The sequence below is a fragment of the Marmota flaviventris genome, chromosome 6 (genome assembly GCF_047511675.1).
Source record: "Marmota flaviventris isolate mMarFla1 chromosome 6, mMarFla1.hap1, whole genome shotgun sequence".
In the NCBI taxonomy this organism is placed as follows: Eukaryota; Metazoa; Chordata; class Mammalia; order Rodentia; family Sciuridae; genus Marmota; species Marmota flaviventris.
Window position 1 is genome coordinate 124,480,015 of NC_092503.1, and position 57,371 is coordinate 124,537,385.

Consider the following 57,371-nt stretch of genomic DNA (forward strand, 5'->3'; position numbering starts at 1 on the left):
CTGGTGGGATCATTAGCTATTGACTGAAGGGACAGGACTAAGAAGCAGGGAAGATGATGCAGCTGAGGAGTGACCACATCAAAGCCCAGGATGGACTGAGCACAGACTGGGTGCCACCTTGTCTACTCGAAGCTCCTTTCAATCTTCTCCTGTCCCCACCTGTAGCAGACTCAGCACAGCAAACAGATGAATGCTGGAGGTTTTAGTTTTATTTTCTCTCTGAAATTTTAGGAATATTCCTTTCCATTTTAAATTTAATTTAATTAATTAATTTTTATGTGGTGCTGAAAATCAATCACACCCAGTGCCTCATACATGGTAGGCAAGAGCTCTACCACTGAGCTACAACCCCAACTCTACTCCTTTCTTTTAATTAACCCATCAACTATATTTCATGACACAAATTTGAAATACAAACCAATATCCATATTCTGTTTTTCAATAGCAAAGGTAGCAGCCGCTCAGGGCAACATAAAGCTAAATAAGGAATGGAGACATCCCAGCCCCATATCTGCTACATAGGAAAGTTGACAGAGGAAGAGAACAGGACAGTGTGGGTAGGGGTCTTGATGCACAGGAATGGGCTGGTTTCCCCATTTTCTCACACTATTATGATAGGAATACAGACTTTAGGTATAGTTAGGTGCCAGTTGCTAAAGGAGAAGTCAGGACCTCTTGAAGTCACTGTAGGGAGCAGCAAGAAAACGGAACAAATTCTGTATCGCTCAGTTGCACAGAGGCAGCTCTCTTACACTGTAAAAGAAAGTAATACGAACAAGTTCATATCAGTCACTGTAAGTGGAAACATACTGAATAACCCATTAAACACTCAGAATGTCAAAAATCCAGAGAGTCCATATACACCCTATACACTCATGTGCCAACTCCTCTGTCTCTTCAGGCCCTCCAAAGTCTCAGTTTTAAGTGGTGAGGGACACATTAGAGCCCTGTACACTGTCATTGCCTGAGCAAAATAAAAACAAAACCTAGTCAGAGTCCAGAGGAGATGTAGCTAGTGGAATTATGGGATGGATCAGCTCTGCTATGGCTCCCCTCTACACTACCCCAAAGGTCTCAAGGATCACTGTTCATCATACTTAAGGCAGCTGAAGCATAGGTGCCTTTTTTTACTTCTGTGGAAAGGAAATTTATCAAGTGAGAAAACAAGTGGGAAACAGGTCTGAGAGGTGCCCCGCAGTCCTGGTCACTGGGTATGTGTCCAGAACTGTGACTGCAGATGTAGGGAAGGATCATCAGAAGAAAGGAGAAGTGATAGATGGCGCCAACTGCTCTCTTGGAGGTCTGCGCTCAGCAGGGAAGTTCCCCTGGCCTCTAAATGCTGGGAATCAGGTCCCCATCACCACAAAAACCAGGGAGATAAAACTATCTTTTATTTTCTAAGAACTTTAAAAATATAAAAGGATCTAGGCTGGGTAAGTCCATGTGTAGATATCACTTCCAATTAACAAGGTAGGCACACTTTCTACCAGGTACTCGAAACCACTAGTAGGACAAAAAATTCAGCCCTGCACTTTTCCTACCTGTGTTTTTCTTCTTCCATAAGACACAAGCAACCACAGCTACAAGGAGGACCAGGCCAGTAACAATTCCCATCATGGGGATGGTGAGCTGAAAGGGTGGCTCTGGGAAGGGAAGGGAAGTTAGGTGAGGAGCCTGACCACCAGCTCTCAGTCCTCCCCCTATTGAGGGTCTCCAGAAAGCCTCCTGCTTTCCTGACAACAGGCTCTGGGCCCTCACCCCCTCCTTACCCCATCTCAGGACGAGGGGCTCAGGCAGCCCCTCATGATGCACATGGCATGTGTATCTCTGCTTCTCTCCAGCAGGTTTTTACCTCCACAGCTGCCCATTTCTGGAAGTTTCCATCCCCTGCAGACCTGGCCTCCACAAGTTCCATGTCCTGGGTCTGGTCCTCTCCACCTCATTGCCAGTTCAGAGTGATCTTCTTAGGGTAGAAGCTAAGAGCCCAACACCTCAGAGTGATGTGTCCTCAAGGGCTAGGGTGGTGAGTCACATGTGTCTTTGGGGAGGGGGGGTCTGAGAGGAAGAATATGGAAATTTAAACATTTTTGCATTACATACTCCTAGGCCACTGATTCAAGCATCTGGTATAATCTCCTTTTTTTTTTTTTTTTTTTTTTAAGGCCTAGAATCAGACTGAGACAAACCAGTGTAAGACACTTCTGGTGTCTGACCGGGACTTAAGGTTCTGATCTGCATGGAGACTTAGAGATGTGGAAGATCTGGAGTCACACTTCCAAAGACACTATGCAGGAACTGACCAGACAGTGTGTCCCCGGTGCCAAGACTGCTGCCAGGGAACTGTGGTCAGTTATTTATTGTCCCACCAGTCAGGGAGAGACAGATCCCCTACATGTCCTCAGAGAAAGCTGGCTTCAGTTCCTCTCTAGTACAGCACCTGGGAATCCAGGCCCACTCACTTTTCTCTGGACAAGAGGGAAGAGTGGGTGCCATTTCCCCCCTCTCCTGTGGGAAGTGGGGGAAGGAGATCGCGCAGGTGTCCCACAGCCCCTCATACCTAACCGCTACAGTGTCTCCTTCCCGATCTCCAGATATCTAAGGAGCCACTCCGCACAGGCGCCCTCCAGGTAGGCCTTGCTGCGCTCTGCATCACCGGCCGCCTCCCACTTGGCGCTGGTTGATCTGAGCTGCAGCATCTGCTGCAGTCCAGGAGCGCAGGTCCTCACTCAGGGTGATGTAATCCTTGCCATCACAGGCTTACCGCTCATACCCTGGAGGAGGCGCCCATCTGGCCCCACGTCGCAGTCCTAAGAACTCTGGAATGTGTGAGAGCCTGTCCCCTCATTCAGCGATCAGCCCAGTCCCCACCCTGCCCACCTCGCAGGTCCCCCCCCCCCAAAAAAATAAAACTGTAAAGGAAACCCTGTCTCAGTCCCCTCCGGCGCTTTCTAAGGGTCGCCGCGGGTCCCACCGCCTTGGAGTAAACCGTAGCCCAGGGAATCCGGACGACTGAGAACCGAGCGTCAGGGACATGAGGGATCGCGGTCCTAGGGACACTCACCGCCCTCGCTCCGGTCGTAGTGGCAGCGCAGGTTATTCAAGTTCACTCGTTCAATCTGTGCGGCGTTCTTGGCTTTCTGTGTGTTCCTAACCCAATAATCCGACCCCTCCTGCTCTATCCACGGCGCCCGCGGCTCCTCCCTGGGATTCTCAGCGTCGCTGTCCAAGCGCACGAACTGCGTGTGGTCCACGTAGCCCACGGAGATGAAGCGGGGCTCCCCGTGGCCGGGCCGGGACACCGAGGTGTCGAAATGCCTCAAGGAGTGGGAGCCTGGGGGCGGGAGTAGCTCAGACCTGTGCGATCCTTCTCAGGGCATCCAACCCAGGTCCCAGGTTGACTACACCAGGCGGAGAGGAGCGGCCTCCAGGGTCTAAGATGGCGGTGGGATGCTGGAGGGAGGGGCTGAGGGGCGGGGAGGAGGGTCAGGAAGAGTCGCGCCAAGCCGGGGAGAGTCTGGGTCAATACTGGCATGGACACGGCGTCCTAGGCTTCCTCGGGGTCTCGCAAGCTCACAGGACAGGCGATCCTGTTGCTCCTCTGGCTCAAGAGTCCATTTCCCTCCCGATCCTGCACGCACCCGCCCAGGTCTCTGTCAGGTCCAGGTATCCCAAGATCAGCAGGAGCAGGGTTCCGGGCTCCATCACTCCCATCCTGCAGCTTGGTGGATTCTAAGTCCAGGCCGGTGGGTGGGAACTTTAAAACTGAACCATGGAGAAGGTGATTGGCTTCTCTAGGAGCCCGACACCGAATGGAAGTGAGAACTGGGGCCGCATCGGCAGTCTCTGCAGAATACCTGGCCCAGGTTGGGAGAAGGAGAAGTGCAACTAGGGAGAAGGGGAATCCCCAGTGCTCTGAGTCCTCATCCCAGGCCCCTTGAGAGCCATAAATGGGGACCTGAGACTTTGCCCCAAACACCCTTTTATACCAGTCGCTCTAAGTCATACAGTACCCCTGATTCGTGCCTCAGCGAGTAAATAGTCCTCTGAAACATTTTGGTTTCAGGATCTTCATAGGCTGTTAAAGTGTAGTGTGCACTCCAGAGGTAATCGTGTTTATGTGGATTATGTCTATCAATATTTGCCATATTAGAAATTAATTCCATTTTAAAGATATTTATTCCTTCAGAGTATTAATAACTAATTTCATGTTAACAGAAATAATAATTTCAAAGAGAAATAATTTTTCAAAAAAAGGTTTAATTGGAAGACTGGATCATTTTACTGTCTACAGTTTTGAAAGTCCTTCTTCTCATTAGAAAACTGCTAATTTTAAAGTTGATTTTAAAATATCTTCTGTATTTAACCTGTGATTTTGGTTGAAATGAAAAAAATGCAGCCTCAGAGAAATATCTAGAAAGAATGTTTTTAATAACATTTTCAATAACTATGGCTATTTGTGTTTGATACTTCATTAAAATGAAACAAGTGTTAGCTTCCTAAAAGTTCTTTGCCATATGGATCCTGAAACATTATCATTGAAGAGTTCATATTCTGTTGCATTAAAGTCTGTGGGTGTACCATGCATATTGAATGAATCTTGTGCTAATGCATGATATTTTTGAAACTCATGCACTGTTTATCCAAGTTATATAGACCTCTAGTGTTAACACATGTAAGTGCAAATAATCAAGAGCTCATATGTTGGTATTACTACAGATTTCACCAGAAAGTGCTATAGGTACTTGGGAGTCTGTCAAGTTGATAGTGGTGAATCAGCTTCTCCCAGATTCTGATTTTCTCTTGAAAGCATGCATTTTATCATTGAATATATAGGTGTCAGTGGATTATCTCAAAGGGACAGGTTGAGTTCATTTTTTTTAGAATGTTGGCCAAATATTAAAGTCTATGGAATAGTTTCTCTATCAATTATTCCTTTACACAGGAATAGTATTCCAAAAAATGGGGCAGATACAATTCACCAAATGGCTTTTGTTGACACAAACACCCTACTTTTAAATGTAGCAGATGTGCTTTATGTGTACTTCCCATTCTGTCAAATAAGCATTTTTGAAATGTGGACTCTGGAATGGAGATTTAATAAAGTTCATGATTTTTAACACTTCAACCAGGACATGTTTCAGTGAACTGGCATGTTTTCCTTTTTGCAGTTAAAAGGTGCTCAAAAATACATTAACTACTATCAAACACTGGTACCTTAGCTTCCATTTTGCCAAGGTTTATCTTGATATAAATAATGTTTTAGTGACATTATAAAAATATCTTTGATCATATGGAGATTGTGCAATAATCTGAGCACCTCCAAGTTTCCACAGATTACACTTTGAGGACTGATACTCTGAGTAAACTGTAGAGAGCTCCCAACTGGCACCATCTTCTCTGCTTAATCCACTACCTCTATTACTAATAATTACTAAAAAATGTAAAAAGATACAATATTTGTGAACAAATAATGGAATTTTGCACAATTATATGCAGAAAGAAAACAAAGAGAACTTCTTAGAAATTAAAAACTGATCACAGATATTAATAATTCTATAGTTGATTATGACAATTAAAGTAGTATCAAAAAAAATGTAGTACAATTGGAAAAGTAATGATAAGGAAGACAGAAGAACTCTAAGAACACAGGCTATCAATAAAGGATTTCCAATAATTGAACAATATGGATCCCAAAATATTGAGAATAAGGAATGATTTTAAAATCTCAAGGAATTTTCTCAGCATTTAGAGTCATGAAAAATTACACTTGAATGTCCCAAAACAAATGAAAACAGACCCATGCCAAGATAAGTTACAGTGAAATTTCAGAAAGTAAGTAGAAAATAAGATACCCTGAACATTTCAAGAGGCAGGAAAAATAGCTATGAACATTCAAAAATGTTGAAGCGATATCATGTGCATTCCAAGTAAACATATTTTCAACACAGAATTCTGTACTAAGTTGAAGTTGAACAGAGACCTAGGGTGTCCTAAAGACATTTCAGACTTTTAAGGTTTCAATATTTTTTGTTCCATGTTCCTATAGGATATGGCTAAATGATGTGAGAAACAAAAATGATGGGAAAAGCCAAGAAAAGGGGATATGTGAAATGTAGGTAATAGGGGGGCCAGCACAAGAGAGGTAAACCAAGTGTTCCCCCATGAGGTGAAGGATATCCAGGAAGTCAGCCTCACCCCAGATATGCTGGCATCCAGTCCAGGTTCCAGCAGGGTTGAGGGCTCTAGGACAGGTGTCTTCATAAAGTCCAAGATGATGGAATCCTGGATATGCTTGAATGTACTCAAGGAGACTATTTTAGTCTATTTGGCTACTCTAACAAAACACCATATATTGAGTAAATTATGAAGAACAGAAATTTATTTTCTCACTGTGATTAAAGTTGGGAAGTTCAAGGTCAAGGCTCTGGCAATTGGCTAGGGACCTCTTGCTGTTTCTTCGAGAGGTAGACCGTTAAGCGCAAAGAGAGGACAAAAAAAAGCAGCACGGGCCAAGATAATAGTATTGATCTATTTAGGAGAGCCAAGACCCTCATGACTCACCCATCTCCCATTAGGTCCCATCTCCCAACACCACCACATTGAAGATCAAGTTTGTATCACATGAACTTTGGGGCATACATTCAAACCATAACAGAGACCCTAGGGGAGAGTTTGGGAAAGTTCCAGTCATGAGTACAAGAGACACTAAACAAATGAAGGAAGAACACTTTTTTAGCTGCAGGTAAGTTTAAATTTTGTTCAAGGAAACAATGTAATCATATCCACAAGCCTAATTGTAACATTTGCATAGTCAGAATAAGGTAAGCAACACTGGTGTCAACAAAATTATAAAATGAGAGGATAGGGTCATGTGAATGGACGCTGTCCACTAAAAGTGCAACTTGAAACTGAAAAACTAAGAAGGACCCTTATTTTTTTTACTGATTTTATTTTTTTTAAATACATGACAACAGTGGAATGCATTACAATCCTTATTACATATATAGAGCACAGTTTTTTGTATCTCTGTATATAAAGTGTGTTCATGTGGATTTATGCCATTATACATGTACTTTTTTTTGCATTACAATTCTTAATACACATGTATACCACAATTTTTCATATCTCTGTTTGTATATATAAGATATGTTGACACCCAATTCAAGTCTTCCTATATATACTTTGTATAATGTCGATCACATTCCACCATCTTTGCTAATCCCCTTCCCCCTCTCTTTCCCTCCCACTCCTCTTCCCTATCTAGAATTAATCTAATCCTCTCATGCTCTCCCTCCCTATCCCACTATGAGTCACCCCCTTTATATTAGAAAAAACATTTGGCATTTGTTTTTTGGGGATTGTCTGACTTCACTTAGCATTATCTTCTCCACCACCATCCATTTACCTGCAAATGCCATGATTTTTTTTAATGCTGAGTAATATTCCATTGTGTATAAATGCCACATTTTTTATCCATTCATCCACTAAAGGACATCTAGGTTGACTCCACAGTTTAGCTATTGTGAATTGTGCTGCTATAAAAATTGATGTGGCTGTGTCCCTGTAGTATGCTGTGTTTTAAATCCTTTGGGTATAGTCCAAGAAGAGGAATAGCTGGGTCAAATGGTGGTTCCATTCCCAGATTTCCAGGGAATCTCCATATTACTTTCCAAATTGGCTGCACCAATTTGCAGTCCCAGCAGCAATGTATGAGTGTACCTTTTTCCCCACATCCTTGCCAACACTTGTTGTTGTTTGTCTTCATAATAGCTGCCATTATGACTGGAGTGAGATGATATCTTAGAGTAGTTTTGATTTGCTTTTCTCTGATTGTTAGAGATGATGATCATTTTAAAAAAATATTTATTTTTTTAGTTGTAGTTTGATACAATACCTTTTATTTATTTATTTATTTATTTATTTTAATGTGGTGCTGAGGATTGAACCCAGGGTCTGGCACATGTGAGGCGAGCGCTCTAATGCTGAGCCACAACCCCAGCCCAATGAGTATTTTTTTCATATATTTGTTGATCTGTGGGAGACCAACCTTACATGTGACTGAGTCATACTCCCTGGCTGGGTGCTGAGGCATTCAGTCACAGAAATGTGGCAGAGCTTTACCCACCCTTCTTGAGTTCGAGGGTCAGTGTCTCCTGCATGAGTGTGTCTTGCTAAGCCCCATGGGTGAAGCTATACTCACCTGTTCCTTTGTAATATAACCCCTTGCCCTGTTTAGGGTAGAATCTTCCATGGAAGTGCCTTGTGTGTGTCCCCTTCTCTTACTGTGCCCTTGGGTGTGGCCTACCTAGATGTCAGTCAACCTGCTGACAGTGGACATCATGAAGATAGACTCAGCCCCCTGAAATCTGACCCCTTGCCTCATTTAAATAGCTTCTCCTCAATAAAAGGGGTCAGTGTATGTGACCCTTACTGTGGACCTTTACGATCAGAGGAGCCGTCACAGCGACCCCAAAGAAAAAGATATTTGTGTCTCTTGTGTGGTTATTTTGTGCAGCCCAATTAGCCCAGTTTAACTAGAGTGACCCCTGAGCTTTTTAGTCTCGAGAACAGAAACCCAGCATTGATTGATTTTGAGACACTTCTGAGAGGTGTCTATTCAGGTCCTTGGCCCATTTATTGACTGGATTATTTGTTTGTTTTTGTTTGTTTGTTTGTTTGTTTGGTGCTTAGAGAAGGACCCCTATTATAATTTTATTTATTGGTGTGGAGGTAACAGTAAAAGCAACAGGTGAAAGAAGTAAAGCAGTCTGCCTCTGAGGATCAAGAAATAGGACTGCATGGAAGATTGAGGTTATTTGTCTTTATACCTAGACTTATGGAAGCATTTGACCTTTCAAATGCTTTCCTTGTTTCACTAGGAAAAATATCAATGTTTAAATAGACAATATGAGAGAAGGGACTCAGACATCATTCTATAATATGTATCAGAGAAATAGGGCACTAAGTGGAAGGAGACATAAGATCAGGTGGTGGATTTCTATGGAGGGCTTTTGTTTTTTATGCCGAGTTCAGTTGTATTGGTTTTAATGGGGGATATTGCAGTATGATTGAAGGCAGGAACCATTGTGATCTTGTGTGGAAGGTGATGATGCAGGGGAGGAAGGGACAATCTTGTTTCCAAGTGCAGAGATGGCCTCAGCAAGAGCAACAGACTTCCATCATTGATACGGCTGGTTATCAGAGTCCTGCTTCCCCACATGTTGAAGTTTGAACATTAGAGAAGCACACTGAGGCAAGCATATGAAGCAGGGTTTATTTAAAAAGGGGTAACATAGACTTCTCCCACAAGGAAGAAGGAAATCATGGTTCCCAAGAAACAAGGTGTTCTGCCCTTTTTATATGTCCTATAGGCTTCCTTTTTTCTCCTGCCTTCCTCCCTTATCTTTCTCCTTCCCACATAGGTGACTAGGCCCAGGAATGCTTGGTGGGAGGGCCAAAAGGTGGGAAATAGGTGGGCTGAAGGGGGAAGGGCCGGATGGAGTAGACGAGGACATATTAACAACCTTATAGCTCCCTGTAGGGAGGGGAAATTCATGGGACAGGTTACCTTGGCAACAGGTTGGGGGACAGTCTCCAACTTCCCAGACTCACTCAAAATTGGCCTCCTTGACCCGACCTGACTCGGTTTACCTATCTACGGTGACAGCCTGTCTAATTCTGGTTTCATCATCACTGGTGGGAAGATGGAGGAGACAGTTTTCAGGCATGGATATGTGATGGGATTATGATGCAGTTCTTTCTTAAATTCTATTTTTTTTTTTTTTTTTTTTTTAGTGAAAAGCGAAAAGATTTTATCCTCTAGTTGTAAGAAGTGGGGAAATAATGGAAGGAGACAAATAGAGGAGGATGGTATGAACACGAGGTTAAGAGAGTAATACTATTAAATGGGCCCTCTGTGCTGGCCCTCCTTTCTTTCTTTCTTTCTTTCTTTCTTTCTTTCTTTCTTTTTTACATTTGAATCAGATGGGATATAATTTCTCACTTTTCTGAATGTACAGGTTGCAGAATCACGTTGATCATGCAGTCACATATACACACACAGTAATAATAATGTCTGTTTCATTCTACTATCCTTCCTATCTCCCTAACCCCTCCCCTCCCCTCCCATCACTTCTCTCTACCTAATCTAGGGTAATGCTATTCTTTTTTTTTTCTCACATCTTCATATATGTATTTTGTATAACAGTGAGGGTCTCCTTCCACCATCCATGCAATTCCCTTTCTCCCTCCCTTTCCTTCCCACCCCTCTTCCCTATGTAGAGGTAATCTTCTTCCCATGCTTCCACATGCTTTCTTTGCCAAAAAGCAATCTGCCTGTGTAACTCTGCCTGGCCTGAGGGAGTGGAAAATGCCACATTCCTCAACAAACTGAGGCAGGGGATGAAGATCAGGCAGCCAGTGTAGGTATGAGGGGGTGGGTTGAGAGAGGATGAGGATTGGTTATCACTGGTCATCAAAGAGAGGACAATGCATGTTAATCTCTGTGGTCATGCTCCTGGGCACTCTGGGTTGCTAACAATTAACCTCCATGTCCCTGCTCTTAGGCACATGCATGGAGAAGAAAGAGAAGGTAATAATTAAAAAGGGTTCTGGGGATTGTAACTCTTGAGGTTGTAGCTCAGTGGTAGAACACTTGCCTCCCACATGTTAAGTCACTGGGTTTGATCCTCAGCACCACATAAAAATAAATTTAAAAAATGTAGATATTGTCTCCATGTATAAATAAAATTTTTTTTAAAAAAGGGTTCTGGGATCCATTAAAGGGCAAGGCACACCCTCTCCTGTGGACATCAACCTCTGGGGCCCCTCCTCTTCAGAGAAGTCTGTCTCTATCACTTTCTTAAATAAAACTTGTTTTCTATGCTTGCCTCAGCATTTCTCACATGTTTAATCTTCAACACTAGGGAACAAGGACCAGGTCCTGATCTCCAAGACCAGTATCAGCTTGGGAACTCATCACTGAGGTAAGCTCCTCCATAACTTATGTCTTTCTGAGTTGCATCTTTCTGTATCTTTCTTTTTTTTTTTTTTTTCTGGAGGACAATTTTGGGTACCTATCAGCCTTTAAATGCAATCAGTACAACCTGCCAATCTTAAAACTCAGGTGAAAGATTTCATGGTTTTGTATGGTTCCCATTCACCTTCCCGGTGGGTCAGGCATGTTGGGCTCTGCAAAGGCCAGTTCCTACCCTCCTATCCTGGCTTGGAGCATGTCTGGTGCTAGTAGATAGTGGCTCCTTAACCATGGTTTACCTTTGGATTAAAAGAATTGAGCAAAGGAGGGAAGCAGCTGAGAGATTCTGGCCAGGAGTCCACTTCCTGGTGAATCTCAAAAGCTTCTCCCCTGATCCCATCTCCTGACAGCCTTCTGGGTATCCTGTGGTGACCAATCGATTAGGCAGTGCTAAGCAAATGTCCCAATGACATATATGCCTCTGTATGAGTCTACTACACTTTCATTCTCCACCCCCACACCCCCACATTGAGAGAAGGACATTTTACATGAAATGGTTCCTAAGGGAAAGCCTGGGTCTTTCCATTGACCTCTTCCTTTTTCCTCTGGTAAAAGGCACTAGACATCTTCCTCGCCCTCTGGAGATTTCTTTGGCCCACAGAAAGTGTAAGCTGTTTATTGCAGCCTTTACCCCTAATGGCTCTGGCCTTGCACAGACCTCTTGGATCTTGCTTAATAGAGGGAGATTTAGGGTATCACACTTAGAAGTTTTACAGTGGCTAGGAGGAGACCAGTAAATGCCACCAAGTCTAAATCCTGCAGGGTCTTTAACATGTAGCAAACAGAGACACTTGCATTCTAGCTGTTGATGCAGCAATAGATTCAGGAGAAAATGGGAAATGACACATGAGTTTTCTGACCATCAGAAGCTCATTAGGGAGCCCTAACAAAGTGGACACTTTCTCTGGCATAGGTGCCTGAGTTCTGTTTTCTCATATTCAGATAGGAGCTTTGATCTCAACAGTTATGCCAAGTTCACCACTAACCTGCATACTGAAAAATTGGGTCAAGTTTAACCCACAAATGCCCCCCAAAAAAGCACCTTATTTTCTTCTGCTGCCAAGCATGGCATCAATACTAACCCTCTGATGGAGAATCATGGCCATCAGAGAGAAATATAAATTTAATACCATTCTACAGCTTGGCCTGTTTTATAAAAAGGAAGGAAAATAGTTTGAGGTTCCTATATGGAAGCCTAAGGGAAAAACCAAATTGTGCCAAAAATGTAAATCAGATTTAGCTGTGATCCTCCATTCTGAGTGAGGTCCAATTCCTGCCCTGCCCCCAAAAGTTTATTAACTAATGATAGTCTCAATACAGACAGACCAAGATTTGTTACAAGAAAGGAATCTAAGGGTTTCATTGTCTCCCAGAGAAACAAGTCACAAGTAAGGATAGATAATCCCCACAGAGGGCTGCATATTATCATGGCCACCCATGAAGGAGGGGAAGAGTTATGACTACACTGAGTAAGGCAGAAGTTAAATCCAGAGGATATCCACATGTGGAAGAATGAAACTAGTTCTCGATCTTTCACCCTGCACAAAAATCAAATGAAAGTGGATTAAAGACCTATAAATTAGAACAGAAGCACTGCAACTACTAGAAGAAAACAGGTCAACACTCCAACATGCTGGCTGAGGCCTCAGCTTCCTTAATAATACACCTAAAGCTCAAGAAATAAAAAACAAGGATGAACAAGAGCCATAAAATCAAAAAGATTTTGCACAGCAAAAGAAAAAATTAAAAGTATAAAGAGAGAATATATGGGATGGGAGAAAACCTTTGCAAGATACTGTTCTGACAGGGGATTAATATCCAGAATATATAAAGAACTCAAAACACTTGAAAGTAGGAAATAAAATATCCCAGTCAATAAATGAGCAAAAGAATAAACAGATATTTCTCAAGAGAAGAAATACAATTGGCAACAAATATATGTATGTGTATTTGACAATATATATATTACATATGTATGTATACATATATTTTATATATGTGTGTGTGAGTGTGTGTGTGTGTATATATATATATATATATATATATATCAGAAAAATACAAATCAAAACTGCACTGAGATTTCATCTCATGCCAGTAAGAATGGGAGTCATCAAGGATATGAATAACAATAAATGCTGGAAAGGATGCAGAGGCCAGGGGGAAGATACACTTAAAATGTTGGTGGGACTACAAACTACCAACAACCACTTTGGAAGTCAGTTATGGAAATTCCTCAAAAGACTAGGAATAGCACCAACATATGAACCAACTTTCTGACTCCTTGGAATTTATCCAGAAGAACTAGGAACGTCATACTGTATTGAAACATGCATGTCAATGTTTATATCAGCACAATTCACAATAGCCAAGTTACAGAACCAGCCTAGGTGTGTGTCATATATGAATGGACACAAAATGTGCTATGTATACATAATTGATATTTATTCGGGCATAAAGAAAAATGATGTTATTTGTTAATAAATGGATAGAACTGGAGAATATCATGCCAAATGAAATAAACCAGACTCAGAAAATCAAGGAGTGAAAGTTTTCTTTCATATGTACAAGAGGAAAATAAACAGAATAAAAAGGAATCTCATGAAAATAGAAGGGGAGATGAATAGAGTAGAAAAGGGGGATTGAGAGGAAGGGAGGAGGGGCGGACATGGGGAAGTACAAGGAACAAAATCTACCAAAATATGCTCTGTCCATGTGCAGGCATTCCACAATGAATCTTGCTTTCATATATAAGTATAATGAACTAAGTTAAAATAACAATAGAAGAGAGACAGTAGATCAAGAGGATCAGGAGAAAGGAGGAGAGGGAAAGGGGAGATCGAGGGTAATGAGATTGATCAAGTTATGAACATATATAATTGTGATATAATGTATACCACTATTATGTATAATTTTAATACACCAATAAAAAAGTAAATTGTTAAGCAATTTCATCATTGTGCAAGCATCCTAAAGTGTATTTTCACAAACCGAGATGGCATAGCCTATGACACACCTAGTCTTCGTCCATGATCAGGACATGATGTGTCAATGGTGTCACAAGTGTAAGGGATGATTATGGCATCTACTTTTGAAAATAGAATTGTTTGTGCAGGTTTCATGCACAAACAATAAAATTCAGAGGTAAAAATACACAAAGGTAAGTTATTTATGGTGCTCCCCTCTCCCAAAATCATCCCTTGTCCCTTGGGTCATCCACCTAGAAACCATCTCAGATAGTAATGTCTCACCTCTATTGCCTAAAAACAAAAAGTCCATCATTATTGTTTTCTTGTTAAAGGCCACAGACTGGGATATAATATTTGCAAATGACATATCTTATAAAAGATTTATATCTAGACTATAGAAGGGATCCCCTAAAAACTGATCAGTAAAGAAAAAGCCCCATTCAAAGAGGGGCAAAACAGCTGGGCTGGGTAGTGCTACCCTATAATGCCAGATACTGAGGAGGCTGAGGTAGGAGGATTACATTATCAAAGTCAGCCTAAGCAACTTCTCAAGGCCCTAACTAACTTGGCCAGATCCTGTCTCAAAACTATGGGTTAAAAGTAAATTTAAAAAAAAGGCTGTGTATGTTAAATATCCTGGGTTAAGTCTCTGGTACCAAAAAAATTTTTTTTAAATAAAATGGGCAAAACAAATTAAATTGTTACTTCATGTGCCTGAATAAATATGCAAAATTCATGCACCAACCATAAATTAGGGGAAAATGTACAAAAGTCTGAAAAGACACTTCTCCAAGGAAGATTTACTGATGACATATAATTTCATGAAAAGGTGTATGAAGGGAAATTAGGGAAATGCAAATTCAAACAAAAATATACATTTACACACATATTTGTGTAAAATTAAGAATAAAACAATGCAACATGCTGATGATGACCCAGAGCAACAAGAACACTCGTTCATTGCAGGCAGGAATGCAAAATGTTGCAACAAAGATGGGAGATATTTGATCTTTTCTTGTAGAACTAAACAGACTTGCTGTACAACCCAGTGATCATGCTCCTAGGTCTTTATCCATCTAATTTGAATAACATGCTCAAATAAAAACCTGCAAGCAATGTTTATAGCAGAGCACCTCATAAGTCTAGGCTTCACATAGTGACTTCCAAAGACTTCCATATGGAAAAGGGGAACTCAGAAAAGGACCATCTCAGGGAGAAATATGGGAAACTCCAACTTGGCTAGGTGAAGAAAGTTCACAGCATTGGGATGAGTCAAGAGGGCAGTGCCCTTGACATTCTGTGTTGAATAGCATTTCAGCTCTGTGGTCTCCCCAATCCTATAGCCCAGCCAACCAAACTCAAGTCAAGGGTCATTCAAAATTAAGGTCATCAAAATACCAAGGTCATCAAAAGGGAGGAAAATCAAAGAAAGTGTCACAGTGGAGAAGCCTTAAGAAGATATTATTGGAACTAAATGCAGTGTGCTCTTCTAGTTTGCCTCCTGGAACAGAAAAGGGTCATCAATAGAAACTAATGAAATCCACATCCTCACCAACACTTATTGTTGTTTGTCTTCATAATAGCTGCCATTCTGACTGGAGTGAGATGAAATCTTAGAGTAGTTTTGATTTGCATTTCTCTAATTGCTAGCGATGATGAACATTTTTTCATATATTTGTTGATTGATTGTATATCCTCTTCTGAGAAGTGTCTGTTCAGGTCCATGGCCCATTTATGGATTGGATTATTTGGGGGTTTTTTTGGTACTTACCTTTTTGAGTTCTTTATATACCCAGAGATTATTGCTTTATCTGATGTGTGAGGGGTAAAAATTTGCTCCCAAGATATAGGCTCCCTATTCACCTCACAGATAGTTTCTTTTGCTGAGAAGAAACTTTTTAGTTTGAGTCCATCCCATTTATTGATGCTTTATTTTAATTCTGTGCCAAAGGAGTCTTATTAAGAAAGTTGGGGCCTCATATATTGCTGGTGGGACTGCAAATTGATGCAGCCAATATGGAAAGCAGTATGGAGATTTCTTGGAAAACTGGGAATGGAACCACCATGTGCGTGGACCTATTCCAGGTAACCGGGATACACCAAAGAAAGCCTTGGCAAAAATTGCTGCCCTGGTGGAATTTACCTTCAGATGGAAAACTCAAACATCACATAAAAATGTACCTGAAGTAAAAATTAGGAGTGATGAAAAATAGAATGATTTGAAGAAAAACTTGAAGGCAGGAAAGATGAGGGAGATGGTTGTAATCTTCATAATTATCCTCAGCATTGGCTTTACTGAGAGATGATATTGAGCTTAGTCCTGAAGGAAGAGAGTTAAAGATCCCTTGGGTTACAATAAGAAATCCTCATTGGGGGTGGAACCAAAATAAAGTCAAGTAAGCAGGAGTAGGAAGGCAAAACTTCAACTGGAACTTCATCCAAAGGGATGACAGGACTTCCACTGGAGGGAGGAATCACGGATTGAGGGACCAGCGGCTCTCTGAGCAAAGGAAGATGGAAACTTTTATTTATTTTCTGTGGGGTTGGGGGACTAGAGTCTGGTAGTTTCCACAAGCCAGGGGAGCACAGTTCCAAAAGATGTTTCTTCTTGCATGAGACTCAGAGCACCAAATGGCCATGGTCACCTTGTACTCTTGTAGCTGGTGCCATTGTTCTGTGTCAACATCCAGGCCTTGTGGATCATTCTGGGCCTTCTGATAGGACTGAAGAACTTTATGTGTTGGAACTGCCATAGCTGCTGAAAAAGCACAAAAGTTGGGGAGAAGAAAACTCATCCCAGCTCCAATGGGCAGAGCTGAGTAGACTCTGAGATAAATTGGAAAATTGGGAATGGAACCACCATGTGCCATTCATCCCATCCCAGTCATCCATAAAATATTTTCAGGCCCAAGTGAAGAATTGGTTCTCTTCAGCTAAAGTGGCCCTCAAGATCCTGAAAATAACCTAGGTAACCATTATCATAATTTACACTTCAGATAAATTATCCTCAGTAAAGTTGTAGGAAACTAATAATATATTGATCAGTTGTGTTATTGCCAAATTTAATTAACTTTAACTAGTCTAAGAACATGTCTAAGCTACAGAGTTTATATAGGCTTTTCACCAGTAACAATTTCACTTTGTGCAAACATTCTGCTTCTGTGGTTTTTATCAGTATCTCATGATGGATCAGTTGGAAGAACATAGGGCAGAGAGGCAACATGCCATGTGACAAAGGGTGATAAATTACTGCACCCAGGGATTTATTTCATGTCCCCTCCTTTTGTCCCACCATGATGGTTTCTGATTGTCTCACTTACTGAGAGGAAGAGTGCTCTAAGACCACTCTGCACATCCCAGATTCTACTGGGAAAACCCTCAGGCTGCATCAGGAATAGGGGTGGGCTGACATCAAGGAGTACTTCCTGTCTGTGATTCTGGGTATCTGAGTTCATGGATCTCATCACTGCTTCCCATTTCTCCCTCATGGAGACCTTCTGAGGTCGTAAAGTTTGGGGGAGGTTGATGTCCCTGGTGTGTGGAGGAAGGAAGGGAGAGGAAGCAGCAAGCTGAGGTGAGATCCCACCCCCACTCCCTCTCGGTGCTCTTCCTCTCCTGCATCCATAGTTTGAGGTGTGAGTCTGATATGTTCAGCAAATCTAGAGGACAGTCACCACATGGCAGGATGTGAAATGGAGGACTTTCTAACCCCAGATTCTCAAAACAATAATGTCTGGAAAAGATAAGCATGAAAACAATGTAAAGACATTTAATCGAAATCAAATCTCTCGTTATTATTGTTGTTATTCTTCTCTTGTGTGAGTTACCAGTTAGCATTCTTTTCCTTCATGTGAAGAACTTCATTTCAAATTACTTGTGGCGAAGAATTGCTTGCACAGATCCTGTCAATTTTATTTATTGAAAAGTGAATTTATATTGCCTTCTTTTCTCATTTTTGTTTATTAAGATATTTAAGTGAAATACAATCCACTAATCTGGAAGCAAATTTACATGAATATTGGTGATTGTTTATCCTGTCATCACCATCAAGATGTGCTCTTACCAACCCTAGCCCTAAAAGCTTCCTGACACCCCTTTGTGACCCAGCCCAGGGTGACCACTGATCTTCTTTGTAACAGTAATTTCAAATATTTAGAATTTCATATGCATTTAATCATGTAGTATGTAGTCTTGTATAGCACAAGATTTTTAAGCTTCATTCATGTTTTGTGCATATTAATGTTCTATTTGTGTTATTGCTACTAAAAGCTATTTATCCATTGGTTTATCTACTGAAAAGTCTGTAAACAAATGGGTTATTGCCACTTTGGATCCAGTATAAATATAAACTATAAATAAACTCACTATGAACATTTGAATGTAAGTCTGTTTAGACATTTTTCTCTTTTTTTTTTTTTGGATAAATGACTAAGAATGGGGTTGTTAGGTCATATGGTAGTATATGTTTAATTGTATCAGAGATTGTGATACTGTTTTACAAATGGGGATTATTTTTTGACTTTTCTCACAGCAATGCATGAGATTTCCGTGTCTTTTTGCCACGTAGTATTTTGACAAGTGCTTTAAATGTTTCCATTCTAGTTGATGTGAGGTGGTAGCTTGTTGTTGTAATTCACATTTCTTTGTTGACTGGTAATGGTGAGCATCTTTTCAAGTACTTACTAGTGACTTGCATAGCTTCTCCTGTGAACTGTTTTTTGCCTCTGTGGAGGAAAGGGTTGTCTTATTAGTGAATTGTAAATGTTCCCCATCTATTCTGGATATTGGCCTTCTTTCCAATATATGTCTTACAACATTTCTCTCCCTTCCTGTAGTTTTCATTTTTTTTATCATGTTCATTGAAAGGTATGTTTAATCATGATTAAGTCTTTTAATCACTTATTTGATATATATTTTATGTTTTTTGTTTATATTTCATGTAGTTGAAAAATTTTGCTCACTTCATCGAAAAAACTTTCCCCCATGTTTTTAAAACATGTTTAATAGTTTTATTACATTTGGGTTCATTGTGATTTGACCCTCATTCATAATGTTTGGAAATGATGGATCTTCATTTTCTTCTCCCTTATAGATATCCAGGTGTTCCAGAAACATGTGTTGGAAGTCCCATATTTTCTTCATTGAATTATCTTGGTATCTTTGTCAAAAAACAATTGATAATAAAAGTGTGGTCCCTTAACTGTACTGTATTCTGTATATTTTTACACCAATATGAGGTCATGTTTTGATGACTGTAGTTTTGCAATAGATCTTGGTATAAAATATTTTAAGTCTTCTAACTTTGTTCTTGTTTTTCAAAAGTGTTTAGTTTGGAATCATGAATGTGTCCCAGAGACCTTGTCTTAACTTTGACTGTGGCTCTGTTGAGATGAGGGGGAAACCCTTTGGAGGTGGGGCCTTGTGAAGGGCAGTTGGGCCATTGAAGATGTGAGCTTGAAGTGGATATTGGGACACTGGTTCCTTTCCTCTTTCTCTGTTTGCCTTCTGATTGCCATGAAGTGAACGTTTCATTCACCACAAACTCCCAGCATGATATTCTGCCTAACCACAGGCACAAAAGCAATGGAGCCAATCAGCCATGGGTAGAAACCTCTGAAATCATGAGTCAAAATAAAGTTTTCTTCCTTTAAAATGGTTTTATCTCAGACATTTTTTCACATTGATGGACAACCAACTCACTCTCATTTCTTAATCCCTTTCTCTATAAAATTTTAAAGTAAAATGCAATTGAAAAATAAGCCTGTAAGAATTTTGTTTGTATTCTATTAAATCTACTCATTTTGCCAGGATATTCATATTAACAACACTGATTTTTTCCAAACTTTAAGCATAATATATTCCTGTCCCTTTTATGTCTCTGTTATTTGCCTTGGCAACATTTTGTAATTTAGAGTAAATGAATTACATCATTTGAAATTAAATTTATAACTCAGTACTCTATTTACTCTTATATTTATATTTTAGGATTCATTTTAGATTTACGGGGAGGTGCAAAGATAGTACACCAAATTACCTTTAAAACTTCACCCAGTTTATTTCCTGCTAATATCTTCTATGATATTGCATATATGTCTTAATTAACAACTTACCATTATTTTGTTTATCTGACTAAAGTGTAGATTATATCCATAGTTCATCAGATTTTATTTTTTATTTTTATTTTTATTTTTATTTTTTTTGGTGCTGGGGATTGAACCCAGGGCCTTGTGCATGCGAGGCAAGCACTCTACCAACTGAGCTATATCCCCAGCCCTCATCAGATTTTTTAAGACAGTGTTTTTTTTCTGTTCCAGAACCCAATCCAGGATACTGAATTTCATTTAGCTAACGGTGTTTGATGCTATTATAAGTGCAGGATATAAAATTCTCATGTTATAATTGCTTATTGCTAGAATACTAAAATAAATTTAGTTTTGGTTAAACTTTTGTACTGTGGCCTTGCTAAATTGAGTTATTTATTCTAGGAATATGGGGGAGTTTCTTATAATTTTCAATATAAATGTTTATGCTTCTTGCAAATAAGAATAGTTTTATTTCTTCCTTTTTTATTTGTAAGATTTTATTTTATTTGACTCAAATTAACTAGGAATCCAGAATAAAGTTAAATAAAAAATGGTGAGATCATATGTGTCTGGTTGGTAGCTGATCCAGGAAGAAAATATTGAGCCTTTCATTTCTCAGACAACTGCTTGTAGGAGGAATTTAATTGCTGTCCTTACACATGTTGAGAAAGCTCCTTTTACTTCTTACTATGCTAGAGATTTTATCATGTAACAATGTTGAATTTAGACAAATGCTTTTTCTATATCCCTTGTAATGACCATATGGGTTTTGACTTTCATTTTATTAGTTTTCCAATTATTAGACCAACCTTGATTTCCCATGATGTGATAAAACCAGTGTGAATAGATAGATGTACATTGCTTTCTATGTGCTTTTGAATTTGGTTTCCAAGCATTCTGTGTAGATTTTTAAATCTAGGTTCATGATAGATTTTAGTTGTTGCTCTCTTTTTTGTATTGTATTAGCCTAGTTTTAGAAGAAGGAAGTGAGAGGAATATACAGAAAGTGAGACAAAACTCCAAAACTTAGCAGCTTAAACTTACAAGGGTTTATTATCTTGATCCTTTTATGTAGTGTTCAAGGACTTGATTTAGCTGTGTGTGTCTACTTCTGGGCATCTCATAAATTGCAATTAATATATTGGCCAGAACTGGAAGGCTTGATTGTCAGGGAAGGACCTCCTTCACAGCTCATACTTATAACTGTTTCTAGCCATAAGGGAATCTCCTTAGAGGGTTAGTCACTAACATAGCAGGTGCTTACCGAGGAACAATTGATCCAAGAATGAGCAGAGCAAGCAGGAAATCCAAGTTTTTTTCTGGGTGTCAATGCATACTGTCACTTCTGGTATATTTTCTCTACTAGAGGTGAGTTTAGTAAGTCCAGCCTCATCCATGAGAAGTGGGAATTATCTCCTCCCCTTGAGTATCAATATATGTGTTCAATATTTGAAAAGTGCTATAGTCATCCTTCTGGCCACAAACTTTTATATTCCTTTCACATGTATAGTGCATAGGCTTCTACCCCAAAGCCTCCAAAAATGTCAATCCATTATACGCTCAGTGGAAAGCACAGACTCTCATCATCTGAATCAAATCCAGGTACAAATGAGACTCCTTGAATGAACTGATGTGAGTGCAGCTCTTCACATATAGTCATGAAATTCATCCTCTGCACCCTGACATACACAATATGCAATGGTGGGGAACAGAAAATCACTAGATAAAATCATATTCAAATTGAGGACAAGTGAGAGGCACAAAGGAGCCCCAAGTATGTGGCATTGTTCAGAGACAGCCAGACAAATTCTGGAGATTTCTTGATTAGGTCTTAGTGCTATTTCTTCCTGAGAATAGCTTCTGCTTCTTGACTCACAACTAAGATCTGTTTTGCACACTTGGTGATACACTGTTGTTGTTGTTTCAATGAAAGATAGCCTGTGTTTGCAGTGACATAATTTCTTCACTGCTTCTTGCTGATAATTCTCAAGGGCTCTGTGGTCTTTTATCATTCTTTAAGCCTCTGTCCCTTACTTTGAAAAGCCGAGGTGTTTCTCCTAATCTAGTTCTCCTAAAGAATACCCTCAAAATTTCTTTAAAGTCTACTGATTACCCACTTACAAATCTACTGCATTCTTTTAAAGTTTCATTATTGCAGCACTCCATTTTAATTGATAATGTCTTTTGTGGGTGGAACAATTGCTTTTGTGGATGTTCAATTGCTGTGGAACAAATTGTAACAAAATATTTATTCAATCTTTAAAAAAAGAAATCTTATGATTGGTAATAATATGGATGAATGAGGAGGAGATTACACTAAATGAAATAAGCCTAGTACAAAAAGTTGACATGATCTCACCCACATGTGTTAATAGTGTGGGGCAAAGAGAACTAACCTTAAGATATAGTGTGGAGAAAGAGAACTAACTTTAAGATATGCAATATGAAGAAGTACTGGAGATGTAATATATGAATATACAGAATAACACTCCATGGTTTACTTGAAATATGCTAAGAGGGCAGATCTTTAGTTTTCTAACCACACACACAAACATGAAAAGAATAAAAGAAAGAAGTCATTAATATTTATTCCATCCATATGCAACAAAATGAAACTGAATCCCTTTCTCTCGCCATGCACAAAAGTTAATTCAAAATGGATCAAGGAGCTTGATATCAAATCAGAGACACGCTGTCTGATAGAAGAAAAAGTTGGCTACCATCTACATACTGTGGGGTTGGGCTCCAAATTCCTCAATAGGACATCCATAGCACAAAAGTTAATAACTAGAATCAACAAATGGGACTTACTCAAACTAAAAAGTTTTTTCTCAGCAAAAGAAACAATAAGAGAGGTAAATAGAGAGCCTACATCCTGGGAACAAATCTTTACTCCTCACACTTCAGATAGAGCCCTAATATCTAGAGTATACAAAGAACTCAAAAAATTAGAAAATAAGATAACAAATAACCCAATCAACAAATGGGCCAAGGACCTGAACAGACACTTCTCAGAGGAGGACATACAATCAATCAACAAGTACATGAAAAAATGCTCACCATCTCTAGCAGTCAGAGAAATGCAAATCAAAACCACCCTAAGATACCATCTCACTCCAGTAAGATTGGCAGCCATTATGAAGTCAAACAACAACAAGTGCTGGCAAGGATGTGGGGAAAAGGGTACACTTGTACATTGCTGGTGGGACTGAAAATTGGTGCAGCCAATTTGGAAAGCAGTATGGAGATTTCTTGGAAAGCTGGGAATGGAACCACCATTTGACCCAGCTATTCCCCTTCTCGGTCTATTCCCTAAAGACCTAAAAAGAGCATGCTACAGGGACACTGCTACATCGATGTTCATAGCACCACAATTCACAATAGCAAGACTGTGGAACCAACCTAGATGCCCTTCAATAGACGAATGGATAAAAAAAAAATGTGGCATTTATACACAATGGAGTATTACTCTGCATTAAAAAATGACAAAATCATAGAATTTGCAGGGAAATGGATGGCATTAGAGCAGATTATGCTAAGTGAAGCTAGCCAATCCCTAAAAAACAAATACCAAATGTCTTCTTTGATATAAGGGGAGTAACTAAGAACAGAGTAGGGACGAAGAGCATGAGAAGAAGATTAACATTAAACTGGGATGAGAGGTGGGAAGGAAAGGGAGAGAGAAGGGAAATTGCATGGAAATGGAAGAAGACCCTCAGGGTTATACAAAATTTCATACAAGAGGAAGTGAGGGGAAAGGGGAAAATAATACAAGGGGGAGAAATGAATGACAGTAGAGGGGGTAGAGAGAGAAGAGGGGAGGGGAGGGGAGGGGAGGGGGGATAGTAGAGGATAGGAAAGGCAGCAAAATTCAACAGACACTAGTATGGCAATATGTAAATCAATGGATGTGTAACTGATGTGATTCTGCAATTTGTATATGGGGTAAAAATGGGAGTTCATAACCCACTTGAATCAAAGTGTGAAATATGATATATCAAGAACTATGTAATGTTTTGAACAACCAAGAATAAAAAAATTTAAAAAAAATATTTATTCCAAATATATTTATCATTTTATTCTTATTTTTATGTGACTCACATTTTTGTTCCTTGATTGCATGTGCCAAGTGGATATTTTAAAGTAGGTTAATTTCCATAATAGTTTTCCCCTAAAGTTTTCTTTTTTAATGTGTTATATATTTTTAATTTGTTTTAATTAGTTGTACATGATGGTAGAATGCATTTATGCACTTTGATATATCATACATAGATGGGATATAATTTCTCATTTTTCTGAGTGCACATGTTCTAGACTCATATGGGTCATGCAGTCATATATATACATACAGTAAAATGTCTGTTTCATTCTACTATCTTTCCTATTCCCATATCCCCTCTCTTCCCATCACTTCCCTCTATCTAATCTAAGGTAACACTATTCTTCCCTAGAGCCACCCAACTTATTGTGAATTAACATCTGCATATTAGAGAAAACACGCAGCCACATCAATGTTTATAACATCTCAATTCACAATAGCTAGACTATGAAACCAATCTAGGTGTCCTTCAATAGGTGAATGGATAAAGAAAATGTGGTATATATACTCAATGGAATACTGCTCAGCTTTAAAGAAGAGTAAAATTATGGAATTTGCCAGTAAAGGTTGGAGTTGGAGAATATCATTCATGCTAAGTAAAATAAGCCAATTCAACAAAATCCCCTAGAGTTTTCTTAATGGTTGCTTGAATTACTTACCAGATACATCTAGTCTTATTAGAAATCACTTTGGAAACTGCTATATGGGAATATAGGAATGCTACCTCTATACTCTGTTTTCTCTCTTCCTCTTTCTGTGATTATTGTTAAACATATCCTATGCAAATATGTTAGATACCTAAAATGTTGTAAAAATCATATCTTTATATAATTATGGAAAGATATTTTTATATGCCTTCAAAACATTGATCTTTTCTACAATACAAGATCTCCTATTAATTCCATCTCATACCCAGCATGTTCTATATCTCAGACACTTTTTCCTTAGAAATTTTATTTTTATTTTTTAATGCATCTTCCTATCTACTTTGTTACTTATTGAATATATGCCATACATTTACAATAAGTGTTTTGAAATCATTTGCTAATTTTAACCTTAGTGGAAGTTCTAGGTTAATTATGATTGATGCTTTTCTGTGTCTTCTGAATTACATTTTCTTGCTCTCATAATATTATTGGTGACTTTTTATTTGATAGCAGACATTCTGACTTAAACAAGTTAGGTGTAAAACATTTTTGCATGCCATAAACATTTTTTAGCAAATGAAGTCATTCAGGACCTGCTTTTTTCCTTTTTGCTCTATTTTTAATATTTCTTAGGTAAAACCAGAAACCGTTTAGTCCAGGATAATTATTCACCACTAAAGTCACAAGACCCTTCTGAGTATTCTATCAAATGCCCAGAAAACTATAAGCCTTTCCAATAATGCCAGTGGAAGCAAATGCCATCATTGGCCCTGTGCATCCCTAGGTACCATTATTCCCTGTAGGCCTTTTGGATCATTCTTTCCCTCTCCTTGGGCAATTTTCTAATGTACATTTACTGATGAGCTGAAGATTGAGGAGAAACCCCTGCAGACCTACATTGCTTTTATTTTTAGTGACCTTTTCTAGGTGCCTTCATTTTGCATATTCTGGCTTCCCTGCACTCCTCAAATCACAACTTTTCAACCTCAAGTCACTGAGACAGCTGAGTTGTGTAGGACCCTCCCCCTACACTGTGTACTGGAAACTTCGGGAAGGAGGATGAACAATGGCAGGCCTCATGTCCTTCATTCTGTTTGTCTCACAGATTATAGTCTTTGGGGTGCTTGTTGTGCAATCTGAATATCTGTATATATTTACATATGTTTTTCTGAATTGTCATGTATTGAGTGTGAGAATAAATCTGGTTTTTGTTCCTCTGTCATGGTGTTATCTGCTAGGATGGCTCTCCTAGGTCAGCACCTGTACTTGCAGGGAAGACACTGCTGCCGGTTTAAGAGACTGTTCATATCACCCATTCATGTTTTTTCTATTTGTCTTTAATTCTATTGTTTTTGTTGTTGTTGTTTCAGTCAAAGCTGCCCTGCCCCTCTTCTAGGTAACTTAGAATATACTTTGCTCATTATAATGCTAAGTTCTCTATCCTTTTTATTACCAGACCACAACAGGTATATGCAGAAATGGCAAGAGTAAGCAAGTAAGCTTCTACCTTACCCCACATGGGTAACAGTCAAGCAAAGTTGGTCATATATGCTGAGTCTTTTTATCTGCTAGGAACAGTTTGAACATCAGCTGTTGATACAGCTTAGGTAGAAAGGGAACTGTACCAGCAGGATATTTTAGACTTTTGTGGGCAAAGAAAAATAACTGATGAATATTATGGACACTGTCCTTATGTGCATGTACAACAAAATATAAAAATTGACATTACTTTCAGACCATTCATGATCCTTAGTTGTCTTACAGATCTGGGGTTTTTAATCCAAGCAAGAAACAAAAATAGGAAGAAAATCAATGGAATAATCAGTTTACCATTCTACACAGTCATTCCACTATCCTAGAGTATAAATTGGAGAAGAAAGCTAGACCCCCAAATGTAGTATCAGAGGAATAATTTGATAGATGTTATTTAGAACTTAGGGGAACACAGGCACCTGTGATGTATCTAATCAAGTTCCCTCAGTTCACTGTTCCAGGAACTGATATTAGTAATCCCATCCTTTAACCATCTGCTCTTGATAACTTGAATTCTCTTCCTACTATGGGGAAATCCCACTTTTATAGAATTTTGATAGGAGACACTCCACTTCCTTCCTTAAAAGAGGAAGATTCACTTTTCTCAACATTACAGCATTTGACCATTGTATTAGGCTTGGGCTCTACAGATCAGATGACCACATGTCACCTATCAGGCCATGACCAGGATGCATTGACACACAGCAGCTGGAACTGTGCACAATGATTTACAAAGGTGGCATTAATAGCAACAGTGATGCTCAGATTCTATGAGCAGCAATGACAACAGTTCCTGCTACAGGATCCAGTGTTCAGCCTCAGAGGGTCTTAGTGTCATCTGAGTCTAGCACCAGGGTCAGTGGTTCCCAACTGAAGGATGGATTGTGAATTGTGTCTCTGGCTGTGCATCCTCAAGTCTAGCTCTCTGACCTTCCCCCAAATGAAGTCAGCCGCCCAAATCACATATATAAATCCCTTTATGTTCAAATTAGAAAACCTAGCACACCATTGTTTGCTTAAGAAATGACTAATAAATCAGGTCAGGGTAGTGGTCTCAGAGAGCCATGTCTAAAGGCTTACATTAGGCTAAACCAAGAGCCATTTCCTGAAATCTTCCATCTGCCTTTACCCCATGGGACAGAAAATGACATTTACCTCCTAACTTTGGTGTGATAATTGACTAAATCTATCCTCCATTTTCTTTCCATGGACAAAACCACATTTTGAATCAAATGTATGATATGTCAAGATCATTGTATTGTCTTGAGCAACTAATAAAAAATAAATAAATAAATAAAAATAAATATAGAGGTCAGACCCCTCCCCACCCTAAACACCCTGATGGCTGACCTCAGCAGTTTCCACCTGTCTGAGTAGCACAATTGCTGGATTGTACTGGTAGTACAAACACTGAGACCCGCAGTCTCAGTCCTATGCCCAAGACCAAATACTGCTTGTTGAAAAAGCATTAAACGAGTCACCTATGATAGCCTGGGAATCCTGTTCTACTTTCTTGCTACTGTAGTAAGAAGTGTGATCAGCAGACCAAAAGCATCAGCACCACATTGTTGAAAACATGGAATCTTCTGCTCAACTCTAGACCGTCTGCCAGTTGAGATGACATTCAAGGTATTTCAGTGCTCAGGAAAGTCTGGGACTTCCTGTCTACATGCTTCTAGATGTGGTTCGAGAATTGTACTGTCTGCTCTGAGCATGGGATCTGATCCACTTGCACTGAGGCTTCACTCAGTGCTTGTTCCCTTTCTGCTCTGCAGCCAATCTCTCCCTTAATGACCTCATCAGCTCACAAGACTTTAACTATCATTTAAATGGTATCATTTCCCACTTCTATTTCTCCAATACATAAGTTCTTTCTAAGTGTTTCCACAGTCATCTGTTCCACTGCCAAATGGCCACCTTACCTGCACAGCACAACACCTTGTACACTGAGCCTCTGAGGTGCATTCAGTTATCCTCAGCAGTTCCCACTTGTCTGAGTAGAACAGTTGCTACTCAAGTTCATCTTCAATATATTTGTAGAATCCAGTCATTTCCAGTTTTCACTGCTTGCAACCCAGGTAAAGTGACCAACATGTCCATCCTGAAGGACTTACACTAGTTCCCTCCATTTTTCTCTACCTCCTCACCTGCCCCTTTCCTCTCCATACTGTTCTCTGCAGAGCAGCCAGAGTGAGTCCTTGAAATAAGAAGTTGCCCTCATCTGTCTGCTCCAGACTGCCTCACTCACATTAAGAGTCCTTCCAACACTCTTCAGCTCCACATGTTCTGTCTGTACTGATAGCCTCCTCTTCTTGATGACTCTGCTCCAGTCACACAAGCCTCCTTGTTCTTCCAGAATGCATAGACACAATCTTGCCCTAGTGCATTAGCACTGACAGTTCCCCTGCCTAGAAAACAATTACCCAGAGTCCTCATGACAGAGCTCTTCATGTTCTTCAAATCTGTCACCTACCCAACAGGCCCACACTGGCCCTATGGAAACTGTCATTTTCCCTGTACCTACACAACAGCACTCTGGATCACATTCCCTGTAACACTGACCACCTTCTAATATAAACACTTTTCTTACTCTACTTAGGGCATATCATCTGCCTGTTCCTAGTGAAAGTCATATTTCACAAAATAGAATTTTTTTCTTTTTTTTAATTCCAAGATAGGTTCTAAATGCAAAAATTGTGTGTCATATACATAGTACTCAAAAAATATCAATGGAATGAAAGTTCACTGTAGAGCACCTCCATAACCTAGAGACAGTATATTCATTAATGGAGCCTCAGACCAAAGAGTGCTCTGTTGGGAGCTTCCCTGGATGCAGACTCCTTTTAAGTCCTGATGCACTGGGGATCCTGAATTATTGCATCTCAGTAACTTGGGCGTTACCTCAGCTCAGATAACAAGGTATGACTCCAGGTGTACGTGTCACCTGCTGGGGTGGGGGTTACACTTATCTGTTCCTTTGTAATCCTATCCCTTTGCCCTTTTGGGGGTAGAATGTTCTATGAAACTTCCCCTGGTATGTCCACTATATAAGAATAAAGAATTCCAGTGGCTCTCTCTCTTTCCATGGACCCCTAGGTCACAGAACCATCCTGGATTTTGAAAAAGGTACTTCTGTGCATTTGCGTGCTTTCTTCACCATTTTCCTAAGTTATTAGAATAATCAGATTTTGTGAACCCAGCATTAGGTCGCCAACTAGGGTAGATGGTGATACTGCTCTGTGGCAGCTGCAAAACGAGGTCCTCTCACACTGAAATTAGGGCCACCTGGGCTTTTCTCACCAGTGATGCTTCCCCTCTCATACCTAGGCTCCTCAGTCCTGTTTTTAACCAAATAAAAATCTCTATTAGACTCTGCTTTATGAATCTATAAGTTTAGATAGAAGCCATAAGTTTGAATAGAAGCCATCATTAAGACTAAAGGCAGGGAGGGGCATAGGTGAGCAGAGGAGATAGAAACTTAGTAGGAATTTATCAAAGATGAGAAATAATGACATGCTTCCTCTCTGCTATTCCCACAATCTTATTCATTTTAAAAAGATTGGGGTGAATGACTCCCCCAGGGGCTCCAATCTTACTCACCCAGAGGGTCAGGGATCAATTCTACTCACACTTACATGTAGCCTGACTATGGCTACCTCTTTTTCTATCTGTGGGAAGAAAACAACTTGGGAGAAGCCAGAGAGGAAGCAGGGCCATGAAGGCCTAGAGGAACTAGAAAATCCTGAACCCCAGGGAATTACAGAACTGTGACTGCAGACCTACAAAAGGAACAGAAAATATGAAGAAAGAAATGTGAAGGGATTGGGACCAACTGCCTTCCTGGAGGTTTGGCCTCAGCAGGGACCTTCCACTCAGACCTCTGACTGCTAGGAGTCAAGTCCCATCACTCTAGTCGTCAATGTCATCAATCTGTCCTTTACTTTCCAGGTACTGTATAATAGAGTAACTTTCAAGAACTGGCCCCAGACTGGCTAAGCACATGGCATGTTTCTACCTGGGTCTGACCCCCACCTGCCAGGAGCTCAGACCCCCTCCTCACTCTTTCCCTACCTGTGTTCCTCCTCCTCCACATCACAGGAGCCACCACAGCTCCAAGGAGAACCAGGACAGCCGTGATGCTCACAGTGGGGATGGTGGGCTAAGGAGGAGGCTCTTGGGAAGGCAGGCAAGGTTAGGGCCCTTGACCCCCAAATTCAGAACCTGCTGAAGGTGCTCCAACTTTCCTTGACAACAGACTCTATGCCCTCATGTCCTCCTTACTCTTTCTTAGGATGAGAGGCTCAGGCAGCGCATGACACTGCACACAGCATGTAAATGTCTGCTTATCTCCAGAGGGAACATCACAGCCGCCCACTTGGAGCATCCATGCACATGTCCTCCAGGTAAGCCCTGATGAGTTCAGCCTCTGGGACAGCCTCCCACTTGGTACCTGGTGACCTGAGCCACCTTGTCTGATGTTGTTCAGGAGCTCAAGTCCTTTATCAAGGTGAGGAAATCCAACATGATCCTAAGCATTGTGATGGCACCTGTGGAGGAGGCACCCATCAGTACTCACTTTACTTACAGTGAGACATCCTCTGGAGAGTGTGAGATTCTGGCCATGACTGCTAGGTCAGAGCAGCCCTCTTAGTCACACTCTGCTGTCAGCCTCATCTCCCAGATTCCAAAGGGCAGTGACTGGTCAGAACTCTTCCCTCTTCATGCACCCAGGGTCTCTGAAATGGAAGGCAATGCCCACAGTCTCTTACCCTCTTGCTGGATGGAGGGGATAGGAGGGTGGTAGAGTCAATAAAGTCTGGATGGTTACACAAAGACCCAGAGATCTAGTTATCAGGGTTCACACATGGGGGACCCTTCTCCAATTATATGCACTAGGCCACTGTCACTTACCAACCTCACTCTTGTTCACATAGGTTATTCAGGCCTGCAAAGTAAGACTCTGCAGAGTTCTGGATGCCCAGTGTCTCCTCCTCCCAATACTCCAGAACCTATGACTCCATCCACTGCTTCCGCTGCTCCATCTTTGGACTCAGGATATCACTGTGGAAGCACAGGATCTGCACACAGTGGACTGCAAGGAAGCGGGGCTCTAGGCACCTGGGTGGGGACACAGCTGTGTGGAAACACATGAAGGAATGGAGCCATGGGGACCCACAGAGTCCAGGGGTTCCAGGTTGCTGGGGCAAAGGGGAGTGAAGGTGAGACAGAAAAGGGGTGAAGGGAGGTAGACAAAGGACTGGACTGAGGTCAGTTGTGGGGAAGGGCAGGAAAATAGGAGGTAAGGGGTAGGCAAGAGGTAAGGACAATGAGTGGCCAAGGTGGGGCAAAAGGTCTGTGTCATGGTTACATAGATTCCACGTCACCTGGGTCTTGTGGCCCAGTGGAGCTATCCCCAAGCTTGTCCCCTGCAGAGGCCTTTTCCCTGAAAACCAGCACTCATCTGTCATGGTCAGGGTCAGGACCCCTCCTTCAGCGGAAGTGACTTATAGGCCTCAGAATCTCCATGCCTTCTTCTGAGGAGAATCTGAAGCCAGGTGGCAGAATACTGTTTGATAGAACACTCTGTGGTGATGAAATTGTTCTATCTCTGCACCTACCATTAAGGTAGCCACTAGTTACAAGTGGCTATTAAGCACTTAAATGTGGCTAGTCTGATAAATAATTTTAATTTTTTTGTCAATTTAAATATAAATAGTTATATCTAGCTCATAGTTACTATTTCTGACAGTGAACATCTACTATGTTCTTTTTTAAAAAATATTTTTTAGTTATAGACGAATGCAATATCTTTATTTTGTTTATTCATTTTTATGTGGTGCTGAGGGTTGAACCCAGTGCCTCACATGTGGGAGGCAAGCGCTCTGTCACTGAGCCTCAACCCCAGCCCCTCTACTATGTTCTTTACATTCAATCTTCCACCCAGAAAGATACACTGTGACTCCTGGATGGAAGGAAATCTGTTAAAATTATCTTCATATGAAAAACATAGTCTGTCTTAGTACAAAGGTATTTGAAAGGATAAGATATAGGATTGGGGCTTTGGATGGATGACATGGGGACAGCAAGGAAGTAGTGTAGATTGGCTGTTCACTGTAGATTGGGTGTTGTCAAGAAACTGGAGCAATTGTGGGATGGAGTGTCTCTGTAAATCTTAGTCACAATAAGTAAAGACCAGAGTAAGAATAAAACTGTAATTGGTCAAGAAGCTGCTGCCAGTCATATTCACCAACATAAGAAGATGGTTAGTGTTTTGTGACTTTCATAGTTCCTTATTTTTGCAAATGCTTAGAAAAAGTTATGTATTACTCTTATTTTAATTTCACTTTGTGTGGCTGTAGAACGAGCTTGTCTGACATTGCTTCTTAACATGCCTTTTATCCAACAGGGAATAGCACAGCCCTCAGTTCCTGAATCCTGTGAGCACCAGGACAGCTCCTAAGAAATCTGAGGCCTAGCTCTAAGTGTCAGAGCAGTTCCCAGATATCAAGATCTGCTTTTTCTTCTTTCTTAAATTCAATATTTTCTACTGCCTATATCCCCATTCAAGAAAACAATAAAGATTAGAAGTTAAGTAGATTAGACAAAGGGGAATAAAGGTAAGGGAGGGGGAATTAGGGAAAGAAAAGGAAAGACAATAGAATAAATCTGACATCATTTTCTTATATACATATATGAATATTCCACAATGAATCCTACCATTGTGTACATTGTTTGAAAACAAACAATGCCAGTAGAAAACTCAGAATCCCAGAAAAGGTAAGAACATCAGAACTGTTAAATGTCAAATGTCTGGCTCAATGTAAAAAATTATCTTTCTTTTGTACTCAGACAGAGTTAACTACTTGTTACAGCCATGCTGCTTGCCCTCCCTTGAAATCTATAAGCTCGTCACAGCCTAGAGTTCTGTAAAGTAAATTCACACAGAAGCACAATTTTGTCCTCTTCCAGACACTGTTGCCTCTATCTAGTCATACAAATAGGATTTTGCATACTTTGCCCCTAGATTCGTCAGTGCATCAGAAATACACCTAAACAGTAGTAAAATGCACGTTACGGTTAAATCTTAGGATAATTCCTTTCCTGTTCCTGAAGAGTAAAAAGTATGTTAAAGACCAAAATTATTGGCATATAATAATCAGCTACATACAAATCACATACAGTTCTATCTTTTTTAATTAAAAAAATCATGTTTAAAATGGCAAAAACCCATCTTATAGACTCTTTTATATAGCTGCAAAAATTTATATCTGTACAGATCTAACATAACACTACTACACTCGGTATTCATTTTACTGAAGCATGCAAGTTAAAGCACTTTTTCTAATTTATATATAGATAACCAATTAACGAGGCACATTGTACTAATGACTAGGAGAAGTAGCTTTTTCTCCCCTTCCTCTGACTATGAATTCCTGTTGTAATGTCCCTTTTCTAGTAAATTTTTGAGAGGCAATTTAGTTGGCAATTTAGGAGGCAGCAGGGTCTGAGTTTAATTGTTGCACTGTTGTGGCTGATCTCTAGAGGAGTGTCTTGTCTTTGCATGGAGCTCTTAGAGATGTGTCCAGACTTGCTTACCAAGTGGTTAGTGTATATTAGGAGCACATGTTGTGTGTTCTGAACCAGCTCAGACTAGCCACAGTGAGCAACTCTGTGTCTAGCATATGAGAAAGAAAGTTGATTTCTTGCCCAGCTGTTACCACTGGTGATGTGCCAGATTGCAGGCAGATGTTGGTTTGTTGCCTTGTCCTCTTTCCTCCTAAAACAACATTGACTTTACCATCTTAACTCAGCTGTGGGGTTTTTTTTTGTGGGTTTTGGTTTATTTGTTTTTTGGTATGAATTGTCATGTTTGGTATTGTTTTTAATCCCCACCCACCCCCCCCCCCAAAAAAAAAAACAACTCAAAGCCTCCATGGATCAAGATCTCATATTAAGGATTTTTTTTGTCCTAGGGAAAAAAAATTTTTTTAACCAAAATCTGGAAAATGTGAAAGTATATTTAGATTTTTATATACTCTCTGAAATATGATTTAAGATTCTTAAGTTTGGGCCTCTTGTAATAATTTTGAATGAGATCTACCAACTCACTTGTGAGTATATTTTTCACAGATATCTTTAGGCCTTCATTAGAAAGCTATTTTCCCCCTGTTGGTTATCTCATTTCTCTATTGCTTCAGATTATGAAAGCTTACAGAGGTGTCTGTTGGAATCATTTGCTGAGTCATTTCCTCAAATCATATTCCATTGTATCAGTTAACATATAGTTTTAAATGTACATATTATAAATATCTGTAACCAAATCATTTGAAGGCTTAATAAATTTTTAACAAAGTTTGTACATTTTTTATGAAAGTTACTAGTAATGCTTTACCAAGTAGTGCAATGAATTTTTATTTTTAATCCCTGTGCCCAATTTTGGAGTTGAGAGGGTTGTAGGTAATAAATGTATGATGTACACTTAAAAAAAAAAAAAGATTATCTTTCTCTTTCACCTTTTTTTGAACCCAAGGGCGCTTACCCACTGAACCACACCCCTAACCCTTTTTATATTTTATTTTGAGACAGGGTCTCACTAAGTTGCTTAGGGTCTTACTAAGTTCCTGAGGCTGAGTTTGAACATGCAATCCTTCTGACTCTGAGTCTCCTGAAAGGCTGGAATTATAGGCATGTACCACCATGCCTGGATCTCTTTTATACTTACTTAATAAATACAGATAGAGCTTTTTTGTGAGGACTCTGAATCCTGAATAAATATATTAAACATAACAATGAGGAGAGTTTAGAATTCTAAAGATTTCTGTATTTATGTGAACTAAGACAATGTCAAGTGGAGGACACTGAAAAGTTAAGATGAGCATGATAATCCCAAGAAAATCCCTAAGAAAATAGTACAAAAATAAAGCTAGCAAAAAAATTAAAATGGGATTCTAAAAACAATTGAAATCATTCAAGAGAACACTTTTGAAGGACAATTTCAGTGGATAAAAAGTCATTTGGCAATCTTTTTCTACCAATTATTTGTATAAATCACTCCAATTTTTTTGGACACCTTTGTTTGTTTCTGAAGAGAAAAAAAAAAGCCCTTGATCCCATAGTTGTTCCCTGTACATATGTTACTTACTAATTTGTAACCATCTCTCCAAAATGGAGCAGCTTAAAATTACCAAGTTTCATTATCATGCTACTTTCCTATGGGCAATGTTCAAAGCCAGAACTGGAAGGCTGATTGATAAGGAAGGACCTCATTCACAGCTCATTCATGTAGCTCTTGGCCACAGCCCTCAGTTTCTGGTCATGGGGGACTCCCTTTAGGTGACTATCCAGTTGAAGATGGCTTAGCCAGGAATGAATGATGCAAGAAAGAGCAGAGCAAGCAGGAACCCCAGTGTCTTTGTGCCTGTAGTTGTACACCATTGCTTCTGCTTTGTCTCTTCACTAGAGGTGAATTTAATGAGTCCAACCATGTTCATGGGGGCGGGGGGGGGGGGACTTTTGACCAGTTGAAAACCACCATAGTCATCCTTTTGAACACAAGTTTTTCATATTCCTTCCACATGCTCTGCTTTCCATTCAAGAATTCCAAAAGACTCATTTCATCACATAATCAGTGTCAACTCCAGAGTCTCATCATCTGAATCAAGTTCAAGTACAGAGGAGTCTCCTAGAATGAACTGTGTAAGTGCAGCTCTCCACATACAGTTCATGAAAGCTCACCCTGTGAATTCTCTGCACCTGACAAATCTAGTATACAATGGTGGGGAACAGATGCTGGTCATAGGATGTTCTGGCTCCCATTGATATGAGGAGAAGTCTCCAGGACTCAGAAATAGACAAAACCTGTAATATTTATTTGGACAACAATGGCACCTAAGGAGGTAAAATGTGAAATTTCTGTCTTTCTTTCTAATACACCCTCCCACTTTTAAAACACATCCTTGTCCCAGGGCTTTTCTGACATGGAACTTTTGAAACAATTTTTTTTTGTCCATCTTCTTTCAAAGATGGCTTTGGATAAAACCTATTTTCTTCTGTTATGATTTAGATATGAGGTATCCCCAAAAGATCCTATGTGAGGCAATGCAATAACATTCATAGGTGAAATGATACTATTATGAGAGCTGTAACTAGTGAGTGAATTGTTCCACTGAGAGGGATTAACTGGGTGGTAACTGTAGGCAAGTAGGCATTGGGTGGAGAAGGCAGGTTACTGGGTGGGGGGGGCGGCATTTAGGATGTATATTTTTGTCCCTGGTGAATGGAGCCCCCCCACCCTCTCCCCACTTCTGGATTGCCATGTCCTGAGCTGCTTTTCTCCTCCATACTCTTCTGCGGTGGTGTTCTGACTCACCTCTGGCCCAAAGCAATGGAGTTGGTTATCGCAAGGCAGCCAGCACCTCATCAGGGTAATTTTTCCTGCTCAGGAGGGGATAAGCCACCTGAGAAAATAATATGGTATGAAGTAATTAATGAAGAAATAAGAAACAAAGTCAAAGAATAGGTTTTAAAAGCAGAGCACCTAAAAGAGTCTTTCAGTCCTGGTAGGAGCTGGAACAGAGCAGTTAAAATATGGCTCCGAAGGGAGAGCAAGGGAGGGTGGAAGGATGAGGATGTAGGGGTGTGGGAGGTGGTTTGAGGGTGGGGGTGGGGAGCCAGGGAAAGCTGTAGAGACATGAGAGACTTGGGTTCGGGGTTCAGGGTTCGGGGCCGGGTGCGAGAGGAAGCAGCATTGGTTTGGGAGTAGGAGAGGGTCATGCGTGGGAATTGAGAAGGGGGCGAAGGACTGCAGTACCCTGCCAGGCAAAGGGGAAGGTGGTTTGGGGGTGCACGGGGGAAGGGAGCTAGGAGAGGAATGGGGGAAGGGGTGGGGTCTTGGAAGCAGGGAAGAAAGTTGGGGCTGTCGATTGTGAAGATGGGGATGGTGAAGCATGAAGGAATGGGATTTTGAGGGTTGAGGACACAAGACTGGAGAGGAATGGAGAGGCTGGAGTCCTAGGAGAGGAAAGCCCGAGGGAGAGGAAGGGAAGGACGGATGCTGAAGGACTGAAGGGATGTGGGTGGAATGGCTTAGAGACAGGAAGGGAAGCCGGTGGATTGGGTCTTAGGACTAGGAGCCACGTTTTTGGAAGGGGTGCGGAAGGATTGAACGGGATGAGCTCTGAAGAGGGAAGATGAGCTGTGAATGTGTGAAGGGGAAGGTTTAGGATTTGGGGTGAGAAGCTGTAGAGTTGGTAAGAGTATCAAGATGTGGGAGAAATTAGTTTGCCCTTGAGGGAAAGTAGAGAGCTGGGTATGATGTGAGCCTCCAGAGCTTGTGGGAGGAAAGGGTATGGGTGAGAAGGCAGGTAGGAAAGGAAAAAAGAAGTAGTGGGGAGAATTGAAAATTGAATAATGTCAGTGACACAGAGCAATGAGAGGGGGATTGTTTGTTGGTTATTGGTAATTTAGAACTGCTTTCTTTTTGAGTTTTTATGTTAGAAACTTTCTCAAAAATTCTAATAAGCCAAACATGTTTGCAAACGTGTTTGCAGACTTGAAATGAAGGTCATGGGTTGACAGATGTTTTCCAGGTGTGGAATGTGGCTAATTTCTACCATGGCAGAAAGAAGGGAGGCCTCATTGTAACTCTATCCCCAAGGCCATTCAGACTGTCTCCCAAAGGCTTTTCTGTGGAGCTTTGCATGAACAGGGAAGATGATACTGCAAAGAAAGAGAAGACTGATCATTTCATCTTCACATGTACCCTGGAGGGGATCTTCAGTATTCCGCCAAATCCCTCTTCATCCTGGTCCTGGGCTTCATCTCTGACAATGTAGATCACATTGATCCCCTTATTGGCTTTCTTGAGCAAATTGCTCAAAAATTGTTCTCTGCTGCTGAAGCCAGGCAGAAATTCACAGAGCCAGGTGCAGGGCTGAGGGCTTTACAGAAATTCACTGAGGCCTATTGAAGTCTGGTGCTGGGCTCTCTGTGCTTGCGAAATAGGTATCTGGTGATTTCAGAAAAACTTGAAGAGATTAAGTCTTTCCAGGAGCTGACTCACCTGGACCTTTCCTGTTCTAAGCTTGGAGATAAGCATGAACTTCTAGAACATCTCACCAACAAGGCCCTGTCCAGTGTAACTCAGCTCCACCTGAAGGATCATTATTTATCTGATGCAGGAGTGCTGAAAACAACAGTACCAGTTCAAGTGATGAAAAGAGGTCTTGAGAACCTAATACTGCTAGACTTATCCTGTAACCCTGACATCACAGATGCAGGAATTGGATACCTTCTTTCTTTTAGAAAATTAAAATGCTTAGATATTTCTGGGACAGGACTCAAGAAGGTTTAACGCTGTCAAACAGAAGCTCCAGACCCACATAGGCCTTATTCACTCCAAAGTGCCTTTGAAGGAATTTGATCATAGTAACTGCAAGACAGAGGGGCTGGGCTGACCAGATTCTTCTGCAGTGGGAACGTGTGACGGTGGAGGCCAAGAAACCCAGAAAAGTCCCCGAACCTCAAGAGGCAACTCAGTACTTCTATCGGAAGCAGGCTCTGATGGAAATCTTGAGGAAGTGTCCCCTGGCAGACTCCCACATGACCTCTTCTGGAAAACTCCAGTTCTATAAAGAAAAAGCCCCAGACTGTGATGGGCCATTGTTAAAACGTGAAGCCACAGAGAGACAAGAGTCAAAGAAGAGCAAGAATAGAGCTTTTGAGGAGTCAGAGAAGGAACAGAATAATTCTTCACAGTCTTCAAAGCAAAAATATGTATTTGTTTTGCTGTGGAAGACTGGGACTTATTAAATTCCTACTGACTGGCAGATACATGTTGACCTTTTCCCCTCAGCTCTAATGGATGAGGAAAGGAGACTGATGATGACTTACTTTTTTGTTTGAATTTATCTACAGTATTAGCGTAGCAAGCAGATATGTCTACTTTTGTGGTGGGGGAGGGGAATGCTATGGAAGTATGTAATAATTTCTAATGTATATTTTCAATAGATAGTAATTTTTCAAATAAACCGTTTTGCTGTCCTTAAAAAAATGGCTCTGACTCTTTATTTAAGGGAAAGCATCAAAAGCAGGGATAAGGTTTTAGAGGGTGGAGCCTTGCTTCATGGTGTCTTGCAGTCAACAGGTTGATTAGCAACTTGACAAGCCACATGCATCTCTGAGGTGGCTAGGTGGCTGCAGCAGGTCACTCCATCTCAGGTGCTGTGCAGAACCAAGCAGAGCTGAATAGGAACTCACGTATATCTGGGAAGTCTCAGCAGCAGGAATGCCACTGGAAGTTCCCAGATACCAGATTGTCCTATTCAATTGCTACAATGCCAGTTTGGCCCATGCGCAGTTCACAGATAGCTCTTGACTGTCTAAGCACCGAGATCTCTGAAACCCCAAAACACAAACTTTTCCTCCTTTATGTTGTTCTTGTCAGTTCTTTTGGTCATAGTGTCTCAAAGTTGACTAAAAACTTCCAATTTTGTACCAGACTAAGTTTGAAGGACTGCCCTCCCTCTCACTGAATTGGAAATAGATTTTTTTTTTTTCTGCTGAGAGAATGAAGCCTTTGAAGGCCAGAGCCCCGGACCCTGGAAGTCTCCAAAGAAGATGGAAGCAGAGATGCCCTCTCATGTCTGTCTCTCTGCAGGCTCACGAAATCTACTTAGGTACATTTCCTGCTCATAACACTTCCCAGCCTCGTCTTTAAAAATTAAGCTAATTTTGCGAGGCAGCCAGCACTTTGGATTTTCAGATGGAACTTTTGAAACAATTATATTTTGTCCATCTTCATTCGAACCTGACTTTGAATAAACCCATTTTCCTATCAATTTGATTTCAAAATTTCCTAGAGCAGAGAGCATTATGGCCTGGCTTCCTTCCTCCCAGGCAGTATTACAGCTGCCCAATAACAACTTGAGTCCTACCCTCTTCTTCCCAGAGTGGAATAGTTTGTGCTGCTTGCTAACAATCTGGCCTTTTTTGTGTGGGTTAATGGAGAGAGAGAGAAGGAGGAGAAGGAGAAGCAGAAAGAAAAGCAGAAGGAAGATCTCTTTTACTCATCTTTTGGGGCACCAGTTTTATTGGTTTGGGGGGTGCACCATTTCCTTCCTTCCTTTCTTCCTCTCTTCCTTCCTTCCCTCCTCTCCACTCTTATAACCATATTTAGCCTCAATTATCTCTTAAAAACCTGTCTCCAAACATAGTTACATTGGGATTAGAACTTCAACAAATTTTTTTTGGCCAGAAGAAGGGCTGGGTTGTACTCTGTCCTTCCCCAGGCCCTTGCTGTATGCAGAACATTCATCTATACAATATGCTCCCAAATCTTAATTCAGCACCATTTCTAGTGTTTTATGTCCATAATCTCCTCTAAATGTTATTTAAATTAGATATGGGCCAGACAGACACAAGGTAGAATTCGTCTTGAAGCAAACTCTCTTCAGCTGTGATCCTGTGAAACCAGACACTGCCAGGGCTCAGCTGGGCATCCTGACTCCCGGGCTCCAGGCAGCAACAGTCTGGCCTGTTGAAACTGCAGTGGGATCGCCCCCTTTGAGTCCTAGTTGGAGGCAGGTTTGTCCCCAGGCCTGTCCACTCTGATGGAGTGGTGGTTTGTGTTGGAGTAGGAGCCCTGATTTTCTACTGTAATGGAAATTCCCTTAAAACTTTTTCACTATAATTTTATTAGTGGTTGTCGCGAGCTATCCATGGATCATGTGTATGAGCTATGCACATTTGAGTATATGAGGAGACTGGTCATATGTTGCATGGTGATTGGGCTGTGTGACACAAAAGTGCCTTTCCTTTTGCTCTGCCTGTGATCCCACACAGCACCTGATATGAGTGTGACTTGCCAAGATGTCAATCAATCTGCTGACCACAAGACATCATCAAGCAAGACTCTACCCTTGGAAACTCTACTCCATGCCTTATTTGGGTGAAATATTCTATAGAATGTCTTCTCCCCAATAAATAGGGGGGTTTGGGGTATGCTTGCTCACTTGCCTCCCCTTGCTCCTCTTGTCCTCCAGTGTGGAGCTGACCCTTGAGGTCACCAAGCCATCCTGCCCTCATTCTTAGAAACTCATGTTCATGTGCTGCGTGGTTTCTTCACCATTCTCTTAGTTATTGACACAGCCAGCTCCTTTGAACCCAGCTCATCTTGCCAACCTGGCCATCTGGCAACAAGTGGTTGCTCTAGGACTTACTAAGAAACTTCTTCAGATTTATATTAACTTAATTTCAGCAAGATATGAAAAATTCTTTTATTTGTTCTAACTAGTTATACATGACAGCAGAATGCATTTTGATTCATTGTATACAAAAGAAGCTCAATTTTTTCATTTCTCTGGTTGCACACAATGTAGAGTTGCACCATACATTCAGTAATACATATACCTAGGGTAAAGATGTTCATCTCATTCCACCAGCTTTCCTACGCCCTTGCCCCCTCCCTCCCTTCCCTCCTTCCTTCCTGCCTGCCTTCCTTCCCTTTGCCCAATCATAGATCCTCCTTTCTTCCCATGCTGCCCCCATTATGGATCAACACCCACTTATCAGAGAGAACATTTGACCTTTGGTTTTGGGGATTAACTTACTTTGCTTAGCGTGATATTTTCCAACTCCATCCATTTACTTGCAAATGCCATAATTTTACTCTCTTTTAATATAGAGTAATATCCCATTGTGTTTGTGTGTGTGTGTGTGTGTGCATGCCACAATTTCTTTACCCATTCAAGTATTGAAGGGCATCTAGGTTGGTTCCACAATTAAGCTATTGTGAATTGAGCTGCTATAAACAGTGATGTGGCTGCATCACTATAGTATGCTGTTTTTAAGTCCTTTGGGTATAGGAGTGAGATAGCTGGGTCAAATGCTGGTTCCATTCCAAGTTTTTTAAGGAATCTCTATACTGCTTTCCAGAGTAGTTGCACCAATTTGCAGTGCCACCAGCAATGTATGAGTGTACCATTTCCCCACATCCTTACCAACACTTATTGTTGCTTGTATTCTTTTTTAAAATTTGTTCTAATTAGATATACATGATAGCAGAATGCATTTCAATTCATTGTACAAAAATGGCACACAATTTTTCATTTCTCTGGTTGTACATGATGTAGAGTCATACGATTTGTGCAATCATACATGTACCTAGGGTAATGATGTCCTTCTCATTTCACCGTCTTTCCTATCCCCATGCCCACTCCCCACTCCACTCCAGGCCTCAGTTCTTGTGCCCCCAGGAAAGAAAATTTAGAGTCAGAAATGTAAAACCAAGAAAGAGAATTTTGTTATAAGTGAAAGTAAAGCTCAAGCAAAGAACACTCTCATGAGATAGAAAGTGGATCATCTCCCTGCAGAAAACTACAAAGGAAACTTGATACTACTTCCCAATTTGTAACCATTTGATGTTTATCAGAAGGATGGGGGTCTACCTTCTACAATCTTCACCAATCTAATATTTAACTCCTCCTTCACATTGAGTATTGTAATTTTTGAACCTAGTTGGTCCTTTCAGTAACTGTCACAGCAACCATCCCATTCAGTGCATCTTCTTCCACAATTCAACCCTATTTAACACAGGTGCTGAGGTCAACAACCAGGCAAACTTTATTTCAGTTTTCGTTTGTGCTACTAAAGAAATTTCCGTTCTGTTGTACATTGAGAGATTTATGGCTATAAATCCTAACTTTACAATGATCCCAGTAGAACATATCAGTAGTTAGCCTCATAGATCTTTCCAAAATTGGCTCCCTTTGTTTCCTCCTCTTTATTTTCAGGGTTAGTATACCTGTTGTTTTTTCCTATGAGTTACTAGTTTATTTGTTGTTGTTAGTTTTATGAAGTTTTTTGGGTTTTGGGGGGTTTTTTTATACTGGAATTGAACCCAATGGCACTTAGCCACTGAGTCACATCCTTAGTCCCCCACCTTTTTTTTTTAATTTTTAAAATTTGAGTCAAGGATTCACTAAGTTGCTTGAGGCCTTGCTAAGTTGCCCAGGCTGGGTTTGAACTTGCTCTCCTCCTCCTACAGCCTGACTGCTGCATATTTCTCTTTCTCTCCCTCTCTTTCCCTCAGATGATGAACACAGGCTTCAGTGGCCCCCACACTGCCTTCTACAAATGCCATTTCCAGGTCAGTTGGCTCCCTGGCCCTCTGGCCCTCTAAAGGGGCTATTTCTCACTTTCTCCTCTCTTCTCAAATCCCACTACTACTTGCCCACTCCTCACTCCTACAGGATGAACTTCTTTCTCTTTTCACTAGAGAAGAAATTAGGACTCAAGTAACAACTGCATCATAATCCCATCACACCTCCCATACCAGAAACTGTCTCCATCTTCTTCCCATTGGTGATGATGGATGGGCTGTTGCTGTCTGAGGCCACCCAACAAGACTGGCCCCTCCTTCCCCTACATCATCACTTCCCGCTCTGTGGCTCATTCATTCTTGCATTAATCATACTGCAATATCTCCCATTAAAACCAACACAGCTAAACTCAGTAAATAAAGCAAAATCCCTCCATAAAAAAATCTCCCACCTGTTCCTATGTCTCCCTCCCATTTCTGCCCTATTTCTCTGAAACACTTTAAAGAGAGACATCTGAGTCCTTTCTCTCATGTTTTCTTTTTAAACATTGGACTTTTGTTTTTCTTTGGGAACCATGGACAGCATTTGAAAGGTGGAATACTTCTACAAGGCTTGATAAAAAGACAAATGGCCTCAGTCTTTCATGCAGCCCCATTTCCTGATCCTCAGAGGCAGCCTACCTTACTTTGTTTGCCTGATGCTTTTATTGCTACCTCTGTGCCCCTAAACAGAATGCTAATGGGGCTTCTTCTTAGTTTTACAGTTTCATTTGCACTTTTAGTGGAAAACTTCCATTCACAGGCCCCTATCAGAGGGCAATCATTTTATAATGTTTATTATACCAATGGTGTTTTCATTATTTGGACTAAGGAAATGTTATTCACAACCAGGCTTGTAGTCTTCATTACTTTCATTGCCTTGAAATTTTAACTTCACTGCAGTTAATAAAACCATTCTTTTTTTTTTTTTTTTTTTTTTTGCTTAGTTTCTATTGTACTCATTACTGAAACTTTCCCAAACTCTTCCCCCATAGTGTCTGCTACAGTTTGAATGTGTGTTCCAAAGTTCTCATGTTGGAAACTTGATCTTCAATGTAGTGGTGTGGGTAGATGCGGCCTAATGGGATGTGGGTGAGTCTTCAAGGTGCTGCTCTCATAAATAGATCTTTACTGTTATCTTGAGAGTGGATTTGACCCTCCCGCTTCTCTTGCCCTCTCTCTTTCTCCTTCTGTTGCATGAAGAAACAACAGGAAGGCCCTAACTAGATGCCAGTGACTTGACCTTGGACTTTATAGCCTTAAAAACAGTGAGAAGATAAATTTCTGTTCTTCATAATTTACTCAATATGTAGTATTCTGTTAGAGCAGCCAAATACACTAAGACAGTTTCCATGACTTTGTTCAAGCATATCCAGGATTCCACCAACTTGGTCTTTGTGAAGGCACCTGTCCCAGAGCCCTCAATACTTCCAGACCTGTACTGGATGCCTGCACACCGAGAATAAGGCTGAATGTGCAGCCCTACTCTGCATGATTACACTACTGGTGTGACTCTGTACCATGTACAGTCAGAGAAATGAGAAGTTGTGCTCCATTTTTGTACAATGTATCAAAATGCATTCTACTGTCACGAATAACTAATTAGAACAACTAATAAAAATTATTCATTTATATGAGCACTTTTTAATTTGTAAGAACTTCTTTTTGTTTTCTTTCTATATATAATTGTGCATAATTACTTGTTCACAAATACCATATCTTTTATATGTTTCAGCAATTATTGAGAACAATGGCAGAGGAACAAGCAAATAAGTTGGGACCAGTTGGGAGCATTCCACCATTGGCTCAGAGCGGCAGTTCTCAAACAGATCTGTGGAATCCTTGGAGGTGCTTAGACTATTGCAAAGGATCCATAGGATCAAAAAACATTTTTATAATGTCACTAAAATATTATTCACACTAAAGGAAGCTATGATACTAAATTGTAATAGTACTTATTATATTCTTGAGTACCTTTTAATTGCAAAAGGGGGAAAAAAGTCAGTTCTCTTAAACATCTGGTTGAAGTATTAAAAATCTTTAATTTTATTAAATTACCATTCCAGAGTCCACATTGTAAAAATACTTAATTGATAGCATAGGAAGTACACATAAAGCACTTCTATTACACTCCAGAATAAGAGTATTTTTGTCAACAAAAGCCATTTGTTAGGTTGTATTGTTATGCCAGATTCGTGGGACCCCAATAGACCTCCAGGAGCCGAATCAGATGCAAGCACACAAGAGTCTTTATTGCAAGCTAGAGCCTGGACTCACAACCATTCCCAATGCAGCTGTCCCAGGGAGTGAGTCCTGGTCCTTTGTTCAGTGAGATTTTATAGGTTTTGGGAGGATACTCTATGCGTCACAACATCACACAGCAAATCATTCCATACCGCGGAAAAATCAAACAACAACTCTTAATATTGATTAGCACATTCACTGGCGGGAACAAGTTGGGTAGGAGTAATTGGCTAGTACAAGAGGGGGGTTCGTTTGAACTGATTGGTTTAGGCCATGAGGGGTATACATGCTAAACTACATGGTTTCCCAATATGTTATCAACCACCATAAACTACTTGGGGGTCATCTGGCATTCCCGTATTTTCCCTGTCTCATGCTGATTGGAGGTTGCTAGGGGGGTTGCTATGAGTCCTCACCTAGCCTAACTGAGTCAGGGACACCTGTCACCACAGACCTCTCCTGTTATTTACAGACAAACAACTCAGCAGGGTGGGTATGTGCTTAGGAGTGCTCTGTGGGTTTTTCCAAGGACAAGGGTTACGCCCCCTTCCTTAGGACAGGCCTTGAGGTAGAAGCTGCTATTATTTATTTATTTTTAAAAATGGAATAACATTAGTTTCTCAGTATCAGCCATATTTTTTTGGAATATAATTTCTGCTTTTAAAAAATAAATGGCAGAAAAACTATTCTTTAGATTTCAATATTTGGCCAACATTCTAAAAAATGAACTGAGTCTGTCCCTTTGAGATAATCCGCAAACAGCAATATTTTCAATGACAAAGTAGGAAAATCTGAATTCACCACAATCACCTTGACAGACTCCCAAGTACCTACAAACTTTTTGGTGAAATCTGTGGTAATATCAACATATGACCTCTTGATTATTTGCACTTAAATATGTTAACACTAGAAGGTCTGTATAACTTGATCCATCAATGCGTGACTTTTAAAAATACCATGCATTAGCACAAGATCTATTCAGTATGCAAGACACACCCACAGACTTTAATACAATAGAATATGAACTATTCAATGACAATGTTTCAGGGTCCACATGGCAAAGAAACTTTAGGAAACTAACACTTGTGTCATTTTAGTGTAGTATCAAAGATGAATAGCCATGTTATCAAAAACGTTATTGAAAACATCCCTCCTACATATTTGTATTAAGCTGCATTTTTTGTTGTTTGTTTCAACCAAAGTCACAGGTTAAATACAGAAGATCTGAATATCTAGCAGTTTTCTAGTGAAAAATAAAAAGGACTTTAAAAACTGTAAAAAGTAAAATGATCCAGTCTTCTGATTAAATCTTTTAATTTTGGAAAACAGTTAATTCTCTTAAAACTACTGTTAACATGCAAGTAGTTCTCAATAGTCTGAAGGAATAAAATATCTTTAAATTGAAATTAATGCTTAATATAGCAAATATCGGTGGACATAATCCACATTAACACGATTACATCTGGAGTGCACACTACACTTTAACAGCAAATAAAGATCCTGACACCAAAACGTTTGTTTACTCCCTGAGGCATGAATAAAGGGGACAGTGTAACAAAGAGCGATTGGTACAGAAGAATATTCCAAAGTTCCAGGTCCCCCAGCTTGGCTCTCAGAATCTAGAGAGGTGTCTTGGGTGTGGACACAGAGCACTGGGGATTTCCCCTTCTGCCTTAAGTTTCACTTCTCACTCTCCCAACCTGGTCCAGGTCTATCTTCCCAGACACTCTTGACAGGGGCCCAGTTATTACTCCTATTGCGTGTCTTGCTCCTAGAGAAGCGAATCAGCGTCACCTTCACCGAGGTTCAGTTCTAAAGTTTCCACCCACCCGCCTGGATGCAGAATCTTCACAGAGCTGCAGAATGGGGGTAGTGGCTCCCCTAGAGCTGCTCCTGCTGCTGTTGGGGACCCTGGCCCTGACGGACATTTGGGCAGGTGAGTGAAAGGTCAGGAGGGAAATGGCCTCTGCGCCGGAGTAGCTGGCAACAGTCCACTTATAGCTCAGGACCCAAGAAAGCCTATCCTTGCAACCCCCAGCTTAGATCCTCCCCAGCATGGCGTGGCTGGTCCTGACCCTCCACTCTCTCCCCTAAGTCCTGCCCTCCCGCATCCCATCGCCCCTTTTGTATCTCTGGAGCCTACTCCTCTCCTCCTGGTGTCGTCAACCTGGACCTGGGTTGGGCACCAGAGGAGGGTGCACTTGGTCTCAGTTTCCCAGCCTACAGGCTCCCACTCCTTGAGGTATTTCGACACCTCCGTGTCCCGGCCGGGTCACGGGAAGCCCCGCTTCATCTCCGTGGGCTACGTGGACGACACGCAGTTCGTGCGCTTCGACAGCGACACCGAGAATCCCAGGGAGGAGGCGCGGGCGCCATGGATGGAGCAAGAAGGATCTGAGTTTTGGGACCAGATCACACAGATTTCCACGAGCAACGCACATCATCACCTAGTGTGCTTGAACAACCTGCGCGGGTACTACAACCAGAGCGAGGGCGGTGAGTGACCCCTGGCCCAAGTCTGAGATCACACCTCCGATGTTCTTCATGGATGGTCCCAAGTTGGCAGTGATTCCCTGATTCTAGCTTCACTCCAAGAATGAGGGACCCATGGAGACCCTTGAACCAGAGAGTGCCCACGGGGACTGTGACCGGGTTTCGTTTACATTTAGTGGGGGAAACCCATGGGGTGGGCGGGGTGGGGTCGTGGCTGATCCCCCGGGGTGGGGGGACACAGGCTCTCACATACTCCAGAGGATTTGGGGCTGTGACGTGGGGCCAGACAGACGCTTCCTCCGCGGGTACAAGCAGTACGCCTATGATGGCAAGGATTACATCTCCCTGAATGAGGACCTGAGCTCCTGGACCTCAGCGGACGCAGCGGCCCGAAACACCCAGCGGAAGTTGGAGGCAGCCGGTGACGCAGAGCACAGCAGGGCCTACCTGGAGGGTACCTGTGTGGAGGAGCTCCTCAGATATCTGGAGAACGGGAAGGAGGCATTGCAGCGCTTAGGTATTAGAGGCTGTGGGACTCCTGCCTGATGTCCTGTAGATCTCTCCACTCTCTTCCCACGAGAAAGGGAGGAGAATAACACTCACACTAGAACACCACCCTGCTCTTCCTCCAGAGGGAAGTGAGTCTGCCAGGTGCTGTACTGAGAGGAACTGAAGGCTGCTTTCTCTCAGGACAAGTAAGGGAGCTGGTCTCTCTCTCCCTGGCTGGTGGGAAAGACAATAAATAACTGAGCACAGCTCCCTCGGCAACAGCCTTGGCATGTATGGTCAGGTCCACTCCAGCCTATTGTCTTTGAGGTGTGACTCCAACTTTTCAACATCTCTCAGCCACCACCCAGATCAGAACTCTAAGTCCCCATCAGACACCTGAAGCCTCTTACACTGGGTTGTCTTAACAAGATTCTAGAACTTTGCAAGGAATAGGAGATTATGCCAGAAGCTTCAACCCAGACTTGTGTCTAAGTTTTGTGCTCCCTCCCCAACCCAAATTGTGCTGTCCATTCTCCAGATAGTTATGTGAGCACTGCTTCAGTGATCCAGGAGTGGTAATGCAAAAATATCTGAATTTCCCTATTCTTTCCGTCAGACCCCCCAAAGACACATCTGACTCACCACACTAGCCCTGACGGAGATGTCACTCTGAAGTGCTGGGCCCTGGGATTCTACCCTAAGGAGATCACCCTGAACTGGCAACGAGATGGGGAGGACCAGATCCAGGACATGGAACTTGTGGAGACCAGGCCTGCAGGGGATGGAAACTTCCAGAAATGGGCAGCTGTGGTGGTGTCTGCTGGAGAGGAGCAGAGATACACATGCCATGTGCACCATGAGGGGCTGCCTGAGCCCCTCATCCTGAGATGGGGTAAGGAGGGGATGAGGGCCCAGAGCCTGTTGTCAGGAAGCAGGAGACTTTTTCTGGAGATCCTCAGCAGGGTAGGGATTGAGAACTGGGGATGAGGGCCCCTCACCTAATTTCTCTACCTCTCCCAGAGCCACCCTCTCAGCCCATCATGGGAATTGTTGCTGGCCTGGTCCTCCTTGGAGCTGTTATCACCGGAGCTGTGGTCCCTTTTGTCTTGTGGAAGAAGAAAAACACAGGTAGGAAAAGTGCAGGGTCTGAATTTTTGTTCCACTGATGGTTTCAAGTACCTGGTAGAAACGTGCCCTGCCTTGTTCATTGGAAGTAATAGCTACATGTGTCCTTACCCGGCCTGGAATACTGTTTAATCTTTGTAAAACATATAAAAAATAAAAGACAAGTTATGCTTTTGGGGGATGGGGTGGATACCAGGGATGAATGCAGGGGCACTCAACCACTGAGCAACATCCCCAGCCTTATTTTGTATTTTATTTAGAGACAGTATCTCACTGAGTTGCTTAGCACTTCACTTATGCTAAGGCTGGCTGTAAACTCATGATCCTCCTGCCTTAGTCTCCTGAGGTGCTGGGATTATAGGCATGGGCCACCACACCCAGCAAATTTATCTTCTTGATTTTTTGTGGTGAAAAGGACCTGATTCCCAACATTTAGAGGCCGGGTGGGAATTTCCTGCTCAGAGCAACCCTCCAGGAGAGAAATTGGTGCCATTCCTATCTATCTACTTTCTTCTTGTCTCCTGATTCTTCCCTACATCTGCAGTCACAGTTCTGGAGACTGTCCCAGTGTCCAGGACTATGGGGCACCTCTAAGACCTGTCTTTAACCTGTTCTGTCACAGGATGTTTTCTTCCCAAAGGAGTAAAAAAAAGTACCTATGCTTCAGCTGCCTGTAAGTACGAAGAATAGTGATCCCCAAGGCCCTTGGGTTAGTGTAGTGGGAAGTGATGGGGGAGCTGATCCATCCCATAATTCCTTCATTATCCACATCTCCTGTGGACTCTGACCAGGTTCTCTTTTTGTTCTGCTCAGGTAATGACAGTGCCCAGGACTCTGATGTGTCTCTCACTGCTTAGACAGGTGAGATCCTGGAGGGCCTAAAGAGAGAGAGGGGTTGGGGAATGGGGAGACTCCTGAGTTACAGGGCCTCTCACAAGGATTTTTGACATTTTCAGTGTTTAATGGGTTGTTCAGAGTGTCTTTATTACAATTGAGTGATCTGAATTTGTTCATAATACTTTCTTTTACAGTGAGAGACAGCTGCCTCTGTGGGACTGAACAATACAGGATTTCTTCAGTTCTCTTCCTGCTTCCTACTGCAATTTCAAGGGGTCCCAACTTTTCTTTGTGCAGCTGGAATGTAACTGTCTATGCGTCTGTATTCCTGTGATAATAATGTGAGAAAATGGAGAGAGGAGAATATCCCACCAAGACCCCTCCCACACTATTCTGTTCTCTTCCTCAATCAACTTTCCTATGGTGCAAATTGGGGCTAAGATGTCTCCATTCCTGATTTAGCCTTTTGTTGCCCTGAGCTGTAGCTGCTTCTTTCCCTATTGAAAAAAATGAATCTGAATATTGATTTCTATTTCAAATTTGTGCCATGAAATATGGTCAATGGGTTAATTAAATGGAAGGGAGTTTCCTAAAATCAATAGAGAAAAAAAAACCTGAAACCTTACAGAATCCATGTGTTTGCTGTGCTGAGTCTGCTGTGGGTGGGGACAGGAGAATGATGAAAGCAGCTGAGGATGGACATGGTAGCACCCAGACTGGGCTCAGTCCACCCTGGGCCTTGATGTGGTCACTCCTCAGCTGGATCATCTTCCCTGTACCTTAGTCCTGTCCCTTTGATTGAACCTCATCCCATCAGGACCTGTGATGACAGGGACTCAAGCATTCCCAGGGCTGGTCCTGTCTCCAGGACCATGGGTAGGGAGGTCATCATGCCACAAGGTTAACATAGACTAAGACCTGAGTCTGATCTTCTGCTCCTATCTAATTTTGCTTCTCCGTTTCTACGGAGAATTATCCTTGATTTTGTGATTAAGTGGAGTTCTGATCTCATCTCCTCTGGGTTGTCTCTCATCTTGACAGCAGCAGGAGTTTTGGTTTTTTGTCGTTTTTTTGTTTTGTTTTATTTTTCCTGTCATTGTCCCACAAAACCCAGGCCAGTTTCCTGGATTGTATTTTCCATCATTCCTCCAATATTTTTAAGGGAACCATATATGGGAATAGCTGAGAGGAAGAATCTCATGATTTCTTTCATCTTAGATAAAATCCTCTTAGGATTCTAATCTTCCCTATTAGCAGTTTCACTGCCTTTAGCTGTACTAATACTAGCATTTGCTTCATTTCAGATTTCTGGATTGATAACAGAGTCTAATACAGGCTTCTAGTTAGTTGGGAAATATGACCCATTAGTCAACGATCATCTTTTCTGAAGATCAAAATGTCCTTAGCTGCTGTGGAGAGCAGGAGGGCTGATGTGGAGGGAGGGAGGGAGGGCAGCACTTGTGAGAAAAGCACAAATGGCTTTGGCCTCAGTGTGAAAAGCCCTTGCCTGCAGATGACACAGCAGCATTTGATCTGAGGCTCCATTAATAAAGACAGTGTCTCTAGAAGAGGGAGGGCTGACACTGATCATTCATTAGCTCTCATTTATTGAAAACTGAGTAGATGGCACACAGTTTATACCTAGTATACATTGGGGAACTGAAAACAAACCCTAAAAGTTCCTCCCTTATGGAGCCTGTGTTCTATAGGAAAAAGGAAGAAGATATACTCTAAGCACAGTAAATAAGGACAGTGTTCATGTTAGGTGGTAAGTATTGCTAGGCAGGTGTCAGAGTGGGTTTGTGGGGACAGAGAAGATGGCTGTTTTACTAGGGGGCTCAGCATGGGACTTATTAGCAAGGTGACATTTGAGAATGGACTTGAAGGACATGAAGGAATTTGTCAAGATGTTTGGAGGAAGATCTTACTAGGCAGGAGGAAGCTCCAAAGCAAATGCACCAGGGCAGGATCCTGTGTGTGTGTTCTGGGAGAGAAAAGATCTGGGATATACTGAACAGAGTCACTGAGAAGAGTTCAGAGGCACCACCAGTCTCAGAACTATCTGGAGTTTGATGGAAGAATCCTGCATGAGTTAGGGAGTTTTGAGCAAAGACATGGTTCATCTTTCCAAAGCATCAATCGTATGATTGAGTTGAGAACAGAATTGAAATGGGAGGACTAGCAAGGCAGCAGGGAAACTGTAGGGAAATAATCAGTCCTATGTGGAAAAGCTGGAGTCATACCTCTAAAGTCACTGGATGCAATGGACCTGACAACCTTTCTTGATACCAAGACTTCTGCCAGGGAACTGTGCTCAGTTGTTTATTGTCTTTCCCACCAGCCAGGGAGAGAGAGGATCCTTTACTCGTCCTGAGAGAAAGCAACCTTCAGTTACTCTATATTACAACATCTGGGAATTCAGGCCAACTCACTTCCTTCTGGTTTGGAACAGGGCCTTGTTCCAGCATGGGTGCCATTCTCCTCCCCTCCTTGTTGGAACTAGTGGAGAGATCTATAGGACATAAGGCAGGTGTCCTGAAGCCGCTCATACCTATGCCCTGCAGCATCTCCTTCCCCTTCTCTGGGTATCTGGCAAGGCACTCCACACAGGTGCCCTCCGCATAGGCCCTCTGGTGCTCTGCGACCCCTGCATCTCCCCCCTTGAGCTAGGTGATCTGAGCCGCCCTGTCAGCTGCTGTCCAGGAGCGCAGGTCCTTGTTCAGGGCGAAGTCATCCACGCCACCTTAAGCGTGCTGCTCATACCCGCGGAAGACGCGCGGGTATGAGCAGCATACATCTGGTACTGTGAGAGCCTGTCCCTGCCCTGGTCACCCGCGTCTCCGCCCCACACACACTACGGGTTTTTCCTCTAAAATGAAAATGAAACCTGATCACAGTCCCCGCGGGCGTTTTCTGGGTCGAGGGTCTCCGAGGGTCCCTCAGCCTTGGGGTGAAGCTCGGCTTGGGGAATCCCTGTCGACTCAGGACCATCCTTGAGGAATAGGAGCCGTGGCGACCTCCGACAGGGGCCAGGTCATTCACCACCCTCGCTCTGGTTGTAGTAGCCGCTCAGGGTGTTCAAGTCCACTCCCTCCGTAAGTCTGTAGGTCTTCCTTGGCTTTCTGTGTCTCCGTTCCCAATACTCAGGCCCTTCCTGCTCTATCCAAGGCGCTCGGGGCTTCATCCTCGGGGTCTTGGAGTCGCTGTCAAAGAGCACGAGTGTCGTCCACGTAGCCCAAAGAGATTAAACGGGGCTCCCCGCGGCCAGGCCGGGACACCGAGGTGTCGAAATACCTCATGGAGTGAGAGCCTAGGGGAGGGAAGGGACTAAGACCCTCGCGACCCTGCTATCCTCCTCAGGCGCCTCTCCCAGGTCCCTGGTTGACAACGCCAGGAGGAAAGAAGTGGAGTCTAGAGGCGCTAATGGGGCGGTGGGACGCGGGAGGGCAGGACTTAGGGGCGGGAGTGGAGGGTCAGGATGAGCCGCGCCAGGGTGGGGAAGGTCTGGGCCAGGGGCAACAGGGGACATGGCTTCCCCGGATCCTCCGTGCTCAAGGGATGTAGGTCGTTTCCCTCCCGACCTCACACTCACCGGCCCAGGTCCGGGCCAGGGCCAGAGCCCCTGAAGGCAGCAGGAGCAACTTTTGGAGAGTCATTACCCCACTCTGCAGCTCTGGGGCCGGGGACTGGGGGGGGGGGGGAGGGTGAACTTTAAAACCGAATCTCCGTAACGTTATTGGCTTTTCTAGGAAAAAGACACTCAATGGGAGTAATAACTGAGGTCGCATCAGATGTGTCGGGGCAGAACGACATTACCCAAGTTGGAAGAAGAAGAAATGAAAGTCCAGGGAGATGGGGAATCCCCAGTGCTCTGAACCCACACCCAGACACTGAGAACCCCGCCCAGGGCTGGGACTTTCTCAGAACACTCCTCTTTACTAAACATTCTTTGTTACACCATACCTTGATTCCTGACCCAGGGTGTAAATCATCAGTTCTCAAACGTTTTGTTTTCAGAGATCTTTATATGCTCTAAGAAAGTGTGCCTTCCAGAGGTAATCATGCTTTTGTGGATGATGTCTATCAATATTTGCCATATTAGAAATTAATTCCATTTTAAATATGCTATTTCTTCTAAGTATTAATAAGTTATTGAATGTTAAGAGACACAATAATTTTAAAAAGAAATAAGTGTTTTCCAAAATCAGAAGATTTAATTGGAAGACTGGATTGTTTTACATTTTACAACTTTGAAAGTCCTTTCTATTTGTCATTAGAGAATGCTAGATAGTGTATTTTCCTCATTTAGTCTGTTGGAAAAAAAAGTGTAGCCTTACACAAATGTGCAGGAGGAATATTTTTAATAACATTTTCAATAACTGGCTGTTCATCTTTGATATTATACTAAATTGACACAAGAGTGCCACAGAAGGAAAAGAACTGTTCCAAGATGCATGTTGAATGGATGGCCAAAATCCAGAATAAATGAAGAACATTTATTAATGAGACAGACAACACTTCACTCCATGGAGGTGAATAAAAGTTCACAGGAAAAGCTATGCAAGTCACTAATAAGTACTTGAAAAGATGCTCACCTTCACCAGGTATCACAAGGTATTATTACCTCACATCAACTAGAATGAACAGCATGAAAAACACTTATGAAAATAACACATATGAAGAGGATGTCAGCATTTGGAAATCTCATACATGCTGCAAGGAATGTGAAAAAATTACAGCCCATTTGTAAAACAGTATCACAATCCCTGATACTATTAAAAATACACATACCATATGACCTAATAATCCCATCCCTAGGCATTTATATGAAAGAAAAGGAAGCATCACAATACTAGACCTTAAACTATACTACAAAGCTATAATAACAAAACAGCATGATATTGGCACCAAAGTGACACATAGACCAATGACACAGAATGGAAGACACAGAGACGAACCCACATAAATACAGTTATCTCATACTAGACAAAGGTGCCAAAAACATACAATGGAGAAAAGATAGCCTTTTCAATAAATGGTGCTGGGGAAATTTTAAATCCATATGCAGCAAAATGAAAATAAACCTCTATCTCTCACCATGCACAAAACTCAATTCAAAGTGAATCAAGGAATTAGACAGATGAAAGAAATTAAAGGGATATGGATAGGAAAAGAAGAACTCAAATTAGCACTATTTGCTGATGATATGATTCTATACCTAGAAGATCCAAAAAATTCCACCAGAAAACTTCTAGAACTAGTAAATTAATTCAGCAAAGTAGCAGGATACAAAATCAACACCCATAAACCAAAGGCATTTCTGTATATCAGTGACAAATCCTCAGAAAGGGAAATAAGGAAAATTACCCCATTTACAATAGCCTCAAAAAAATAAAATACTTGGTAATCAGCCTAACAAGAGAGGTGAAAGACCTATACAATGAAAACAATGAACACTAAAGAAAGAAATTAAAGAAGACCTTAGAAGATGTGAATATCTCCCTTGTTCTTGGATAGGCAGAATTAATATTGTCAAAATGGCCATACTACTAAAAGCATTACACAGATTTAATGCAATTCCAATCAAAATCCCAATAATATTCCTCATAAAAATAGAAAAAGCAGTCATTAAATTCATCTGGAAAAATAAGAGACCCAGAATAGCTAAAGCAATCCTTAGCAAGAGGAGTAAAGCAGGTGACATCACTACCAAACCTTAAACTATACTACAGAGCAATAGTATCAAAAACAGCATGGCATTGGCACCAAAATAGACTGGTAGACCAATGATACAGAATAGAGGATGCAGAGACTTACCCACATAATTACAGTTATCTTATATTAGACAAAGGCACCAAAAACATACATTAGAAAAAAGATAGCCTCTTCAACAAATGGTGCTGGGAAAACTGGAATTTCATATGCAACAAAATGAAATTAAACCCCTCTCTCTCGCTATGTACAAAACTCAACTCAAAGTGGATCAAGGATCTAGGAATTAAACCAGAGACACTGCACCTATTTGAAGAAAGAGTAGACCCAAATCTCCATCTTGTTGGATTAGACTCCAACTTCCTTAATAAGACTCTATAGCACAAGAATTAAAATCAAGAATTAATAAATGGGATGGATTCAAACTAAAAAAAACTTCTTCTGGGCAAAATAAACAATTGGTGAGGTAAATATAGAGCCTACATCTTGGGAGCAAATTTTTACCACTTGCACTGAAAAATCAGCCTCTACCTCAGAGCAAAGCCTGTCCAAGGAAGAGGGCGTAACCCTTGTCCTTGGAAAGACCCACAGAGCACTCCTAGGCACATACCCACCCTGCTGAGTTGTTTATATACAAATAACAGGAGAGATCTGCTATGCCAAGTGTCCCTGACTCAGTCAGGCTAGGTGGAGACCCATAGTAACCCCCTAGCAGCCAACAATCAGCATGAGACTCTGAAAATACCTGGGATGCCAGATGACCCTTCCAGTAGTTTATGGGGGTTGATAATATCTTGGGAAACCATGTAATTCAGCACGTACTCCCCTCATGGCTTAAATCAATCAGTTCAAACGAATCCCCCTCTTTTACTATCCAATCACCCTTACCCAACTTGTTCCCGCCAGTGAATGTGCTAATCATGTTTTAGAGGTTTTTTTATGATTTTCCTGCGGTGTGTGATGATTTGCTA

At 41.5% G+C, this 57,371-nt stretch overlaps 1 protein-coding gene and 2 pseudogenes across 2 annotated transcripts; 2 read left to right on the forward strand and 1 right to left on the reverse strand.

The window, feature by feature from the left end:
- Window positions 1-920: 920 nt before the first annotated feature.
- Window positions 921-3,711, reverse strand: LOC114080485 (saoe class I histocompatibility antigen, A alpha chain-like; annotated as a pseudogene).
- Window positions 3,712-3,769: 58 nt separating this feature from the next.
- On the forward strand, window positions 3,770-39,184 carry LOC114080511 (leucine-rich repeat-containing protein 42 pseudogene; annotated as a pseudogene).
- An 8,417-nt stretch (window positions 39,185-47,601) lies between these two features.
- Window positions 47,602-50,708, forward strand: LOC114080526 (class I histocompatibility antigen, Gogo-OKO alpha chain-like). 2 transcript variants are annotated; one of them, XM_027922146.2, is made up of 7 exons: window positions 47,602-47,680; window positions 47,971-48,240; window positions 48,479-48,754; window positions 49,343-49,618; window positions 49,747-49,870; window positions 50,505-50,524; window positions 50,665-50,708. In XM_027922146.2, the coding sequence occupies exons 1-7, from the start codon at window positions 47,608-47,610 to the stop codon at window positions 50,706-50,708; spliced, it is 1,083 nt and encodes a 360-aa protein (XP_027777947.1). In that variant the 5' UTR covers window positions 47,602-47,607. The 2 variants fall into 2 exon arrangements, with proteins under 2 accessions (XP_027777947.1, XP_027777945.1); XM_027922144.2 differs by having other exon boundaries at window positions 47,608-47,680; window positions 49,747-49,854; window positions 50,492-50,524.
- The last annotated feature ends 6,663 nt before the right edge of the window (window positions 50,709-57,371 follow it).

Coding starts and splice junctions, on each gene's coding strand:
- LOC114080526 (XM_027922146.2), top strand. CDS start 47,608: ATGGGGGTAGTGGCTCCCCTAGAGCTGCTCCTGCTGCTGTTGGGGACC. Junction 48,241..48,478: donor CTACAACCAGAGCGAGGGCG/GTGAGTGACCCC, acceptor GGGGGGACACAG/GCTCTCACATACTCCAGAGG. Junction 49,871..50,504: donor ACAGGTAGGAAAAGTGCAGG/GTCTGAATTTTT, acceptor AGTAAAAAAAAG/TACCTATGCTTCAGCTGCCT.